The 66,038-nt window shown below is 37.3% G+C and overlaps 2 protein-coding genes across 2 annotated transcripts; both read right to left on the bottom strand.

Moving 5' to 3' along the window:
- Positions 1 to 20,109: 20,109 nt before the first annotated feature.
- On the bottom strand, positions 20,110 to 21,219 carry LOC137727021 (beta-glucosidase 12-like). Its single transcript, XM_088693280.1, has 5 exons — positions 20,991 to 21,219; positions 20,823 to 20,854; positions 20,627 to 20,729; positions 20,377 to 20,485; positions 20,110 to 20,260 (listed from the first exon to the last, which is right to left on the bottom strand). The coding sequence occupies exons 1-5, from the start codon at positions 21,217 to 21,219 to the stop codon at positions 20,110 to 20,112; spliced, it is 624 nt and encodes a 207-aa protein (XP_088549406.1).
- Positions 21,220 to 32,104: 10,885 nt separating this feature from the next.
- LOC137724903 (beta-glucosidase 12-like) lies at positions 32,105 to 35,629 on the bottom strand. Its single transcript, XM_088694661.1, has 13 exons — positions 35,415 to 35,629; positions 35,197 to 35,266; positions 34,878 to 34,936; positions 34,632 to 34,707; positions 34,380 to 34,457; positions 34,199 to 34,286; positions 33,862 to 34,117; positions 33,538 to 33,653; positions 33,181 to 33,398; positions 33,013 to 33,044; positions 32,817 to 32,919; positions 32,567 to 32,675; positions 32,105 to 32,450 (listed from the first exon to the last, which is right to left on the bottom strand). The coding sequence occupies exons 1-13, from the start codon at positions 35,583 to 35,585 to the stop codon at positions 32,279 to 32,281; spliced, it is 1,548 nt and encodes a 515-aa protein (XP_088550787.1). The 5' UTR covers positions 35,586 to 35,629; the 3' UTR covers positions 32,105 to 32,278.
- Positions 35,630 to 66,038: the final 30,409 nt, after the last annotated feature.

Genomic DNA, 66,038 nt, shown 5'->3' with positions numbered 1-66,038 from the left:
GCGGTCACTTGCAAAACTCTTCCGTCCTCTTACATCTACTTCAAATATTTCTCTCTTCAACAATGCAAACACTACAACCCCAATGTGGGTTCTAAAGGCCACTATTGGGAGGTGAATAAATTTATAGCTTCCAAAAGGCTTCAAGCAACTCATAGGCTTCAACTCTTCAATGGCTAAATTAGCACCATACAGTATGAAACGCTATTAACATCTCCTTCAACTGTACCAGAAGGTCAAACATTATAGCTTCAATAAATTAGTTGGGTTCCCATGGTATAGTTCGAAGGAAACTCATTTATAGGCTTTCTAAAAGCCTCAGGCATTTTCTACTCCAACATTTAGAAGAACTTCGAAGTCACAAGCTTCGATAAACTATACAGCCACGTTAACAACATGCAAGCATTATATCTTAGCTTTACTTACCAACAATGGTAAATGGAAACTTCGGTGGGTTATGCACAATAGTGTCCAAGGAAAAATCGTATTGTGCCAATTATGTAACTGTTCAACAATGCAAGAATAACCCAACAAAAAAATTGCTTTCACAGTCTTGATCAAGACCGTGTGAAGCAAAATCAATTTATATGTTTCCTCCGAACCTTCAATTACTATAACATCTGGTTTGCCTCACACACGTGGAAGCAAATCTATTTATGTGGTCACTCCTACATTTTCTTGTCTCTAGTTCAAAAAAAAAGAAGGGGGGGGGGAGGGAGGCTAAAAATAAAAAGTCAACATTAATTAAAAATTAATAGTAGTTTAAATAATTATTGATTATTAATCAACAAACAATTAATTAATTATTTTATGACATGCGGAGGAGGCTAACAAAGCTTCGACGAATAGGATATAACTACTACTTCTAGAGTGTGCGAAGCAACATCAATATATGGAGTGGTTGAAACTTGAAAAAACTTCTACCTTTCAAGCTAAGTGTCCATAGAAAAAAGTTTTAACCACTCAAGCGATGTGCGTAAAGGAAAAAGCTTCAACCAGTCAAGTTATGTGCCCAAAGGAAAAAGCTTCAGCCACTCAAGCTAGGTGCCCAAAGGACAAAACTTCAACCATTCAAGACATTTGTCCAAAGGAAAAAGCTTCAACCACTCAAGTTATATACACAAATGAAAAAACTTCAACCATATTTTCTTTTCTCGGAAAAAAAAAAAAAAAATGGATTTGGGCTTAAGAAAAAAATATAAGACACCTCCTTCAGAGGATTGATAGGAGATTTAGGGGACACTCATTATATGCTAATACACTTTAGTACTCGAAAATTTCGTGAGTACTCAGCAACTTGGGTTTTGCAAGTCCCTAACCAAGAAGCTTTCCTCACTCAGGAACTTGGGGGAGCATTGTTTGTTTCTTACTTCACCACCCCCAAAACTACTAAGGACCGGTTAACTTCATACCTTCAAGGACCACTGAAGAGTTCATGTGGAGGAACCCTTGCCGAAGCACATGAGTTTCTCACCAATAAAGAGACCAATCACAACACCACATGCATCAACATAAAAATGAAACTCCTAGAGTCCCACAACAACCGCGAACAAGAGCCGAAGACTCTCATCAACTATACAAGGAGACCATTTACGTAAAATTAATTCCTAATATCTTTATTGTGCTTAAACTCGTGATTAGAACTCACTAATGATGATTATGCTTAAACTTATGTCTTTTGTAAAATCTTCATTATTAATAAGGACTCCTCAACCCTCGTGGACGTAACCCAATTTAAGGTGAACCACGTACATCTTGTTTTGCATCCCTACCTATATCTCTTTACATATTATCCTCACCTGATGACCAGAGCAACCTTGCGAAGGTTACAAACTTGACACTTTACATCGTTCCAAAGTCTCATTGATTTTGTGTGTCAACATTTGTAAATAGTTTCTTACAAGCAATTGAGCCCGCAGATGCCGTGAGTTTTGAAACTGTGTTAAACAAGTGAAGATATTAAAATATAATAGCATCTTTATGTTTAACTAAGAATAAAAAAAAGATGGTTGTAGTATATAGCAAAAGTTTTAAAACTCTTTATTTCTGCTTTCTTAGTAAATTTGACAAATACATAAAATCCAATGTTCGACCAATTCAAGTGTATTCTTTTTCTTTTCTTCTATCAAATTTGTCATGTCACCCAAGGTCATATGCAAAGTCAGCTAATTGAAAACATTTGAGTTTTGTGCAAAAAGTTGAGTTCGCTTTAATTGAAAAAATAATCACTAATACAATTAGGCAAGAAGGGGAAAGTGATAATCATGTGGAGTTGGAAATATTTTGACTTCAACAAGAAGATATTGACAAGGTTTTACGTATGTACCCGCATGCTCCCAAAAAAAAAAAAAAAGTTGTCCCAAACAATAGTAGAGAAATATTTTAGTCCATCTTAAACTTTTATTTGGGGCCTTACTTAGTTTTGTACTTATTAACAATTACTACTATGTCGAGGCGAGTTTCTTTACAACAAGACCAAAAAAAATGATAAGTTATTACAATGTGGTATTTATAACTGAACCCAAACTGGGACCATAACTGTTTATGACAATAAATAGGGTAAATTACACTTTACCATCTCAAGTTGGGGGTATTTTACAATCGCATACAACATCTTCAAAACATTTCACTTTCATACCTCATCCACTAATTTATTTCAATATAGTACCTTAGTTACATTTTTCATCCATTGATTTGTTAAGAGCTGACGTGGCTGCCACAGTTGTGCCACGTGGCTGCCAAATTTGTGCCACATGGCAATTTTTTTTTAAATAATTAATTAAAGAGAAGTTATTAAAAAAAAAAAAAACCCAAAACCCATCTTCCTCGAGATCCCCTATACCCGGCAACCTAAAATCCCTATCCTACCCCATCCCCACCTCCCCTGCAACCTCTCCACCCCCACCTCCCCCACAACCCCCTACCCCACCCCATCTGTACCTCACCCAATCGCTACCTCCCCTGCAACCCCCCACCTCGTTCCACCGCAACCCACCTCACTGAAAACCCTAAAAAAACCTACTCGGGTTTTTGGAAGCGAGAGTTGCAAAAGACACATAGAGGTGACCCCACAGAGACGAGGAGAAGAAGACAGGTCGGGTCTTGTAGCTACTTTCTCCTTTTCAATCCACTTCCCTAATCTCTCTCCCTCTCTCTCCCTCTCTCTCTCTCTCTCTCTCTCTTCTTTCTCTTCTTTCTCTCTTCTTTTTCTCTCTAGAATTCCCTTTACTTTGCCCTACCCAAAACCCCCACTGCCTCACTTCGTCTTAGGAATTCGATTCCCCTTTTTGATTTCGGGGTTTTGGGTGGGGCGGGGGGTTGCAGGGGAGGTAGGTGTGGTGTGGGGTGGGGAGGTTGCGGGGGAGGTGAGGGTGGGGTGGGAGGGAGGGTTTAGATTGTAGGGAAGAGGTGGGGTCTTGGGGAAGAACATGGGTTACGGCTTTTTTTTTTCTTTTTTTTTTTTAATTTTTTTTATAAAGTTTCTTAAATTAATTCTTTTTAAATGAATAAAAAATTATTATTTTTGCCACGTGGCACAAATTTGGCAGCCATGTCAGCTCTTAACGGATCAATGGATGGAAAATGTGACAGAGGTACTATACTGAAATAAAATAGTAAGTGAGGTATGAAAGTGAAATGTTGCGAAGATATTGTATGCGATTGCAATAGACCCCAAACCTGAGGTGGTAAAGTGTAATTTACCCCTATAAATAAGTTATTCCTTTATAGAAAGAGGTTTTACTATAGCATTCATAGCTTTTATAGCTTTTTATTGAATTATTAAATCTCAAAGAATACTTACATTATTGAAAGGAAACACAAATGCAGAAGGAATTGAAATACAAATACATAAACAGGAAAATTATCCACTTAAATGTTTATAATGAACAATAACTTTCTTTTAATTTCTTCAATTCTTCTTAAGCAAATTTTTGAACCAATGTGCTGAGAATTTTGGGCGTCTTTTCAGCCCATCATTATAATCCACGTAGTTTAATCCAAATTGGACGGTGTATCTAGAAGCCCATTCAAAGTTGTCCAACAATGTCCATGGAAAGTATCCCTTCACTTTCGCACCATTTATGCATACACATACACAAATGTTCAAATGGATTGGGTCAATATAATGAATAAATAACCATAACGTAAGAAGGCTAGGCAGCATATAGCCTTAATTAATTTGTTAATAACTACTTACTTGATCACCGCTTGATGGTAACACAGATGACGGTAATGGTAGTCAATTCTACTAGTATCATGAAGAGCCTCGTCAAGTGATAGTTTTGGATTGTTCAACTCTGATACACCTACGTACATATTATTGGACAAAAAATTAAATTTATTTTTTTCCTCTAAAAATATAAAAAAACGTGTAGTTTCATTTTACACCATTATAAATATGTGGACCAATAAAAAAACGTGTAGTTTCATTTTACACCATCAAAATGATAAATTTGATGTATACCTGTGGACCAATAAGTATTCCAAGATCAGCTGACATAATATTTACAAACATTAGAATACAATTGGTGTAAATATTTGATAGGAGCATATTCATGCGACTTAAATGGCTTGTTCTCGTACATTTACGTTATGATTCTTTAGTTATTTTAGTTCTTTATGCTTCTTTTGTGTGTTTTCAGGTTCTAAGGGCTTAGGGAGCAAGAAAGTGCATTTTGAGGCTATTTGGAGCATTTTTGGGCATGGATTGGATAGCTTATCCATGGAGCCAAAGTTTGGACGAAATTGAAGACTTGAAGTAGGAAAGTTAAATCCTAAAAAGACCTCATGTTTGAGCATCATTGAAAACTCCTACGCATTTTAGAACACAAAAACAACATTCCTAGCAACCTTAGGACATTGTCGTGTGTTTCCTTGTGTCTCCCTTCCTTGCCATGCAAGGAAGGGCTTTGTTCCCTATTTTAAATACTTAAACACTACCACTTATCATTCACCACATATCATTCACCATTTATCATATCATACATTCATTTATCACTTATCATAATCATTCACTTATCACTTAACATATCATACACTTATCACTTATCACTCATAATCACCTACAACATCCACCTACTTCACCTACAACATCCTACAACATCCACCTACTTCACCTACAACATCCACCTACTCACCTACAACATCCACCTACTTCACCTACAACATCCACCTACTCACCTACAACATCCACCTACTTCACCTACAACATCCACCTACTTCACCTACAAATGACATAGCCATATGTTCCCTCCACTACTCCTATAAATACCCTTGCATTCATTCATTCAAGTCATCATCTCATTTTCATACACAACACACCACAAACACTTCCATTCCTTCTTTGCCGTGAGTCCTACTTCATTTCCAGCATCATTCCCTTCTATTTCCACCACTTCCCAACCCTCCAAACCACTCCTCATCCATTTCCATAATCCCCCAAACCTCACCTTAGACCTTGTGCTACAACAACGAGGAAGATAAGAGGGCCTAAACGTTCATACAATTCAAGTTGAGTTGTTGGAATGTTTGGGTGTTTCTTTGATTTCAAAGTTTAAATTCAATTCTCTTTGTTTTGTACGTATAAGGATTGGAAGAGAAGAGTGCCTAAACGTTCATACAATTCAAGTTGAGTTGTTGGAATGTTTAGGTGTTTCTTTGATTTCAAAGTTATGAGGAACTAAACCCTTTTTGGCTAGGGGTGATTTCAATACCATGATTATTTATGTGATATGAATTGATGAATTCCGGTTATGAACTCTTGATTCGTGAATGCAATTGGCTTAACTATTTGATGATTAACTTATTTGTGTTTGTTGATTGAGGGTCGACACTTAATTAGCATGCATGAATATGTGGCTAAAGTTTAAGAAGGTTTCACATAATCGTTACTAACTTATACTTGAAAGTAGTGAAGGTCGCTTGTCACGATCGCGTTAAGTTTAATTCTTAGCATGAGTAACATGATGTCATAGTTGCAAATGCTTTGTCAATGCTTATGGTTTTCATTATTCTTAATGATCTTCGATTGTATCTCTATTATGATGACATGTAGGGAACTTTTGAGAATGTTTTGGGTTGTCGAATGATGCCATCCAATCCAATAATATAAGGAAAATCTGAGGGTTAACTAGTGATGTCACGGTTAATTTGGGGCATTGTCGTTCATAATTCAATGAAGGAATAACTGGAAATTGATTCATATGCATAAATATCATGTGTGGAGAAAGAACCTCTAGCTAATTCACCAACCATCTTGTTTCACAACACTTGTTTACAATCTGTCCATTTTTGCATTTTGTTTGTTTATTTCAACTTCGTCAAAACTAAAACCCCCTTTTTTATTTTTCCTTGTTCCCAAGTGTCTTAAATTTGTTTTAATTTAGTTTTTATGTTTTTAAGTCAATTTAGAAGGTTTTAGCAAGCCCTCCTAATCCCCGGTCTAGAACGATCCCTCACTTATCCATTCTACTACAATTGTCAAACGAGGGTTTAATTTATGCGCGTATAATTCTCGCATCAAATTTTGGCGCCGTTGCCGGGGATTAGCAACTTTGCTAATCCTTTGTCTTTATTTTTATTTTTTTTGTTTTTCGTGCATTCTTATTTTAGATTCTTAGTTTGTTTGTTTCCTTGTTTTTTAGGTACTGTGTATGACTCGTAGCTCTCGGCCTATTATAGAGAACATCTCCGACTTTGACGGTGATTTTGAACGCACTTTGAGGAGAACGAGGAGTCAACAAGAGCCACCACAACCTCCACCACAACCTGGGCTTGAAGAAGACGAAGTAGGTGTAGAAGAAAAGCCCACGGATCAGATTTTTGAAGAAGAACAAGCCATGGCAGCAGATAATAGAACCATCAAGGAGCTTTCGGCCTCGGGTTTGGATAATGCATTGCCTCTTTGTATCCAATACCCCACGGCTGCCCAAGGCAAGACCGATGAATTTGAACTCAAATCCAGTTTGTTACACCATATTCCGAAGTTCCATGGATTGTCTATGGAAGACCCCAACAAACACTTGAAGGAGTTCGAGGTGGTTTGTTCGAGCATGACCCCCGTCAATGTGGATGGGAGTATATTGAAGATGAAGGCCTTTCCATTTTCACTTATGGACAAGGCCAAAGATTGGCTCTACGAACTAGCCTCGGGAACTGTGACTTCGTGGGAGAGTATGAAGCGTGCTTTCTTGGAGAAATTCTTCCCTACTTCGAGAGTGATTCTCTTACGGAAGAAAATTAGTGGTATTCAACAGAATCATGGTGAGACATTCTTGGCTTATTATGAGCGCTTCAAGGGCCTTGTAGCTTCATGTCCTCAACATCAAATGAAGGAGGAACTTCTCCTTCAATATTTCTATGAGGGCCTCCTTCCTATCGAACGTCAAATGCTTGATGCATCAGCGGGAGGAGCATTGGTTGACAAAACACCAAGGGATGCCAAGGTTCTCATAGCCAACCGAGCGCTCAACGCTCAACAATATGAAGGAGTGGGCCAAAGGGAAGCCCCACGGCAACAAAGTGTAAATGAGGTGAATGCTATTTCTGAAATTCAATCACAACTTGCTAATCTTACTTCTCTTGTTTCTCAGGTTGTGATTGGTCCAAAAGCACAAGAACACCAAGTCTGTGACGTGTGCTCAATTCAAGGGCATCTATCCGACAAGTGCCCTCAACTAATCGAGAATGGTGGGTGGGAATCTGCCAATGCAATTGGTTTCCAAGGACCAAATCAAAACAACCCATACTCAAACACTTACAATGCCGGATGGAGGGACCATCCAAACTTCAAATGGAGGGAGCCACAACAAGCTGCCCAACAAGGAGGATTTAGGCCAAACCCCCCTGGTTTTTATTCCAAGCCGTATGCACCCCAACAATCCCAACAACCTTCGGCATCATCTCATTCAGGTACGTCTTTGGAAAGTAATCAAGCTATGCAATTACTAACCTCTATTTCGCAGGGGTTGCAAAATCAAAACAACCGGATAGAAAATAACGAGAAGGAGATGATGGATATGAAGAAACAAATAGGGCAGATTTCTGAGTTCCTTGGACAGATTAGAGAGCAAGGAAAGCTTCCTAGCTCAACCACAGTCAATCCAAAGGGAGGATTCGAATCCGCCAAGGCCATCACCCTAAGGGGTGGAAAAGAAGTTGGGACCGAGCCAAACAATCCCAAATCTGCCCAAAAAGTAGATGAAGAGACGACACAACCTGAGGAAGTGTCTAGCTCACCCACGGTAAGGGTGAAAAACCCAATGCCGCAAGCCCCCAATCACCCTAACTCGGCCAAATCAGGTAATTTAAGTTCAAATTCATGTACTTCACGTCCTAATCTGCCCAATGTACCTTTTCCTCGCAGGTTCATGCAAGAAAAAAAGGAAGAAAGCGAGAAGGACATTATTGAAACGTTCCGGAAGGTGCAAGTGAACATACCGCTTCTCGATGCAATCAAACAGGTTCCAAAGTATGCTAAATTCCTTAAGGACCTATGCAATACAAAGAGAAGAAGGGCAAACAAAGAGGTAGTGAAGGTAAGCGAGAATGTGTCCGCTGTTTTGCAACGTAAACTGCCTACCAAGTGCAAAGACCCCGGTAGTTTCACGATTCCTTGTGTGATTGGACATAATCGTTTTGAACATGCCATGCTTGATTTAGGTGCATCCATAAATGTCATGCCTTATTCTATTTATGCATCTATGAATTTGGGTGAATTAAAGCAAGATGGTGTAATTATACAATTGGCCGATCGTTCTAACGCGTATCCAAAAGGAGTTTTGGAAGATGTGCTTGTGCAGGTGAACCATTTAATTTTTCCGACTGATTTCTACGTCTTAGACATGGAGGATTCAGCCCATTCTACATCTTTGCCGATTCTCCTTGGTAGGCCATTCATGAAGACGGCCCGAACGAAGATTGATGTATACAAAGGCACCTTGACAATGGAATTCGATGGGGAAGTGATTGATTTTAATATTTCTGAAACTATGAGATATCCCGTTGATGACCATTCTTGTTTTTCCATTGATGTTATCGATTCTTTGGCGCAGGTATACCTTGAAGAATTGAACGAGGACGCCCTGGAAACAACCATCACTAAGGCCATAGAGTGCAAAAATGAAGGATTTTGGCCAATGCAAGGCCACGGCAAGGAGGAGGAATTCTTTGCCATGGGTTCTAGTGAAGAAATAATTGAGGTTGTGGCAGCCCTTGAGTCATTGCCACAACAATATGGTAAGGTTCCACTCTCACTTTCAAATTCAGTTTCCACTAAGATGCTACCTTCTGTTGTTCAGGCACCATCGCTTGAACTTAAGCCGTTGCCGGACCATTTGAAGTATGTGTTTTTGGGAGAAGGTGAAACATTGCCCGTCATCATTTCATCAAGTCTCACGGCAATGGAGGAGGAGAAGCTTGTGAGGGTGCTGCGAGAACACAAAACGGCCATAGGGTGGACTTTGGCCGACATTAAAGGAATAAGCCCTACCACATGCATGCACCGTATACTTCTTGAGGAGGGGACTAAGCCATCCCGAGAGGCTCAACGCCGTCTCAACCCTCCGATGATGGAAGTAGTGAAGAAGGAAATAATCAAGCTTTTGGATTGCGGAGTGATCTACCCTATCTCCGATAGCCGTTGGGTCTCTCCAGTTCAAGTCGTTCCCAAGAAGTCCGGAGTAACTGTTATCAAGAATGATGAGAATGAGCTCGTACCTACACGCATTCAGACTGGATGGCGAGTATGTATCGATTACCGGAAGCTAAATGCCATGATTAGGAAAGATCACTTTCCTTTGCCATTCATCGACCAAATGCTCGAAAGGTTAGCCGGTCATGCCTTTTACTCTTTTCTTGATGGATACTCTGGATATAACCAAATTGTGATAGCCCCGGATGATCAAGAGAAGACCACATTCACATGTCCCTTTGGAACATTTGCTTATCGTCGCATGCCATTTGGCTTATGCAACGCACCGGCCACTTTCCAAAGGTGTATGGTAAGTATATTTTCCGATTTTGTTGAAAAGATCATTGAGGTTTTCATGGATGATTTCAGTGTGTTTGGGAGTTCATTTGATAATTGCTTGGATAATCTAACCTTAATTTTGAAACGATGTGTTGAAACTAACCTTGTCTTGAATTGGGAGAAATGTCACTTTATGGTGAAACAAGGTATAGTTTTAGGACATATTGTTTCAGAAAAAGGAATTGAAGTAGATAAATCGAAAATAGACCTTGTACGTCACTTACCCTCTCCTACTTCGGTTAGAGAGGTACGTTCGTTTCTTGGCCATGCAGGGTTCTATAGGCGTTTTATCAAGGACTTCTCCAAGATGTCCAACCCTCTTTGCCGATTGCTTCAAAAAGATGTGCCATTCAAGTTTGATGAAGAGTGTAATTCGGCATTTAACCAACTCAAGGAGAAGCTAGTCTCGGCCCCCATTATTGTACCTCCAGATTGGAGCCTTCCGTTCGAGCTCATGTGCGATGCATCCGACTATGCATTAGGAGCTGTTCTAGGACAAAGAAGAGACAAGCGGCCGCATGTCATATATTATGCCTCTCGGACTCTCAATGATGCCCAATTGAACTACTCCACGACGGAAAAAGAACTTCTAGCTGTGGTTTTTGCTTTAGATAAATTCCGTTCATATTTAATTGGTACTAAAGTAATCGTTTATTCTGATCATGCAGCTTTGAGGTACTTGATCACGAAAAAGGAGGCAAAGCCGAGGCTTATCCGTTGGATTCTTCTTCTTCAAGAATTTGATATTGAAATCCGGGATAAGAAAGGAAGCGAGAATGTAGTGGCTGACCATTTAAGCCGAATGATCCACGAGGAGCATGAACATGCCGTACCTATCCCTGAAACTTTTCCCGATGAGCAGCTGCTATCCATTGAGGTAAGTGAACCATGGTATGCAGATTTAGTGAATTACTTGGTGGCTAAACAATTTCCAAATGAACTAAACAAGCACCAACGTGATAAGCTTAAAAATGATGCACGTTTCTATGTTTGGGATGACCCTTATTTGTGGAAGTATTGCTCAGATCAAATTGTACGTAGATGTGTGCATGATTCTGAATTTCACTCAATTTTAAGCTTTTCTCACACATATGCATGTGGTGGTCATTTTGGCACACAACGCACTGCCCTCAAGGTTCTAGAGTGTGGTTTTTATTGGCCGACTATATTTAGGGATGCTAGAACCTTTTGTATGTCTTGTGATCGTTGCCAACAAATGGGTAACATAGGTACCAAGGACCAAATGCCGCAAACCCCTGTCTTTAATGTTGAAATTTTTGATGTTTGGGGCATTGATTTCATGGGCCCTTTCCCTCCATCTTATGGTTTCACTTATATCTTGCTAGCCGTTGATTATGTTTCTAAATGGGTGGAAGCAAAAGCCACCCGTACTAACGATTCTAAGGTGGTTGCAGATTTCGTGAAAACTAACATTTTTGCTAGGTTTGGGATGCCGAGAGTAATCATAAGTGATGGAGGGTCTCACTTTTGCAATCGGACCATTGAGGCGTTGCTAAGAAAGTACCATGTCAACCATAAGGTCTCCACACCTTACCATCCTCAAACAAATGGCCAAGCCGAGGTGTCTAACCGAGAAATCAAACAAATTTTGGAGAAGACCGTTGGACCAACAAGGAGGGATTGGAGCTTACGTTTAGATGATGCACTGTGGGCATATCGTACGGCGTACAAAACACCCATTGGGATGTCACCTTTTCGGCTCGTCTATGGTAAGCCATGTCATTTGCCCGTAGAGTTAGAGCACAAGGCACATTGGGCCGTGAAGACTTTCAACATGGACATAGATGCAGCGGGAGTTCATAGGAAGCTCCAATTGAATGAACTTGAGGAGATTCGGAATGAAGCCTATGAGAATGCCCGGATGTACAAAGCCAAGACCAAAGCATTCCATGATAAAATGATTCGAACCAAGACCTTCACAGTTGGGCAGAAAGTGTTACTTTTCAACTCTCGCCTACGTTTGTTTCCTGGTAAGTTGCGTTCTAAATGGATTGGCCCGTTTGTTGTTACTAACGTTTTACCTTATGGTGTAGTCCACATAAAAAGCTTAAGGAATGGCGTAGAATTCAAGGTGAACGGGCATCGGTTGAAGCCATATTACGAGCAAAGTGTGGGGCAAGTGGTGGAAGACATTCCTTTCCATTCCGTGGGCTCAAATAAAGATTGAAGAGAGTACTCGTCCGGCTGCAAGACGTAAAAGAAAGCGCTACTTGGGAGGCAACCCATGCATTCAACAAAGGAAGACTTAGAAAGCACTCCAATTCCAGATTCCTAAAAACTCTTCTCTTTGTTGCTATTTCGTTTCTGCCTTATTAGGTTGTTTAGTTGTTATTGTTTGTTTGTTTATTAATTGTGTGAGTCTATGATTGTAACATTGAGAAAATGTTTGGTTTATTGATAGGCACTGCTAAACAAGGAAAGATGGAGCCTTCACAAAGGGCGTTTACTTGAAGCCCCACTACTGGGCAAAATTCTAGAAGCGGAAGGCATAGATGCGGAAGGCATAGAAGCGGGAGGTATCGGAGCGGGAGGCATCAAAGAAGAGGCCTCAATACTTGGCCAAACGCTGGATGAGCCCGGAAAAATGTGCCTCTGGAAGTAAGCCGCAAGCCTTTGACGGTCAGTTTGACGGTCACTTTGCATCCGACCATTGGATTCTTGTAGCTCATCAAGCTTCCTCTTCATACCCGTCGAATAGTTGTTGGCAAGCACGTGCAAACTTCTATTCTCGTGCTTAAGCAGTTTGATCTCCTGCTTGAGACTTTCCACCTCTGCCATCAATGATTCCACCTGACGGGAGCGGGCAAGCAGGCGTTGGCCCATGTTGGACACAGAACTCGCACACTGAACACTAAGTGCGAGGGATTCTTGAACGACCAACTCATCGGACCGTCCTGACAGCAGCCTACTATCTTTTGGAGTAAGGAGGTTCCTAGCTACTATTGTAGCTGTTGTGGCGTCCTGCATCACAGAGTCTTCACCTGAAAGAGGACCGTTAGAAGATAAGAAAGAAGGGCGCCATACGTTACCTTGACGCGGCGCGCCCGTATCACTGCTAAGGCTCAATTCCAAGCTAAGGTTCGATGGGTTTGCCATTTTTCGAAAGTGTTCAAAGAGAAGGGGTGGATGGAGTTAAATTTCAAAGGGCCGGAGACGATGTTCAAGAATGGGAATTCTTCAGAGTGTGTGTGTTGGCGATGATGGATAACTCTATAAAAAGCCAAGGCGACGCGTCCACCGATTCAAAAAGCCGGAATTTCCGACGTAAGTTAGGCGAAGCTTTCTCAGCTTTTCAGAAGACGCGTTCAACTTTGTCAAAGTTCGGCGACGCTTTCTCTGCTTTTCAGAAACCGCGTGCAGCTTTGTCAAAAGGAGCCACATCCGCACTACTACGTGTCGTTCAGAAAGCAAAGGGGTGTCGTTCAGAAATCGAAGGGGCGTCGCTCAGAAATCGAAGAGGCGCCACTATTTCAAAAAGCCGGATTTGCGGGATCAAAACGTTTGTCGACAAGGGTAAAAGAACAGTACCACCACTTGATATTATCTCTATATATGTCGACCTTCGTCTTTTATGGCAAGGCAAACCTGAAGAAAATGTCCAACTCTTCCGCACCTCTGAGGGCCCTCTCCCAGCAACGCCTTTTGAAATACTCGATTTTTTCTCCCCCAAAGAAGATACCAGATACCGGGAGTACAGATGAGGCAAAAAGAAACGGTCGATCGAAGCATGTGGAGACAACCACAACAAATACATGTGCTGCTTCATTCGCCGTTTCTTCAAAAGCAAAGGTATCTCATATCATCAAGGTCAAAAGCAAAAGTATCTCATATCATGCTCTTTCCCTGTCTTTTTCTTTGTCCTTGTTCTTACTCGCATGGCAAAGTGAAAGAAGCAATCAGCCGGCACTTGGAGTCAGTCTTCCGATCTGGATCCGACTGCCTGGAATTTATTCCTGATTGCTTACCTAGCGTTGCTCTCGAGTAGTCATCTTCAACGGTTGATACACTTCCAGAGAAGGGACCACTCCTGCAAAGATTGAACAAAGAAACAGATAAAAGGGGAAAGCTCAGACCTCCGGGGGAGACCAAAAGAATCCTGCTGCCCAGTTCAAGAGTAGCACAAAGGAAAATCAACGATGGGAGGAAACCAGTTCAAGAATGAGCCTGTGGAATCAACAACATCAAAGCCTCAATGCAATCAACAAGGAGAAGATGGAATTTACATTCCACAACCAGATTTGCGTCTCTAAACTCTTCTCTTTGTTATTTACATTCTGCCATGTTTAGTATGTTTAAGTTTTTTTTTTTTTTGTGAGTTTACTTATGTTTTGTGTGAATCTATGCTTAAAACATTGAGGACAATGTTTGATTTAAGTGTGGGGGGTAACTAAAGTGTTTTGATGCAAATTCGTAGGGTTTTATCCACCATAACTTCTAATGTTGTTCCTTGCTGTTTTAAGGTGTTTTTAAGTTGTTTTAGAGTGTTTTAGTGTGTTTTGTTTTATAATTCGAAAATCCCATAAAAATTTGAAAAATTGTTTTGAAAAACCCAAAAAGAGTTGTTTTAAAAGTCGTTTTTGTGTGTTTGTGTCTTAGGGTACCTTCCAACACAATGATAAGGATTTGGTTTATAATTGCATGACGGTTAGAAAGAGTTATAAACATAGAGAAAAGTTTGATTTACTCTTGGTATATGCTTGGTTATGGTTATAATGTATGACTTCACATGCAATCATAAAAGAAAAATTCGTTTTTGTAACATGCTTGAAGGAAGAAACTCAAACAAACACTACATCCCTGTGAGACTCGAGCCATTACTTTCTTTGGAGAGTTATTTTCTGTGATTCTTTATTTTCTAAAGTTGTTGCATGATCTCATTATTCCTTGCTTGGTTGCTACTTAGAATGCAATTGTATCATGATAGAACTAAATGCTAGAACTCATGCCCATTTCATTCAAAGCATGTTATTGATTTGCATAACATATATCAAGATGAAGTTGTGTAGTTGCCATCATAGCCAAATAGCCTTACTTCCTATATTTCGTATATATTGTAAGTCTTAACCCCGTTGAGCCTCGTTTAGCCTATTTTCTTTGCTAACCACATCACCCCTTACCTAGCCTAGATTAGGACCATCTGTACCCTTGTTCTTGAAGCATAGTAAGCATGACGGAAAATGAATTCCTTTTGAGTTACATTATGCAAGAAAATGAGTGTGGGGGAGTGAAAGTTTGTTCTTAAGTTTATATATATGTTTTGAGATTCAAAAAAAAAAAAAAAAAAAAAAAAAAGGAGTGAAAATAAGTAAGGATGAACTCACAAGCGTTGATGGTTGAAGAAAGGATCCAAAAAAGTTGAATATGGCCCTAAGTTTTGTGTGATTCCCCCTTGGGTGTTCAAAGTTGATTTTTGCGTTCTAAAGGGAATTCTAAATGTCTAATTCATTACTTTGCTCACTATTGCTTAAAGAACCTTTGTTTTCCGTACTCCTTCTTTGTTATCCAAACACCCCAAGCCCCATTATAACCCGTGACTTCAATCTTAAGTGTTATGTATTTCAATTGTGGAGTTTGAACTTGGTATGAGCATATGGTGTCACTGGTTCTCGCATCTAAGTAGTAGCATTCCATTCATGAGATCATATCTAAACATGCTTATTAACTCCAGAAATTGCTTCCTTTGAAATACATATATGTGAGTGTTCGTTTTTATGTTTACATCAATCTTCTCACATATAACTAGTTTAGGGTGTGTAGTCAGAAAATCTGTGTGAAAAACGAGTGCATATCTTGTAAGGATTTGAGCAAATTCTCTAAGGCATGTTACTACATTCAAAACATGGTTTTAAATGCTTATTTGTGAAATAATATGTGGTGACTATGAGTAAGAATGTACTTAAGTGTGAAGATGACAAAAATCTATGGGACTAATGATTTTTAACTTGTCATGTGCATTGGAAATCCATTAGACAATTGTTGGAAAGTGTAGGTTGTGTTTTGTTCGTTTTGTCTAGTTTCGTGTTCTTTTGTTGTTTTGTTTTGCTCGAGGACTAGCAAAAGATAAGTGTGGGGGTATTTGATAGGAGCATATTCATGCGACTTAAATGGCTTGTTCTCGTACATTTACGTTATGATTCTTTAGTTATTTTAGTTCTTTATGCTTCTTTTGTGTGTTTTCAGGTTCTAAGGGCTTAGGGAGCAAGAAAGTGCATTTTGAGGCTATTTGGAGCATTTTTGGGCATGGATTGGATAGCTTATCCATGGAGCCAAAGTTTGGACGAAATTGAAGACTTGAAGTAGGAAAGTTAAATCCTAAAAAGACCTCATGTTTGAGCATCATTGAAAACTCCTACGCATTTTAGAACACAAAAACAACATTCCTAGCAACCTTAGGACATTGTCGTGTGTTTCCTTGTGTCTCCCTTCCTTGCCATGCAAGGAAGGGCTTTGTTCCCTATTTTAAATACTTAAACACTACCACTTATCATTCACCACATATCATTCACCATTTATCATATCATACATTCATTTATCACTTATCATAATCATTCACTTATCACTTAACATATCATACACTTATCACTTATCACTCATAATCACCTACAACATCCACCTACTTCACCTACAACATCCACCTACTCACCTACAACATCCACCTACTTCACCTACAACATCCACCTACTCACCTACAACATCCACCTACTTCACCTACAACATCCACCTACTTCACCTACAAATGACATAGCCATATGTTCCCTCCACTACTCCTATAAATACCCTTGCATTCATTCATTCAAGTCATCATCTCATTTTCATACACAACACACCACAAACACTTCCATTCCTTCTTTGCCGTGAGTCCCACTTCATTTCCAGCATCATTCCCTTCTATTTCCACCACTTCCCAACCCTCCAAACCACTCCTCATCCATTTCCATAATCCCCCAAACCTCACCTTAGACCTTGTGCTACAACAACGAGGAAGATAAGAGGGCCTAAACGTTCATACAATTCAAGTTGAGTTGTTGGAATGTTTGGGTGTTTCTTTGATTTCAAAGTTTAAATTCAATTCTCTTTGTTTTGTACGTATAAGGATTGGAAGAGAAGAGTGCCTAAACGTTCATACAATTCAAGTTGAGTTGTTGGAATGTTTAGGTGTTTCTTTGATTTCAAAGTTATGAGGAACTAAACCCTTTTTGGCTAGGGGTGATTTCAATACCATGATTATTTATGTGATATGAATTGATGAATTCCGGTTATGAACTCTTGATTCGTGAATGCAATTGGCTTAACTATTTGATGATTAACTTATTTGTGTTTGTTGATTGAGGGTCGACACTTAATTAGCATGCATGAATATGTGGCTAAAGTTTAAGAAGGTTTCACATAATCGTTACTAACTTATACTTGAAAGTAGTGAAGGTCGCTTGTCACGATCGCGTTAAGTTTAATTCTTAGCATGAGTAACATGATGTCATAGTTGCAAATGCTTTGTCAATGCTTATGGTTTTCATTATTCTTAATGATCTTCGATTGTATCTCTATTATGATGACATGTAGGGAACTTTTGAGAATGTTTTGGGTTGTCGAATGATGCCATCCAATCCAATAATATAAGGAAAATCTGAGGGTTAACTAGTGATGTCACGGTTAATTTGGGGCATTGTCGTTCATAATTCAATGAAGGAATAACTGGAAATTGATTCATATGCATAAATATCATGTGTGGAGAAAGAACCTCTAGCTAATTCACCAACCATCTTGTTTCACAACACTTGTTTACAATCTGTCCATTTTTGCATTTTGTTTGTTTATTTCAACTTCGTCAAAACTAAAACCCCCTTTTTTATTTTTCCTTGTTCCCAAGTGTCTTAAATCTGTTTTAATTTAGTTTTTATGTTTTTAAGTCAATTTAGAAGGTTTTAGCAAGCCCTCCTAATCCCCGGTCTAGAACGATCCCTCACTTATCCATTCTACTACAATTGTCAAACGAGGGTTTAATTTATGCGCGTATAATTCTCGCATCAATATTAGAATATAATTAATATAATTCAGAAGGTTAACTTGGTCAAGAAGAACAAAGAACTTAAGCTATTCAAAGTAAGTTTCCCATGGCACTCACTCGTAAGATCAGCTTGAGGATCTGTTACGTAGCTTGCCGGTTGTGAATTGTTCTTAGATGTACTAGTTGCGTATCTAGCAGTATAATAATTTATTCCAAGAAAATCAAGCGATCCGTTTAGCAACATGGATTGTTCTTTTGTGAATTTTGGCAATCGTTTTCCAACAATTGATCGCATGCTGTGTGGATAGTCACCAGTTGTTAATGGGTCCAAAAACCTACAAAACATGAAAATTCCAAATATAAGCCTAATTATAGAATTATAACCATGAGAAGCTGGAAATATTTTGACTTCAACAAGAAGATATTGACAAGGTTTTACATACATACCTGCAAGCTCCAAGTTGTGGTATGAACTCCAAAAAAAAAAAAAAAAAATCGTCCCAAACAACAGTAGAGAAATATTTTAGTCCATCTTAAACTTTTATTTGTGGCCTTGCTTATTATTGTACTTATTAACAATTACTACCATGTTGAGGCGAGTTTCTTTACAACAGGACCAATAAAAATGATAACTTATTACAATGTGGTATTTATAGTTGAACCCAAATTGGGACCATAACTGTTTATGACTATAAATAGGGTAAATTACACTTTACCACCTCAGGTTGGGGTCTATTACAATCGCATACCACATCTTCAAAACTTTTCACTTTCAACCTCACCTACTATTTTATTTCAATATAGTACCTCCATTACATTTTTCATTCATTGATTCGTTAAGAACTGACGTGGCTGCCACAGTTGTCCCACATGGCAATTTTTTTTATTCATTTAAAAATAATTAATTAAAGAAAAGTTATTTAAAAAAAAACCCATAACCCATCATCTTCCCCAAGACACCCCCATTCCCTGCAACCTAAAACCCTATCCCACCCCACCCCAACCTCCTCCACAAACCCCAACCCCCCCTCCCCCCCTCCCCCCCCCAAAACCCCACCCCATCCTTACCTCATCCAATCGCCACCTCACCTGTAACCCCCCACCCCGTTCCACCGCAACCCACCCCACTGAAAACCCTAGAAAAACCCAGCTGGGTTTTTTGGAACCGAGAGGTGCAGAAGACACACAGATGTGCCCCTACGGAGATGAAGAGAAAAAGACGGGTTGGGTCTTGTAGCTATTTTCTCCTTCTCAATCCACTTCCCTTCTCTCTCTCTCTCTCTCTCTCTTCTTTCTCTCTTCTTTCTCTCTCTGGAATTCCCTTTACTTTGCCCTTCCCAAAACCCCCACTCCCATACTGTCTTAGGAAGTCAATTCCCCCTTTTGATTTCGAGGTTTTGGGTTGAACAACTGGGTTTTTTTGGGGTTTGGGGTGGGGTGGGGGATTGCGGGGGAAGTGGGGGTGGGGTGGGGTGGGGGGGTTGCGGCGGAGGTGGGGGTGGCGTGGGATGAGGTGTTTAGGTTGCAGGGAAGAACATGGGTTATGGAATTTTTTTTTTCTTTTTTTTTTAAATTTTTTTTATAACTTTTCTTTAATTGATTCCTTTTAAATGAATAAATTTTTTTTTGCCACGTGGCACAAATTTGGTAGCCATGTGGCACAACTTTGGCAGTCACGTCAGCCCTTAACGGATCAATGGATGAAAAATGTAACGTACGTACTATATTAAAATAACATAGTAGGTGAGGTATGAAAGTGAAATGTTGCGAAGATATTGTATGCGATTGTAATAGACCCCAAACCTGAGGTGGTAAAGTGTAATTTACCCCTTTAAATAAGTTATTCCTTTATATGGAGATGTTTTACTGTAGCATTCACAACTCTTGTAGCTTTTTATTGAATTATTGAATCTTAAAGAATACTTAAATTATTGAAAGGAAACGCAAATGCAGAAGCAATTGAAATACAAATACATAAACAAGAAAATTATCCACTTAAATGTTTATAATGAACAATAACTTTCTTTTAATTTCTTCAATTCTTCTTAAGCAAATTTTAGAACCAATGTGCTGAGAGTTTTGGGTGCCTTTTCAGCCCATCATTATAATCTACGTAGTTTAATCCAAATCGGACGGTGTATCCAAAAGCCCATTCAAAGTCGTCCAACAATGTCCATGGAAAGTATCCCTTCACTTTCGCACCATTTCTGCACACACATACACAAATGTTCAAATGGATTGGGTCAATATAATGATTAAATAACCATAACCTAAGAAGGCTAGGCAACATATAGCCTTAATTAATTTGTTAATAACTACTTACTTGATCGCCGCTTGAAGGTAACACAGGTGACGGTAATGGTAGTCAATTCTACTGGAATCATGAAGAGCCTCGTCAAGTGATAGTTTTGGATTATTCAACTCTGATACACCTACAGACATATTATTGCACAAAAAATTAAATTTATTTTTTTCCTCTAAAAATATAAAAAAACGTGTAGTTTCATTTTACACCATTATAAATATGTGAAACTTTTGCAAATAATCAAGGCTTAAAAGTATGTATTACATACCATTCTCAGTAATATAAATGAGTGGATCATTATATTTTTCCCTTGTGTAGAGCACAAGATCGTGAATTCCTTTTGGATATACATATAACCAATCTGAAGCAGCCTGCAACACCAGTTCAAGATAATACGTAAATGTTGGGGAAAAAAACTAATCCTCCAAATGCAAATAGCTCAAAATGATAAATTTGATGTATACCTGTGGACCAATAAGTACTCCATTAAGCTCAGCTACCACAATATTTACAAACATTAGAATACAATTGGTGTAAATATTAGAATATAATTAATATAATTCAGAAGTTAAACTTGGTCAAGAAGAACAAAGAACTTAAGCTATTTAAAGTAAGTTTCCCCTAACACTCACTCGTAAGATCAACTTGAGGATCTGTTATGTAGCTTGCCGGTTGTGAATTGTTCTTAGGTGTACTAGTTGCGTATCTAGCAGTATAATAATTTATTCCAAGAAAATCAAGTGATCCATTTAGCAACTTGGATTGTTCTTTTGTGAATTTTGGCAATCTTTTTCCAACAATTGATCGCATGGTGTGTGGATAGTCACCAGTTGTTAATGGGTCCAAAAACCTACAAAACATGAAAATTCCAAATATAAGCCTAATTATAGCATTATATACAAAGAGTACTGCTAGCTAGGTAGTGTCAATTTTACAAGTCAGAAGTAAACATGTAATTGGGTTTATATGTAATTTAATAAGACACTTGCCATCCAAACATAAAATCCAAAGATCGTAAGGCAGCATCTTTGTCTTGCTTTGACTCCGAAGCAGGCTCAAACCAGTGTGACACCAATGTTATTCCTATCAAGCCTTTCTGAGATGCCTACACAAAAATATGAATTTTGGTTGAATAAATAGGAGTTACAGAAAAAGATACAACCTTTAGATTATCTTACTACGGAGAGTATTAAAAAATTTATAACTTATACTATATATATAAAAATACATTATTTATACAAAAAAAATTATTCCTTGAGTTGAAAAATAAGATAATGTACATAACTGTTCGATCAATCTCATCTTATTTTGAAATGATGAATCCTTGTGTTACCCTTGAGTTCTCTAGCGAAAGAAAGCGTTAACTGCATTAGGAAACAAAGAGTCATTTATCTTCATGTTTATATTATGTCTGTCCAACTGTTGATGGCATAACTTTTGAAGTTGAATATGGTAGATTAGCTACAGAGAATTGTTCAAACAGTAGATAATTATTTGACTGAACAAAAAAATAGAAATTTATGAACATAATTCTTTACGTAAGTACAGAACCGATAAAGATGAAGAATTTAGTCTTGATCTTTTTCTTCTTGTGAGAGTTTTAATATTGAATTTATAAACCCAATGGTTTTGGAAATAACTAGGTTCTCAAGTTGGCTATTTTGCTCCTAAAGATTGTGAAAGGATACCATTGGGGTGGCTTTTAAGAAGGTTTGGACACCCTTCAAAGTATAGTAGTAACACATTCTTCTTGCTAGTACAAGAATAGAATAGTAAAGGGTTAAAATTTGTAAACAAAATTGGCTTTGAAAGTCCTAGTTTAAAGACCAAGTCATGGTCTGTAATTTAAAAGAAAGCACATTTCTTCTACCCAAAAGTTGTGTATGTAAGTAAAAGAATGGATAATCCTTGCGTTCCACCTATGGGATATGCACATATTCTACAAATTTTATATTGTGATCGTTCAGTTTCTTAATCTTTATTTCAAGATCATCTAAACAAAAAGAATTATTTGAGTCTGAGATCGTTTAGTCATTTAAATATATGAACCCAATTGACAGTGTAGACACTAAGTAAAAGATTTATAACGAACTATTCATTTTATTGATACATTTGGTGACTAAACAATCTTCAATTTGAATAGTTATTTGCATCTATGATATTCAAATTAAGATTAAGAAATTAGTAACTTATACTACAGAAATACATTATTTATAAAAACAATTTATTCCTGGTGTTGAAATGTAAGATAATGTACACAACAATTCGATCGATCTCGTCTTAATTTGAAATGATCAATCCTTGAGTTGCCCTTGAGTTTTCCAGCAAAACAAAATGTTTTCTGCATTTGGAAACAAAGAGTCATTTATCTGGTCGTTTATATTATGTCTGTCCAACTGTTGAAGGGCATAACTTTTGAAGTTGAATATGGAGGATTAGCTATAGAGACTTATTCAAACAATAGAAAATTATTTGACCTAACAAAAAAGTAGAAATTTCTGACCATAATTCTTTACGTAAGTACATAATCGATAAATATGAAGAATTTAATCTTGATCTTTTTCTTCTTGTTAGAATAATATTGAATCTGTAAATCCAGTGGTTTTGTGAAATTGTCTTGCCACGCTAATTAAGAAGGCATCGAAATAGCTTGGTTCTCAAATTGGCTATTATGCTCCTAAAGATTGTGAAAGGATACCCATTGGGGTGGCTTCTTCTTGGTTGTACAAGAAATTGATTAGCAGTTTGAAGAGACTCGTTTTTTTATTAGCTTACATCTATTTATTTTGATTTAATATTTTTTATTTATATATATTTTTATAATTCAAAACCACAAAAGTTTGACCCACCCCCCTCAAATTTTCTATTTTTTTTCTTTATTCGAAATTTTGGGGCTTACGTTGAAATTTAATGTGTCTCACAACCTGAAGGAATTGGGAGGGGCATTTCATTTTTGGATATAGAATGAATAGGTTCAGGAGATGAGAGAATTAAGGTTACCCATCAAAAAGACTAATCCAATCCATAATGATGTGCCGGAAAGTGGAACATTTTTATTACCTGACCAACCCTCATGTGAAGCAAATACAACAGGTACACTAATCAGTAAGATTAATGAAGTAGCAATTAATGCAAAAACAGCCAATTAGAAAGCAATAGTCATGTTTCTATTCCTCCAATCTACCAACAAAAGAATTATACCATTTGATCCCTTTTATCAGCCAAAAAACTGTACGCCTTATATACTGCTTTTGGGCAACCCTCTCAATAACTAAGAGATCCATTCGAGGAACAAGGGGAGAATCCGTACTTCAATTGAGATATTGAGAAATCATTTGACCTTTTTAGTTGGAACTTTAGGTGGTTCTCGAAAAAAGATAGCGAAACAAAATTATTCCTAGAGTTGAGACTGAAAGGAATGTATAAACCAATGCTTCCATAGATTTGATCGTGGTTTACAATTATAGCTTTCATACCTATTTATTTGGGATTGTCTCCTGGATAAATAAAGAACAAGAGTCAAAGAAAAGGCAGTGATTCAAATCAAGATTTATCTGGTAACCCATCTAAAAATCACAAAAAGAAAATAAAAATGAAAATTAACAATTAACAAAGCATATTGTATTAGACTACTTGTCTTCTTGTAGTTGGATCTCAAAGTTTTTGGAATGCTCCAGCAAAAACATCTTGAAACAAGGTTCTAGCACCATGCCAAATGGAATTATTTTTTGTCCCATAATCCCTCACTACTATATATATCATGAAATGTGACATCTGTTTGTATTTTTTATTTTTACTGATTCGATTTTTTTTTAAGCATAACAAAATATAGCGTATCTGTATTTTGTAAAATATAAAATATTCTTCCTTTAAGTATTCCTCAACTCTAATTTATAGAATTCCTTTTATCCATTTCTTCCTCTTCATCAAAAGATATATCTTTCAATACAATAGTTATATGACAAGTGGATCTGTTTATAGGATAACCCCGTCCTCGAGCCAAGTGCTTTAATCTTTTCACAGTTGCGTGTTACAGTTAACCACAGCCACAAGGACCACTCTTGTGTTATAACTAATATAAGTTAAAATTAGGTGACGCAATAAAATTAAAAAAGGGACCGACATTGAATTAAGAAAAATGGCAGAAGAATTGTTATTTTATAGGTTAATAGGTTATTTATCACTGTCATATTCCCCAAAGTTTATGTTTTGGACTGTTTAAATTGTTTGAGTTAACGTAGCTGTGCTCTTGTCAGTTTTGGCTCATAATGTATGGATTTGAAGGGAAGAACGAGATTTACAAAAGTAAATGAGCATAATGGGGATTTGGCAAAGTAATCACGTCTAAATAGATAAAATCTACATTTAAGAGCTTTAGGAAAAGTTAATATTTGTTGTTCGTACCATGCTTCATCACTCCCGAAACAACCAATCACTGGTCAACTCCGTGCCTTCAAGGGTCCACTGAAGAGCTCATGTGGGGGCACCCTTGTTGAAGCATGCGAGTTCCTCCCCAATCAAGAGACTAATCGCAACATGACACATGTCAACATCAAAATAAAGCTCTTAGAGTCCTAGATCAATCGTGGACAGGATACGAAGACTTTCCTTATCTATAAAAGGAGGCCGTTCTCCTACAATTAATTTCTAATGCCATTATTGTACTTAAACTCGTCATTAGAACTCACTAATAATGATTATGCTTAAACCTATGTATTGTGTAAACTTTTCACTATTAAAAAGAACTCATCAACCCTCGTGGACGTAACCTAACTTAGGTTGAACCACGTACTTCTAGTGTTTGCTTCCTTGCCTCTATCTCTTTACATAGTATCCTCAATAGGTGATTGAAGCAACCTTGCGAAGGTCACAAACTTGTAACTTTACGATGTTCCAAAGTTTAATTGATTTTGTGTATCAACATTTGGCGTCATTTGTGGAAACGACATTAATTCCTACTCTCACCAGCTTTGTCAGACTGGTTTTTATCATGTATGCACTCGCATTTGGTAAGGCATCCCTCTCCAACATAGGGAGAGAGGGAAGCTACAACATGCAGAAAATCACCCCCTGTATGCCTAGCGTGAGGTAGCGAATGGGGGAAAGGATCCAGCCTGCTCTTCGAACTAAAGTCGAAGAGGTTGGAACTTAGAATAAAATAAAAAAATGGCCATAAGGAATGAGATCCTTGAAGAACAGTTTGAGAAGGTCTTTGAGATGTTTTGCGAGGCTAGATAAACTCAGTCTCGAGAGCCATCGCCCTCGTGACTACGAATCAACATATAGGTACCCACCAACGCAAAGTTTCACATGTCTTTAACACGGGCATTCTTAATGACGAGCGACCTTATACCCAAGATATTGATCAACATGAGACATCTCTCAACCTAGCTGCTTCAAACCAAAGCAAGACAAGTGGAAGAAGACATCTTCTTGTAAAAGGAATGGAATGATCAAAAGTTGGTTATCGCAACTGTCAAGACCTCTTAAGGCATCGTCGAGAAAAACCTATCCACATAGACTTAAGGATCATTGACCCAAGGGTCATCAAAGGAATCATTCACTTACCATAACCAATGTCAACTACTAACCTAAGGAAGAAACGACAAGACTTAGAGGAACAAGAAGGTGTTTGAGAGTCGGGGGACTTCCAAAGGGCATTTCCCGGAAGCTAGTATGGTGAATAAAAAAAAAAGCCACATACTCTGGATTAAACTTCCCCACCAATAAATGATGGAAACTTATGAATGACGGTTCCAATACTGCCTGACTCCACTCAGGACCACCTTATCCTGCAGGTTCTCAACGAAGTGAACAAACTAAAGGCCAAACGTCATGCCAAGGTACCTGAATGGAATCAGCCGAGGCCAGGCCCTCTAGCAAGAAGGATGTTTGGCACCCCTTTACAAGGAGAAACAAAACAGAAGCTTGGTTTGCTATCGTAAAATGGGAGGGAAAATCCAATTAAGCATATCCATCTCTTTGAATCCACCATGGCATACCGAGGCATAGTAATGAAGAACGATGTCTCATTTTCCCTTTCATTCTATCTGTGGGACCTCTCAATTGGTATTGTTGTCTTCTAGGCTGATTGCTTACACTTCGCTGAAGATTTGTACACCATTGATCAGAATTCAAACTAGTCATTGCGTGAATATGCTCGTAACTTCAGCCATGAGTATTCTGTTTGCACTGTGGTCAGTGGCGGACACATGATTTCAAGATCGCGGGGTCCCAAAATAAAAGTTCCAAAAAAAAAAAAAAAAAAATTAGACTAGTTTGGTTCCATATCACTATTTTTTATTAAATTTGGTTAATTGAATAATCAAAATTAATCAACCACATCAAGTGGCCCAGTGATAAGGGTGCAGATTTCGGCTCTCAAAATACAAAAAATAGGGAGGTCCCGGGTTTGAGGCTCCAAACTGGTGAGTCTGCTTGACTGTGGCCAGGAGAAAGTTAAAATGCCTTTGTGAGTCTTCCAAGCCTCTAGAAGGGGTGGATAACCGTAATGAATCTACAAAGATGAAATTTGTTAACGTAACATATATATTACAATTGAGAGTTGAGACTCTAAGATTAAAAAACTTAAATGAATTTGGAAGAAATAAAATTAGGCAGTTAGAGGTGGTGGAATGGCAAATGGTGCTAGGGGATGGGGTAACTTGAGTTTAAAGTTGCGAGATTGCGACAATTTGGAGGATTAAAACAAAAATTAGAAACCTCTTCTTCCTTTGTGAGTCTTCCAAGCCCCTAGAAGGGGTGGATAACCGTAATGAATCTACAAAGATGAAATTTGTTAATGTAACATATATATTACATTTGAGAGTTGAGACTCTAAGATTAAAAAACTTAAATGAATTTGGAAGAAATAAAATTAGGCAGTTAGAGGTGGTCGAATGGCAAATGGTGCTAGGGGATGGGGTAACTTGAGTTTAAAGTTGTGAGATTGCGACAATTTGGAGGATTAAAACAAAAATTAGAAACCTCTTCTTCTTCGTTATAAGCACTGCTGAATGAACATTCATGGAGGCAATAAGCCTCTCTGCTGCACCTGCCCAAATTGTTAGAGGGTCCCGAAGGTTGATCGCAAGTGTTTCTTCGGGCTTCTGGAGGGTCCCGGGACCTCCCGTGTCCCCATTGGATCCGCCCATGACTGTGGTAGATTATAAAATAGCACTTAGGGCCTTCACAATAGGTGTCAACATACACTTTTTCCCTTTGGCATGTGTTACAATGTGCCTCGACAACTCGTCATTATTCTCACCCACTTGGTAATGCAAGAACTCACCTTTGTATCAGCAACCAGGTGATGAAAGGTACAACTCATAGTCTAATAAATAATTTATTTCCTTGGCAAATTACCACCTTTTCCCCCAACTAGGTAATGAAGGAATTCACCTTCATCCACTAACTTGGTGATGGAAAGTACAACGAGTACTCCACTCTTTTCATTAACTAGGTAATGAAGGGACTCACCTTCTATCACCAACCAGGTGATGAAGGGTACTACCCGTACTCTAATATATAATTTTATCGTTCAACAGTAGCGATGCTTTAATAAGCCAACAAAGGCTTATGTGCATGTGTAATACTTTGACAAGTCTGAAGCTTTATTAACCTAGAAAGCTACATATCGTATACAAAGGCTAAACTTTTACAAGACTATTTGACATCGAAATGCGAAGGCATCACTTGCAAAACTCTTCAGTCCTCTTACATCTACTTTAAAGATTTTAAATATTTCTCTCTTCAACAATGCAAACACTACAACCCCAATGTGGGTTCGGAAGGCCAATATTGGGAGGTCAATAAATTTATATAGCTTCCAAAAGGCTTCAAGCAACATATAGGCTTCAACTCTTCCATGGCTTAATTTGCACCATGCAGTATGAAACGCTATTAACATCTCCTTCAACGATACCAGAAGCTCAAACATTGTAGCTTCGATAAATTAGTTGGGTTCCCATGAATATAGTTCGAAGGAAACTCATTTATAGGCTTTCTAAAAGCCTCAGGCATTTTCTATTCCACCATTTAGAAGAACTTCGAAGTCGCAAGCTTCGATAAACTAGACAGCCACATTGACAACATGCAAGCATTATATCTTAGCTTTACTTACCAATGATGGTAAATCAAAACTTCGGTGGGTAATGCACAATAGTGTCCAAGGAAAAATCATATTGTGCCAATTATGTAACTCTTCAACAATGCGAGAATAACCCAACAAAAAAATTGCTTTCACACTCTTGATCAAGACCGTGTGAAGCAAAATCAATATATATGTTTCCTCCGAACCTTCAATTACTACAACATCTGGTTTGCCACACACACGTGGAAGCAAATCTATTTATGTGGTCAATCCTACATTTTCTTATCTCTAGTTCAAAAAAAAAGAGAGGGGGGGGGGGGGCGAGGGAGGCTAAAAATAAAAATTCGACATTAATTAAAAATTAATAGTAAATAATTATTGAGTATTAATTAAGCAATTAATTAATTATTTTATGGCATGTGGAGGAGGCCAACAAAGCTTTGACAAATTGGATATAACTACTAGTTCTAGAGTGTGCAAAGCAACATCAATATATGGAGTGGTTGAAACTTGAAAAAACGTCTACCTTTCAAGCTAAGTGTCCACAGAAAAAAGTTTTAACCACTCAAGTGATGTGCCTAAAGGAAAAAGCTTCAACCACTCAAGTTATGTGCACAAAGGAAAAAGCTTCAAGCACTCCAGCTATGGGCCCAAAGGAAAAAGCTTCAGCCACTCAAGCTACGTGCCCAAAGGGAAAAACTTCAACCATTCACGCCATTTGTCCAAAGGAAAAGCTTCAACCACTCAAGTTATATACACAAATGAAAAAACTTCAACCATATTTTCTTTTCTCAACAAAAAAAAAAAGAAAATAAAAAAATAAAAAAAGGATTTGGGTTTAAGAAAAAAAAAAAAAAAAAAAAAAAAAAAAAAAAAAAAAAAAATATATATATATATATATATATATATATATATATATGTACTTGGGCTACATCCAAAAAAAAAGAGGAAATTTTTTTTTTAAAGTCTTTTTTCTTCAATGACTCGGGAAACATAAGACACCTCATTCGGTAATCCTTCTTGATTGGAGATTTGCGGGACACCTATTATATGTTAATACAATTTAGTACTTGAAAGTTTTGTGAGTACTCAGCAACTTGGGTTTTGCAAGTCCCTAACCGAAAAGCTTTCCTTACTCAGGAACTTGGGGGAGCATTATTTGTTTCATACTTCACCACCCCCAAAACTACTAAGCACCATCAACTTCATTCCTTCAAGGACCCACTGAAGAGTTCATGTGTAGGCACCCTTGTTGAGGCACACGAGTTTCTCACCAATCAAGAGACCAATCACAACACCACACAGATCAACATAAAAATAAAACTCCTAGAGTCCCACATCACTCGCGACGGGAGCCGAAGACTCTCATCAACTATACAAGGAGACCGTTCACGTACAATTAATTCCTAACATCATTATTGTGCTTAAACTTGTGATTAGAACTCACTAATGATAATTATGCTGAAATTTATGTCTTGTGTAAAATCTTCACTATTAATGAGGACTCCTCAACCCTCGTGGACGTAACCCAATTTAAGGTGAATCACGTACATCTTGTGTTGCTTCCCTACCTATATCGCTTTACATATTATCCTCCCCTGGTGACCAGAGCAACCCTGCGAAGGGTACAAACTTAACACTTTAAATCGTTCCAAAGTCTCATTGATTTTGTGCATCAACATTTGTAAATAGTTTCTTACAAGCAATTGAGCCCGCAGATGCCGTGAGTTTTCAAACTGTGTTAAACAGGTGGAACATATGAAAATCTAATAGCATCTTTATGTTTAACTAAGAATAAAAAATAGATATTTGTAGTATATAGTACAAGTTTTAAAACTCTTTAACTCTTCTTTCTAAGTAAATTTGGCAAATACATACAATCCAATCTTCGACCAATTCAAGCTTATACTTTTTCTTTTCTTCTATCAAATTTGTCATGTCACCCATGGTCATATGCAAAGTCAGCTAATTGAAAACATTTCAGTTAAGTTGTGCGAAAAGTTGAGTTCGCTTTAATTGAAAAAATAATCACCAATACAATTAGGCAAGAAGGGGAATAAAGATAATCATGAGGAGCTGGAAATATTTTGAATTCAACAAGAAGATATTGACCAGGTTTTACTTGCGTACCTGCAAGCTCCAAGTTGTGGTATCAACTCCAAGGAAAAAAAAAAAAAAAGATCGTCCCAAATAATAGTAGAGAAATATTTTAGTCCATCTTAAACTTTTATTTGTGGCCTTGCTTATTATTGTACTTATTAACAATTACTACCATGTCGAGGCGAGTTTCTTTAAAATAGGACCAACAAAAATGATAACTTATTACAATGTGGTATTTATTGTTGAACCCAAACTGGGACCATAACTGTTTATGACTATAAATAGGGTAAATTACACTTTACCACCTCAGGTTGGGGCTCTATTACAATCGCATACCACATCTTCAAAACATTTCACTTTCATAACTCACCTACTATTTTATTTCAATCTAGTACCTCCGTTACATTTTTCATCTATTGATTCGTTAAGAGCTAATATGGCTGCCACAGTTGTGCCACGTGGCTACCAAATTTGTGCAACATGGAAAATTTATTTTTATTCATTTAAAAATAATTAATTAAAGAAAATTTATTTAAAAATAAAAAAAAAAAAAAAAAAAAAAACCCATAACCCATCATCTTCCCCAAGACACCCCATTCCCTGCAACCTAAAACCCCTATCCCACCGCACCCCCACCTCCTCTGCAACCCCCCCACCCCACACCATCCCTACCTCATCTCATTGCCACCTTACTTGCAACCCCCCACCTCGTTCCACCGCAACCCACCCCACCGAGACACATAGAGGTTCCCTTACGGAAGCGAGAGTTGCAGAAGACACAAAGAGGTGCCCCTATGGAGACAAGGAGAAGAAGATGGGTTGGGTCTTGAAGCTACTTTCTCCTCCTCAGCCCATTTCCCTTCTCTCTCTCCCTTTCTCTCTTCTGTCTCTCTTCTTTCTCCCTCTAGAATTCCCTTTACTTTGCCCTTCCTAAAACCCCCACTCTCTCACTTCGTCCCAGGAATGCAATTCCCCCTTTTGATTTCGGGGTTTTGGGTTGAACAACTGGGTTTTTTGGGGTTTAGGGTGGGGTGGGGGGTTAAGGCGGAGGTGGGGGTGGGGTGGGGGGTTGCAGGGGAGCTGCAGATAGGGCCGTGGGGGAGGGGGGTTTGCGGGGGAGGTGGGTGTGGGGTGGGGTGGGGTAGGGTTAGGGGGAGGTGGGGGTGGGGTGCGATGGGAGGTTTAGGTTGTAGGGAAGAGGGGTGTCTTGGGGAAGAACATAGGTTATGGGTTTTTTTTTTTTTTTCTTTTTTTTTCTTTTTTTTTTTTTATAACTTTTCATTAATTAATTCTTTTTAAATGAATAAAAAATTATTTATTTGCCACATGGAACAAATTTGGCAGCTACGTGGTACAACTATGGCAGCCACGTCAGCTTTTAGCGGATCAGTGGATGGAAAATGTAACGGAGGTACTATATTGAAATAAAATAGTTAGTGGCGTATGAAAGTGAAATGTTGTGAAGATGTTGTATGAGATTGTAATAGACCCCAAACTTGAGGTGGTAAAGTGTAATTTACCCCTATAAATAAGTTATTCCTTTATAGGGAGAGGTTTTACTATAGCATTCACAGCTGTTATAGCTTTTTATTGAATTATTGAATCTCAAAGAATACTTACATTATTGAAAGGAAACACAAATGCAGAAGGAATTGAAATACAAATACATAAACAGCAAAATTATCCACTTAAATGTTTATAATGAACAATAACTTTCTTTTAATTTCTTCAATTCTTCTTAAGCAAATTTTTGAACCAGTGTGCTGAGAGTTTTGGGTGTCTTTTCAGCCCATCATTATAATCCACGTAGTTTAATCCAAATCGGACGGTGTATCCAGAAGCCCATTCAAAGTCGTCCAGCAATGTCCATGGAAAGTATCCCTTCACTTTCGCACCATTTCTGCACACACATACACAAATGTTCAAATGGATAAGGTCAAAATAATGATCAAATAACCATAACTTAAGAAGGATAGGCAGCATATAGCCTTAATTAATTTGTTAATAACTACTTACTTGATCGCCGCTTGAAGGTAACACAGGTGACGGTAATGGTAGTCAATTCTACTGGTATCATGAAGAGCCTCGTCAAGTGATAGTTTTGGATTATTCAACTCTGATACACCTACATACATATTATTGCACAAAAAATTAAATTTATTTTTTTCCTCTAAAAATATAAAAAAACGTGTAGTTTCATTTTACACCATTATAAATATGTGAAACTTTTGCAAATAATCAAGGCTTAAAAGTATGTAATACATACCATTCTCAGTAATATAAATGAGTGGATCATTATATTTTTCCTTTGTGTAGAGTACAAGATCGTGAATTCCTTCTGGATATACATATAACCAATCTGAAGCAGCCTGCAACACCATTTCAAGATAATACGTAAATGTTGGGGAAAAAAACTAATCCTCCAAATGCAAATAGCTCGAAATGATAAATTTGATGTATACCTGTGGACCAATAAGTACTCCATTAAGCTCAGCTGACAAAATATTTACAAACATTAGAATACAATTGGTGTAAATATTAGAATATAATTAATATAATTCAGACGTTAAACTTGGTCAAGAAGAACAAAGAACTTAAGCTATTCAAAGTAAGTTTCCCCTGGCACTCACTCGTAAGATCAACTTGAGGATCTGTTACGTAGCTTGCTGGTTGTGAATTGTTCTTAGGTGTACTAGTTGCGTATCTAGCAGTATAATAATTTATTCCAAGAAAATCAAGCGATCCCTTTAGCAACTTGGATTGTTCTTTTGTGAATTTTGGCAATCTTTTTCCAACAATCGATCGCATGGTGTGTGGATAGTCACCAGTTGTTAATGGGTCCAAAAACCTACAAGACAAGAAAATTCCAAATATAAGACGAATTATAGCATTATATACAAAGAGTACTGCTAGCTAGGTAGTGTCAATGTTACAAGTCATAAGTAAACATGTCATTGGGTTTATATATAATTTAATAATACACTTGCCATCCAAACATAAAATCCAAAGATCGTAAGGCAGCATCTTTGTCTTGCTTTGACTCCGAAGCAGGCTCAAACCAGTGTGACACCAATGTTATTCCTATCAAGCCTTTCTGAGATGCCTACGCAAAAATATGAATTTTGGTTGAATAAATAGGAGTTATAGAAAAAGATACAACCTTTAGATTATCTTACTACCGAGAGTATTCCCTCTTGTATTACAACTCAATAATAAGGATTAATATAGAATTCTCAATTAGGAGCCAATAATCTGACCCCAAAAAAAAAAAAAAAAAAAAACAAAAAAGAAAAAAAAAACAGTTATTGAACCTGATATCTGTTCTTGTACAATTCTACAGCTGCTCCATGAGCAAGAAGAAGGTGGTGTGCCACCAAGTATGGTTCAATGGCTGAATCTCCACCGGTGCAGTTTAGGTTTTGCCAAGAAGAGCAGCGTCCCGGTGCGTAACTCCCAAGAGCATAACCCATATTACAAAAAGTATGCGGCTCATTTAACGTGAACCAGTGCTTGACTCGATCACCAAATTCTTTATAACAAAGTTCTACATAGTCTTTAAAATGATCGCTGTAGATACAAATTTATGTTACGTATATCAGTATGTATTTTATCAAATTATCAATGAGAAAATAAATTTTGTTCACTTACACAATACGAGGGCTTAAGAAACCACCATATTCATCTTCTAAAGCTTGGGGAACATCCCAATGAAAGAGTGTTACAAACGGCTTTAAACCTGTAATACATGATCAGTAAAATCAAATTAAAAGTCTGACAGAATGATGTTCTAAAAAATCATGTAATAATTGTTTAAGGTAGGATGATTAACCATTGCGTAGGAGTTCATTGATGAGATTGTTGTAATAATCAATTCCTTTCATGTTAATGCCACCACTTAACGTTCCATCTAATTAGAACAAAAATAACAAGAAAAAAAAAAAAGGGTTACCCAGTAGATAACTCAATCACATTACTTTAGTTAAAAGTATATAAAAAGAATAATTTTCTTGTAGGAAAAATAATTCTTATGCACAATATTGACATTGGTCCCAACGAAATATGAGGATGTGGAGCAACTTACTTGGTAATAATCTGGACCATGAAATAGAGAATCTGTAAGCATCCAACTCCATATCCTTCATAATCCCCACATCTTCCTAGAATGACAAAAGTTTAAAATTAAATATTAGGATCTCATTAAACATTGTCCTTTTTTTTTTATTTTTTTTATTTTTTTATTTTTTTTTTATAAAGGCTCCAATTTAATATGTTAACATGTGCCCTTCAAGTATAAAGGGTCAAGAGACAAAGTTATGAGGTTCTAGACCTTATAGCGGTGATATTGATCTATAGCAACGTCTCCATTACCGCCATCAGCGATTTTTTCTGCAGTTATTCAAAAACATAATGGTGAAATTCATATCATGTGCAAAGTACTTTATATGCGCGCACATTGATGAAGTATATACGTATATTGTACATATCACATGACCACGTACAATTGGTCTCACAATAAAGTGCATGGTTATTAGAGAGGTTGGAGTTTACTTGTCCTCACGAAGAAAAGAATGAGGTGCTATTTATACTCCTTTGAAATGAAGTAGCTAAAGTTTTCATATTAATTACCAATTGATTAAATCACAGACCTGGATGTTTGTGGGTGTAGGTATCCCATATGCTCGGTCCTCTTCCATCTTCTTTTACTGCACCTTCGTACTGAAATATACACACATGCATATACGTAAGAGTACTACTACACACGCAAGGAAGATGTCAACATTATAATTCATGCATGGATGCTAATTGCATGTATAAAATACACCAAAAATATGGTAAATAATCCAGAAGATATATATACACTAACCTGGTAAGATGCGGAACCTGAGCCAAATATGAACCCTGGTTCAAAACTGCTGCGATTGAGAAATTCGCAAAGAACAGGTGGATCCGTATTACTTCCTTTGCTATTTGTCAATGCAAAGCCAATGAGTAGCAGCACACCAAAGAGCAAAGATCGTGAATATTTCATTGCCATAACTTGGGAGTTTTGATATCGATCGAGATAATTAAGTTATCTCCTCCTGGAAGATTGCATGGGGTTTATATAGATAAAGGGAGGAAGGGATATGGTGTCTACGTACTAGCTCATGAGAATAGTAAAGGGTTAGAATTTGTCAACAAAATTGGCTTTGAAAGTCCTAGTTTAAAGACCAAGTCATGGTCTGTAGTTTAAAATAAAGCACATTTCAGGTGCCCAAAATTTGCGCGCGTACGTAGTAAAAGAATGGATAATCTGTGCGTTCCACCAATGAGGAATACACATATTCTACAAATTTTATATCGTGATGATTCAGTTTCTTAATCTTTATTTGAAGATCATCGAAACAAAAAAAAATATTTGAATATGAGATCGTTTAGTCATTTAAATATATGAACCCAATCAACAATATTAATACTAAGTAAAAGATTTATAATGAATTATTCATTTTATTGATATATTTGGATAACTAAACTGTCTTCAATTTGAATACTTCTTTGTATATATGATATTCAAATTAAGATTAAAAAATTAATAACTTATACGGTATATATAAAAATATAATATTTATACAAAAAAAATTATTCCTTGAGATGAAAAGTAAGATAATGTACACAACTGTTCGATCAATCTCATCTTAATTTGAAATGATCAATCCTTGAGTTAACATTGAGTTTTCCAGCAAAAGAAAACGTTAACTGCATTAGGAAACAAAGAGTCATTTATCTTCATGTTTATATTATGTCTGTCCAACTGTTGAAGGCATAACTTTTAAAGTTGAATATGGTAGATTAGCTACAGAGAATTGTTCAAACAGTAGATAATTATTTGACCGAACAAAAGAGTAGAAATTTATGAACAAAATTCTTTACGTAAGTTGGATCTCAAAGTAGAATCTACCATCTCAAAGTAGTTTTATATGGTAGATTAAGTCAAGGTCTGTAGCTAGTTTCCATCTCAAAGTAGTTTTATATGGTAGATTAAGTCAAGGTCTGTAGCTAGTTTAAAGACCAAGTCAAGGTCTGTAGTTTAAAAGAAAGCACATTTCAGGTGCCCAAAAGTTGCGTGCGTACGTAAAAGAATGGATAATCCTTGCGTTCCACCAATGAGGAATACACATATTCTACAAATTTTGTATCGTGATGGTTCAGTTTCTTAATCTTTATTTGAAGATCATCGAAACAAAAAGAATTATTTGAATATGAGATCGTTTAGTCATTTAAATATATTAACTCAATCAACAGTGTTAATACTAATTAAAAGATTTATAATGAATTATTCATTTTATTGATATATTTGGATAACTAAACTGTCTTCAATTTGAATACTTCTTTCTATATATGACATTCAAAATTAAGATTAAAAAATTAATAACTTGTACTATGTATATAAAAATACATTATTTATACAATAAAAGTTATTCCTTGAGTTGAAAAGTAAGATAATGTACACAACTGTTCGATCAATCTCATCTTAATTTGAAATGATAAATCCTTGAGTTACCCTTGAATTTTCCAGCAAAAGAAAACGTTAACTGCATTAGAAAACAAAGAGTCATTTATCTTCATGTTTATATTATGTCTGTCCAACTGTTGAAGGCATAACTTTTGAAGTTGAATATGGTAGATTAGCTACAGAGAATTGTTCAAACAGTAGATAATTATTTGACTGAACAAAAAAGTAGAAATTTATGAACAAAATTCTTTACGTATGTACAGAACCGATAAAGATGAAGAATTTAGTCTTGATCTTTTTCTTCTTGTGAGAGTTTTAATATTGAATTTGTCAACCCAGTGGTTTTGGAAATAACTAGGTTCTCAAGTTGGCTATTTTGCTCCTAAAGATTGTGAAAGGATACCATTGAGGTGGCTTTTAAGAAGGTTTGGACACCCTTCAAAGTATAGTAGTAACACATTCTTCTTGCTAGTACAAGAATGAGAATAGTAAAGGGTTAAAATTTGTAAACAAAATTGGCTTTGAAAGTCCTAGTTTAAAGACCAAGTCATGGTCTATAATTTAAAAGAAAGCACGTTTCTTGTACCCAAAAGTTGTGCATGTAAGTAAAAGAATGGAAAATCCTTGCGTTCCACCTATGGGGAATGCACATATTCTACTAATTTTATATTGTGATCATTCAGTTTCTTAATGTTTCTTTCAAGATCATCGAAACAAAAAGAATTATTTCAGTCTGAGATTGTTTAGTCATTTAAATATATGAACCAAATCGACAGTGTAGACACTAAGTAAAAGATTTATAACGAACTGTTCATTTTATTGATACATTTGGCGACTAAACAGTCTTCAATTTGAATAGTTATTTGCATCTATGATATTCAAATTAAGATTAAAAAATTAATAACTTATACTACAGAAATACATTATTTATAAAAAAAAAATTTATTCCTTGGGTTGAAAAGTAAGATAATGTACACAATAGTTCGATCGATCTTGTCTTAATTTGAAATGATCAATCCTTGAGTTGCCCTTGAGTTTTCCAGCAAAACAAAATGTTTTCTGCATTTGGAAACAAAGAGTCATTTATCTGCTTGTTTATATTATGTCTGTCCAACTGTTGAAGGGCATAACTTTTGAAGTTGAATATGGAGGATTAGCTATAGAGACTTGTTCAAACAATAGAAAATTATTTGACCCAACAAAAAAGTAGAAATTTATGACCATAATTCTTTACGTAAGTACATAAAGATGAAGATGAAGAAATTAAGTGTTATTTTATAATCTACCTAGTAGTTGATACAAAGGTGAGTTCTTGCATTACCAAGTAGAAAATTATTTATTAGCTATAGATACAAAGGGAAGAAAATTATTTATTACGTCCATGATGTATCAACTACCAGGGCATAACTTTTGAAGTTGAATATGGAGGATTAGCTATAGAGACTTGTTCAAACAATAGAAAATTATTTGACCCAACAAAAAAGTAGAAATTTATGACCATAATTCTTTACGTAAGTACATAATCGATAAAGATGAAGAATTTAAGTGTTATTTTAGAGTAATATTGAATCTGTAAATCCAGTGGTTTTGTGAAATTGTCTTGCCATGCTAATTAAGAAGGCATCGAAATAGCTTGGTTCTCAAATTGGCTATTCTACTCCTAAAGATTGTGAAAGAATACCCATTGGCGTGGCTTCTTCTTGGTAGTACAAGAAATTGATTAGCAGTTTGAAGAGACTCGTTTTTTACTAGCTTACATCTATTTATTTTGATTTAATATTTTTCATTTATATAAATTTTTATAATTCAAAAACACAAAAGTTTGACCCCCCCCCTCAAATTTTTCTATTTTTTTTTTCTGTATTTGAAATGTTGGGGCTTACATTGAATTTTAATGTGTCTCACAACCTGAAGGAATTGGGAGGGGCATTTCATTTTTGGATATAGAATGAATAGGTTGAGGGGATGACAGAATTAAGGATACCCATCTAAAAGACTAATCCAATCCATAATGATATGCCAGAAAGTAGAACATTTTTGTTACCCAACAAACACTCAGGGAAGCAAATACAACAGGTACACTAATCAGTAAGATTAATGAAGTAGCAATTAAAGCAAAAACAGCCAATTGGAAAGCAATAGTCATGTTTCTATTCCTCCAATCTACCAACAAAAGAATTATACCATTTGATCGCTTTATTAGCCAAAAAATTGTACGCCTTATATACTTCTTTTGGGCAACCCTCTCAACAACTAAGAGATCCATTCGAGGAACAAGGGAAGGATCTGTACTTCAATTGAGATAATGAGAAATCATTTGACCTTTTTAGTTGGAACTTTAGGTGGTTCTCAAAAAAAGATAGCGAAAAAAAAATTATTCCTAGAGTTGAGACTAAAGGGAATGTATAAACCAATGATTTGATAGATTCGATCGTGGTTTACAATTATAGCTTTCATACCTATTTATTTGGGATCGTCTCCCGGGTAAATAAAGAACTAGAGTCAAAGAAAAGTTAGTGATTCAAATCAAGATTTATCTAGCAACCCATCTAAAAATCACAAAAAGAAAATAAAAATGAAAAGCAACAAGTAACAAAGCATATTGTATCAGACTCCTTGTCTTCTTGTAGTTGAATCCCAAAGTTTTTCGAATGCTCCAAATTCCACTTGAGCATCTAAATCTGGATCAATACCAGCAAAAACATCTCGAAACAAGGTTCTAGCACCATGCGAAACGGAATTATTTTTTGTCCCATAATCCCCCACTACTATATATATCGTGAAACGTGACATCTGTTAGTATTTTTTTTTTTACTCATTCGATTTTTTTTTAAGCATACCAAAATATAGCGTATTTGTATTTTATAAAATATAAAATATTCTTCATTTAAGTATTCCTCAGCTCTGTTTTATAGAATTCCGTTTATCCATTTCTTCCTCTTCATGGAAAGATATATCTTTCAGTACAATAGTTATATGACAAGTGAATCTTTTTATAGGATAACCCCGTCCTCGAGCTGAGGGCTTTAATTTTTTCACAGTTGCATGTTACAGTTAACCCCAGCCACAAGGACCACTCTTGTGTTATAACTAATATAAGTTAAAATTAGGTGACGCAATAAAATTAAAAAAGGGACCGACATTGAATTAAGAAAAAAGAGAGAAGAATTGTTATTTTATAGGTTAATAGGTTATTTATGATAGTAATATTCCCCAAAGTTTATTTTTTGGACTGTTTAAATTGTTCGAGTTAACGTAGCTATGCTCTTGTCAGTTTTGGCTCATAATTTTTGGATTCGAAGGGAACGACGAGATTTACAAAAGTAAATGAGCACAATGGGGATTTGGCAAAGTAATCACATCTAAATAGATAAAATATACATTTAAGAGCTTTAGGAAAATTTGATATTTGTTGTTTGTACCGTACTTCATCACTCCTCAAACTACCAATCACCGGTCAACTCCGTACCTTCAAGGGCCCACTGAAGAGCTCATGTGGAGGCACCCTTGCTGAAGCATGCGAGTTCCTCCCCAATCCAGAGACTAATCACAACATGACACATGTGAACATGAAAATAAAGCTTCTAGAGTCCTAGATCAATCGTGGACAGGATCCGAAGACTTTCCTTATCTATAAAAGGAGACCGTTCTCCTACAATTAATTTCTAATGCCATTATTGTACTTAAACTCGTCCTTAGAACTCACTAATAATGATTATGCTTAAACCTATGTATTGTGTAAACTTTTCACTATTAATAAGAACTCATCTACCCTCATGGACGTAACCTAACTTAGGTTGAACCACGTACTTCTAGTGTTTGCTTCCTTACCTCTATCAATTTACATAGTATCCTCACTAGGTGATTGAAGCAACCTTACGAAGGTCACAAACTTGTCACTTTACATTGTTCCAAAGTTTAATTGATTTTCTGTATCAACATTTGGCGTTGTTTGTGGAAACGACAATAATTCCTACTCTCACCAGCTTTGTCAGACTGGTTTCTATCGTGCATGCACTGTCATTTGATAAGGCATCCCTCTCCAACATAGGAGCGAAGGAAGCTACAACATGCAGAAAAGCACCCCTTGCATGCTTAGCGTGAGGCAGTGAATGAGGGAAAGGATCAAGCCTGCTCTTCGAAGTAAAGTCGAAGTGGTTAGAACTCAGAATAAAATAAAAAAAATGGCCATAAGGAATGAGAACCTTGAGGAACAGTATGAGAATGTCTTCGAGATGTTTCGCAAGGCTATACAGACTCCGTCTCAAGAGCCATCGCCTTCGTGACTGCGGATCAACACATAGGTACCCACAAACGCAAAGATTCACATGTCTTTAACACGGGCATTCTTAATGACGAGCGGCCTTATACCCAAGATATTGATCAACACGAGACTTCTCTCAACCTAGCTGCTTTAAACCGAAGCAAGACAAGTGGAAGAAGACATCTCCTTGTAAAAGGAATGGAATAATCAACAGCTGGTTATCACGACTGTCAAGACCTCTTATGGCACCGTCGAGAAAAACCTATCCACATAAACTCAAGGATCATTGACCCAAGGGTCATCAAAGGAATCATTCACTTACCACAACCAAGGTCAACTACTAACCTAAGGAAGAAACGACAAGACTTAGAGGAACAAGTGTTGGAAATGTGCCCTAAAACCAATCATATGATGATACTTTATGGACATTTCACATGTTAAACTAATCTAGTTTAATATTAAGGGCAAACATTATTGTTTGAGCCGTCTCATATAAATGTTATATGCTTAAACGATAAGTCCAAGGAATATGTGATTGGAAGAATGCGATCTAAAGAAGTTAGATTCATGAGACCATTCTTTCGTTGACACATCCTAAACATTCCTGATCATAGGATTGTCAATTGGGCATTGACAGTCCGTTAAGATTAGTACGTGCTATGTCTTCTCTCAGGGAGAGTGACTAGTCTCGAGTCATTGGTGTGTGTGACATCAAGACAAGTACGTAGGTGCTCAATAGAGAATGAGTTCACTGAACACGATCAACGAAGAATTCTCATATTCATGTCACATGAGAACTCATGGTTGGGATAATGCAAATTAGTCTTTTGACCTGAGGCATCACAGTTGTCTTGTGGTTAGGTCTTTAATCTTTGATTATGTCAAAGTCACTCCATCAGGAGGGTGTCCACGGCATCGTTGGGGTTAAGTCACTTAGCCATGGAGGCAAGTGAATGCGCAACAAGGGATCTCTAACCTTCAAACTGTTTGAGGGAGAATACTCTATGATATGATTAAGAATCTTTGGCCAAAGTATGAATGAGATTTAGGAATGTGTTCCAAATCACATTCAAGGTAATCATATAAGCACAAGACTCACATTGGATAGTAGACATGAATAAACTATCAAACCAAACAATGTGGTCAAGAGTATTGTATTAGAGAAAGACCGTATTGCATTTGTAATCCTAAAACTGAATAGGTTCTCCACCTCTTCTGATTAGCTTGGGTAACCATGACATGCTGCTAGGCGTCAACCATGGTTTGTGGAAGCTCTAAAAGTGTATTATCACTAACGGGAGAATTGAAAGTAAGTTTCAATTCACAATCGATTTGAAAGAGTTTGAATCGCCCACTGCCTCGCTAAAAGGAACCTAATGGATCATACACCGTGTAAGGTAGAGATTGAAGATTCAACGAAGATGAGTAAGAATAATTAAATGGTTTAATTATTTATGGCAAGGATTAATTAATATATTAATTAATCAAACAAATAAGTTCGTTAAAGACCTCGGGATAGTTTTGGACCTTAAGGCCCAATGGGCTTCGAACGTCAAGTCCATTGACTTAAGTTGTATGACAACTTAATGAATAATGATTCACAAAGGTCCAAATAGCCCAATAAATCCCCTTAGGCCGGCCATTTAGAGGAGGGTAGTGAACTTGGCTTAATTGCAAGTTTGCCACTCCATTGTGAGGTGGTATAAAGACATCTTTATAGCCATTTCATCCTTAGGGTTTTTCTTAGGAGTAAAGATGAGAACACAAACCTCCCTTTGCTCTCAAAGAGGCCGGCCACCTTGGAGGGATCATCTAGCAATCAAACTCCTCCAAGGTCACTCATTTCTTCTACAATATGCCTTGGTGTGGAGACTTAGAGGTTCTCAATTTTGGGAACTTGGAGAAACCTTTTCATCCATCCAAATCCATGGATCTAAGATGCAAGGAATGAAGGCCCTCTCTTTGGGTGATTAGCCTTTGCTTATGCAAAGAGGAATCTACAAAGGTATTGATTTCTCAACTCACTTTGTTTTGAGTTGAGTCTTGGTTCACCTATCTACTAGGCTTTGAAGTTCATGGGTTAAGTTTTGTTTTTGAGTGCATATAAACATGATTCCGCCCTTTAATTGTTAATTGCATGTTGTTGATGTTGCTCAAATGAACTTGTTTTTCACAAATCTTCCTTCAACAAGAAGGTGTTTGAGACTTGGGGGACTTCCAACATGCATTTCTCGAAAGCTAGCATGGTGAATAAAAAAAAAAGCCACATACTCTTGATTAAACTTCTCCACTACCAATAAATGATGAAAACTACGAATGAGGGATCCAATAGTGCCTGACTCCACTGAGGACCGCCTTATCCTGCAGCTTCTCAAGGAATGAACAGACTAAAGGCCAAACGTCATGCCAAGGTACGTGACTAGAATCAGCCGAGGCCAGGCCCTCTAGCAAGAAGGATTTTTGGCACCCCTTTACAATTGAGCATATCCATATCTTTGAATCCACCATGGCATACCGAGGCATAGTAATGAAGAACGATGTTTCATTTTCCCTTTCATTCTATCTGTGGGACCTCTCAATTGGTATTGTCATCTTCAACCTGATACAATAGATTATTATACTACGCTTAAGAGACTTTTTGTGGTGCAACGCATCTTCTAGGCTTATTGCTTACACTCTGCTGAAGATTTGTACACCATTCATCAGAAGTCAAACTAGTCATTGCGTGAAATGCCAGTAGCTTCAGCCATGAGTATTCTTTTTGCGCTGTGGTAGATTATAAAATAGCACTTAGGGCCTTCACAGTAGGTGTCAACATACACTTTTTCCCTTTGGGATGTGTTACAATGTGCCTCGACAACTCGTCATTATTCTCACCTACTTGGTAATGCAAGAACTCACCTTTGTATCAACTACTAGGTGATGAAAGGTACAACTCATACTCTAATAAATAATTTCTTTCCTTTGGAAAATTACCAATGTTTCCACCAACTAGGTAATGAAGGAACTCACCTTCGTCCACTAACTAGGTGATGGAAAGTACCAACGAGTACTCCATTTTTTTCACTAGCCAGGTAATGAGGGGACTCACCTTGTTTCACCAACCAGGTGATGAAGGGTACTACCCATACTCCAGTATATAATTTTATCGTTCAACAATAGCGATGCTTTAATAAACCAACAAAGGCTTCTCTGCATGTGTAATACTTTGACAAGTCTGAAGATTTATTAACCTAGAAAGGTACATATCGTATACAAAGGCTAAACTTTTACAAGACTGTTTGACATCGAAATGTGATGCGGTCACTTGCAAAACTCTTCAGTCTTCTTACATCTACTTCAAATATTTCTCTTTTCAACAATGCAAACACTACAACCCCAATGTGGGTTCAGAAGGCAACTATTGGGAGGTCAATAAATTTATATAACTTCCAAAAGTGTTCAAGCAACACATAGGCTTCAAATCTTCAATGGCTTAATTTGCACCATGCAGTATGAAACGCTATTAACATCTTCATCAACTGTACCAGAAGGTCAAACATTGTAGCTTCAATAAATTAGTTGGGTTCCCATGGATATAGTTCGAAGGAAACTCATTTGTAGGCTTTCTAAAAGCCTCAGGCATTTTCTACTCCAACATTTAGAAGAACTTCGAAGTCGCAAGCTTCGATAAACTAGACAGCCACATTGACAACAAGCAAGCATTATATCTTAGCTTTACTTAGCAACGATGGTAAATCAAAACTTCGGTGCGTAATGCACAATAGTGTCCAAGGAAAAATCATATTGTGCCAATTATGTAACTCTGCAACAATGCGAGAATAACCCAACAAAAAAATTGCTTTCACAATCTTGATCAAGACCGTGTGAAGCAAAATCAATTTATATGTTTCCTCTGAACCTTCAATTACTACAACATCTGGTTTGCCTCACACATGTGGAAATTTATGTGGTCACTCCTACATTTTCTTGTCTCTAGTTCAATATAAAAAAAAAGGGGGGGGGGAGAGGGAGGCTAAAACTAAAAATTCGACATTAAATAAAAATTAATAGTAGTTTAAATAATTATTGATTATTAATTAAGCAATTAATTAATTATTTTATGACACGTGGAGGAGGCCAACAAAGCTTTGACACATAGGATATAACTACTACTTCTAGAGTGTGCGAACAACATCTATATATGGAGTGGTTGAAACTTGAAAAAACTTCTACCTTTCAAGCTAAGTGTCCACAGAAAAAAGTTTTAACCACTAAGTGATGTGCCTAAAGGAAAAAGCTTCAACCACTCAAGTTATGTGCCCAAAGGAAAAAGCTTCGAGCACTCAAGCTATGTGTCCAAAGGAAAAATCTTCCGCCACTCAAGCTACGTGCCCAAAGGGAAAAACTTCAACCATTCACGCCATTTGTCCAATGGAAAAAGCTTCAACCACTCAAGTTATATACACAAATGAAAAAACTTCAACCAGATTTTCTTTTCTCAACAAATAAAAAAGAAAAAATTAAAAAAATAAAAAGGATTTAGGCTTAAGAAAGAAAATATATATGTACTTGGGCTAAATCCAAAGAAAAAGAGGAAAATTTTTTTAAAGTCTGTTTTCTTCAATGACTCGGGAAACATAAGACACCACCTTCAGTAATCCTTCTTGATTGGAGATTTGGGGGACACCCATTATATGGTAATACACTTTAGTACTCGAAAGTTTCGTGAGTACTCAGCAACTTGGGTTTTGCAAGTCCTTAACCGAGAAGCTTTCCTTACTCAGGAACTTGGGGGAGCATTGTTTGTTTCATACTTCACCACCCCCAAAACTACTAAGCACCGGTCAACTTCATACCTTCAAGACCCATTGAAGAGTTCATATGGAGGCACCCTTACCGAAGCACACGAGTTTCTCACCAATCAAGAGACCAATCACAACACCACATAGATCAACATAAAAATAAAACTCCTAGAGTCCGACATCAATCGCGACGGGAGCCGAAGACTCTCATCCACTATACAAGGAGACCGTTCACGTACACTTAATTCCTAATGCCATTATTGTGCTTAAACTTGTGATTAAAACTCACTAATGATGATTATGCTTAAACTTATGTCTTGTGTAAAATCTTCACTATTAATGAGGACTCCTCAACCCTCGTGGACGTAACCCAATTTAAGGTGAACCACGTACATCTTGTGTTGCTTCCCTACCTATATCTCTTTAAATAATATCCTCACTTAGCGACCAGAGCAACCTTGCGAAGGTTACAAACATGACACTTTACATCATTCCACAGTCTCATTGATTTTGTGCATCAACATTTGTAAATAGTTGCTTACAAGCAATTGAGCCCGCAGATGCCGTGAGTTTTGAAATTGTGTTAAACAAGTGGAACATATTCTAATAGCATCTTTATGTTTAACTAGGAATAAAAAATAGATATTTGTAGTATATAGCACAAGTTTTAAAACTCTTTAACTCTTCCTTCTAAGTAAATGTAGCAAATACATACAATCCAATCTTCGACCAATTCAAGCTTATACTTTTTCTTTCCTTCTATGAAATTTGTCATGTCACCCAAGGTCATATGCAAAGTCAGCTAATTGCAAACATTTGAGTTAAGTTCTGTAAAAAGTTGAGTTCGCTTTAAATGAAAAAAATAATCACCAATACAATTAGGCAAGAAGGGGAAAAAGATAATCATGAGGACTGGAAATATTTTGATTTCAACAAGAAGATATTGACCAGGTTTTACTTACGCATCTGCAAGCTCCAAGTTGTGGTATCAGACTTCTCGGCAACGGCGCAAAAATTTTATGCGAAACGAATGTGACACACAAATTAAACCCTATTTGTGACAATTGTAGTAATGATGTAAGTAGGGATCGTTCTAACCGGGGATTAACTAGGGGTGCTAATCTAATATAAATTGACTTAAAAACACAAAAACTAAACTTAAAAACACTTAACTCACTTAACAAAAACTCAAAACAAGTCCACAAGACTCCAAATACTTAAAAACACAAAATAAGATAGATTGTAACGACTAAGACTTAACAAAATAAAGGGGGATTGAGTTTTTGACGAAATTAAATAAAATGCACAGATTGTAATTAAGGGAAAAATGTAAATATGAATGTGATGAAAATATGGATGGAATGCTAGCTAGAAGGTTCTTCTCCACACATGTTACACTTGAATACAAGATGATTTTCAGTTGGTCTTTCGATAAATTATGAAACTCAACACCCCGGGTTAATTAGGTCCGCTTAAATTAACCGTCAAGTTCTCCTTAAGTTAATGAATTGGATGGGTTAGCGCAACGCAATTCAAAACATTCTCCAAAAGTCCTTTACGTGAAAAGCACAATAAAGATACAATCAAAGATCATTAAGCATCATGAAAACTATAAGTGTTGACGAGGCCTTCGTTACTATGATGAGCATGAAACTAGTGCCAAGAATTCATTTAACGCGATTGTTTATAAGCAACCTCCACTACTTGTGAATATAAGTTCATAACTATTAGGTGAAACTCACTTATATTCTAGCGTCATATTCATGCATGAAAATTAAGCGTGCACTCTCAATAAACATACATAAATAAGTTATCAATCAAACAGTTAAACAAATTGAATCCACAACTCATGAAATTCCAACCAAAGGTAATCAATTCATATTGCAAGCATAAACATGGTTTCGAATCACCCCCTAGCTAAAGGGGGTTTAGTTCCTCATACGTACAAGACAAAGATAAGTAAATTTAACCATTGAAATCAAGGAAAGGAAACACCTAAAAATTCCAACAACTCAAACTTGAATTGTATGAACGTTTAGGCCCTCTTCTCCTCCTCTTTGTTGCGGCACAAGGTCTAAGGATAGGTTTTGGGGTGGTATTTGTATGGAGGAATGGATGTGTGATGGTAGGGTAGTGTTTTGGAGGGATGAGGAGTGGTTGGAGTGGCTGCAATGATGAAGGGTGAATGCTGGAAATGGAAAGGGAATGCACGGCACAAAGGGAGAGCATGTGGCTGACAACTAGGGTGATTGGTGGCTGCAATGGATTAAAGAGGGAATATGGAAGAGAATGTGCTGCAATGATGAAGTGGGAAAGCTGGAAATACAAGGGGAATGCACGGCACAAAGGGAGAATGGGAGAATGTAGCTGAATGATGATGGTTTTAATGGGAGTGACAGCTAGGAAATATGGAAGTGTGCGGCTAAGGTTGGAAGAATGTGATGGTGGCTGAAATAATGAAGGGAATGAATGTAAAAACAGCTAGGGAGTGAATGATTAAAGGGTGTATGAATGGAATGATTAAAGAGTGAATGAATGGGAGAGCATGTGGTTGAATGATGAAGTGGGAAAACTGGAAATTGGAAGGAGTGGAAGGGGAATGCACGGCAATGGTGTTAGAATGGGCTAGGCCCTTTGTTTTATGTCCTAAAGTGCATACAAGGCCTTCAATTTCGTCCAACACTTTGGCTCCAAGCATAAGCTATCCATCCTTAGCCCAAAAGTGCTCCAAAAGGCTCCAAAATGCACTTCTTTGCTCCTTTAGCCCTTAGAACCTGAAAACATACGAAAATAACTAAAAAGACTTAAAGAACTAAGAAATAACAACGTAAATGCACAAGAACAAGCCAACTAAGTTGCCTAAATATGCTCCTATCAAATTCCCCCACACTTAGCTTTTGCTAATCCTCGAGCAAAACAAAATAACAAAAGAACACGAAACTAGACAAAACGAACAAAACACAACCTACACCTTCCAACATTTGCCTCAGGGATTTCCAATGCACATGACATGTTAAAAATCATCATTCACACAGATTTTAGTCATCTTCACACTTAAGTACATTCTTAATCACAGTCACCACATACTAGTTCACAATTAAGCATTTAAAACCATGTTTTGAATGTAGTAACATGCCTTAGAGAATTTGCTCAATTCCTTACAAGATATGCACTCAATTTTTACTCTAATTTTCTGACTACACACCCTAATCTAGTTATATGTGAGAAGATTGATGTAAGCATGAAAACGAACACTCACATATATGTATCACAAAGAAAGCAATTTCTGGAGTTAATAAGCATGTTTAGATATGATCTCATGAATGGAATGCTACTACTTAGATGCGAGAACCAGTGACACCATATGCTCATACCAAGTTCAAACTCCACGAATTGAAACACATAACACTCAAGATTGAAGTCAAGGGTTGTAACGGGGCTTGGGGTATTGGCTCACAAGGAAAGGTAGGGATAAACAAAAGTTCTTTAAACAATAGCAAGCAAAGTAATGAAATTAAGATTTAGAATTCACTTGGCATGCAGAAATCAACTTTTAGACATAAGGGGGAGATTCAACAACTCTTAGGGCCTAATTCATTGTTTTGGGCCCTTACTTCAACAAACCATACTTTGGAACTCTTTTTCACCTCTTTTCTTTCTTTTTTCACTTCATTTTTTTTTTTTAATCATACGTTTTTCACAATTTTTTTCTTTTCTTTTGAAACTCAAAACATACATAAACACTTAAGAACAAACATTCTCTCCCCCACACTCATTTTCTTTCATAATGTAACTCAAAAGGAATTCATTTAAGTCATGCTCACTATCTTTTAAGAACAAGGGTGTGGACTGTCCTAAACTAGGCTAGGTGAGGATAATGTGGGTTAACAAAGAATAAAGGCTAAACAAGGCTCAACGGGGTTAACTTAAACATATAATGAAGTAAGATACACGGCAATTTGGCTTTGGTGGTGGTCATTACATAACTTCTTCTTGAATATGTGTTATGCAAATCAATAACATGCTTCGAATGAAATGGGCATGAGTTCTAGCATTTGGAACTATATGATGAAACGCCTTCTAAGTAGTAACCAAGCAAAGAATAATGAGACCAAGCAACGACTTTAGAAAACAATAATGCACAGATTTTAACTCTCCAAATAACGTTTAGGCTCAAGTCTCACAAGGTTGTAGCGTTTGTTTGAGTTCCTTCCTTCAAGCATGTTACAGAAACAAATTTTTCTTTTATGATTGCATGTGAAGTCATACATTATAACCATAACCAAGCATATACCAAGAGTAAATCAAACTTTTCTCCATGTTTATAACTTTTTTTAACAGTCATGCAATTATAAACCAAATCCTCATCATTGTGTTGGAAGGTACCCTAAGACACAAACACACAAAAACGACTCTTTTTGGGTTTTTCAAAACAATTTTTCAAATTTTTATGGTATTTTCGGATTTTTAAATCAACACACTCTAAAACACTCTAAAATAGCTTAAATACACTTAAAAACAGTGGGAAACAAGTTTAGACATGTTAGGTGGTAATACCCTACGAATTTCATGCAAAAATATCTCAAAACAGAATGTTACCCCCCCCCCCCCCACACTTAAACTAAACATTGTCCTCAATGTTTTAGACACAATTGAACACATTACACATAACATAAAGTAAGCAACAAAGGAAAGGGTTTAGGGATGCAAATCTGAGTGTGGAGCGATTCCCAAGTTCTTCCTTTGTTGATTGCATGGGTTGCCTCCCAAGTAGCGCTTTCTTTATCGTCTTGCAGCCGGATGATGGTATGCTCATTCCTCACTTAGAGCCCACGACATGGAGGGGTATGTCCTCCACGGTATGCTCCTTGAAATTCTCGTAGTATACATCAATGAATGGGAGGGGATAGTGATCCTCCCTGATTATGGTGTTTGGGTTCCTAAAGCCCATGTAAATGCTTCCACCACCTTGAAATTGCTTGGGTGCCTGCACCAAAGAAGGTAACAACCTATTAGTTGAAATGGGAATTGGAATTGGGATTGGAGACTTACTAGGATGTTGTGGCAATGCCCTTAGGGCCGCCACCATCTCCCCAATTTTATCACTAGGCACGGCCATATTGGGTGTTTTTAGGGTAATGGCGTGCTCCTCGTGCTCCTTGTGTTCCATTCTAATTCCTTCCTCGATGGTGGTTCTAGATACATCCTTCTTAATTGGTGTTGAACATTCCTGCCCTATATTTTTCATTGTACCAATGGCAAAACAAGAATGAACATCATTAGTATTCTCAATGGATTCAGAAACTTTGAAGTTAATCGTATCACCACCAAACTCCATAGTTAAGGCTCATTTGGCCATGTCAATCTTGGTGTGGGCTGTTTTCATGAAAGGTCGTCCAAGTAAGAGTGGCGATGGTGGAGAGTGGGTTGAATCCTCCATGTCAAGCACATAGAAATCTGCAGGAAAAATCAAGTGGTCCACCTGCACCAAAACATCTTCCAAAACTCCTCTCGGTATGCATTAGATCGATCAGCTAATTGAATAATGACACCATCATTTTTAAGCTCTCCTAGATTCATAGATGCATAAACAGAGTATGACATGACATTAATTGATGCACCTAAATCTAGCATAGCATGTTCGAACCTTTTATTACCAATTACACAAGGGATGGTGAAACTACCTGGATCTTTGCATTTAGGTGGTAACTTTCTTTACAATATTGCAGAGACATTCTCACTTACATGTACCACCTCTTTCTCCTGAATCTGTTTCCTTGTTGTACAAATCTTCTTCAAAAACTTAGCGTACTTTGGAATTTGCTTTGTTGCATCAAGGAGTGGGATATTGACATGCACCTTTCTATACGTCTCCAGGATGTCTTTTTCATCCTCCTTTATCTTGGCTTGCATAAACCTGTTAGGAAAGGGCACGTTTGGTGGAATCACATTAGAAACAATTGAGTTTGGACCTACCTTACATTTGTTGGACAGCCTAGGATCTTGAAGTGGTTGCGGCAAAGGTTGCTCCACCCTTGCCGTGGCTTTGCCCTTGCTCTCTTCCTCTTTCAGCAACCTTTCATCCTCTTCTTGGCTTGATTTTGGTGGTTGTGAGGTGGTTCCAACTTCCTTGCCACTTCTTAAGGTGATTGCATTGGCGGTTTCGAAACCACCTTTTGGATTGACTACCGTAGTGCTTGGTAACTTACCATTTTCACGGAATTGTCCCAAAAATTCGGCCATTTGGCCCATTTGCTTTTTTAGCTCATTAACCTCCTTTGCTTGGTTCTGCATTCCATGCGCCATTGTGGTTAGTAACTGATATGTTTTATCATCATTCATAGACGTACCTGAGTTGGTTTGGGATGATTGTGCTTGAGGAGGTGGTTGTGGTGCCATTGGCCTTGGAAAGAAACCCGGGGGTTGTCGGAATCCACTTTGTTGGGCATATTGTGGTGCATCTCTCCATCTGAAATTGGGGTGGTCACGCCATCCCTGATTGTATGTGTTGGAGAAAGGATCACCCCTTGGTTGGTTTTGATTCTCATAGCCCACGACATTGGCAGATTCCCACCCTCCGTTCTCAATTAATTGAGGGCATTGATGAGATTGGTGTCCTTGAATGGAGCATACACCACAGATTGTAGTTCCTTGCTTTTTAGGGCCTTCAACAAACTGCGATAACATAGACGTAAGGTTAGCCATCTGGGATTGTAACTCAGAAATAGAACTTACCTCATTTACATGTTGTGGCCATGGGGTGTCTCTCTGCCCAACACCTTCATATTGTTGTGCATTGAGTGCTAGATTAGCAATGAGAGTTTTGGCATCCCTAGTGTCTTGTCCACTAGAGCTCCTTCCACGGATGCATCCAACATTTGCCGTTCAAGTGGTAGAAGACCTTCGTAAAAATATTGAAGAAGTAGCTCCTCCTTCATTTGGTGTTGTGGACATGAAGCAACAAGAGTTTTAAAACGTTCATAATAAGTTGGAAAAGATTCACCTTGGCTTTGCTAAATTCCACTAATCTTCTTGCGAAGAAGAATGACTCGTGATGTCGGAAAGAACTTCTCCAAGAAGGCTCGCTTCATACTTTCCCATGATGTGACAGTTTCAGGAGCCAACTCATACAACCAATCCTTGGCCTTCTCCAACAAAGAAAAAGGAAAAGCCTTCATCTTCAATATGTTGCTGTCCACATTCACCGGTGTCATACTTGAGCATACTACTTCGAACTCCTTTAAATGCTTATTGGGGTCCTCCATTGATAACCCATGGAACTTGGGTATATGATGTAGCAAACTGGATTTCAACTCAAACTCATCGGTCTTCTCAGGGGCTGCCCTAGGGTATTGGATGCAAAGAGGGGTTGCATTGGCCAAACCCGAGGCAGAAAGTTCCTTGATGGTTCGATTGTTCGCTGCCATGGTTGGTACTTCCTCTTTAACCCAATTCGTGGCCTCCTCTTCAACCTCAACTTCAACTTCTTACTCTTTGATATGAGCATATTTATGCACCTTAGTTTGCTTGTTTTCTTGCATTTATGTTGCTAGTACTTAGTAATTTTAGTACTTTAAGCTATTTTCATGTGTTTGTAGGTCCAAAGGGCTAAAGGAGAGAGAAAGTGCATTTGGGTGCATTTTGGAGTAGTTTGGGGCATTAAATGGATTGCATATGCTTAAAGCCAAGTAGATGGACGAAATTAAAGACCAAATGAGGCTAGGAATGAATAAAGAGATGAAGAAAGGAAAATGAAGAACAAAGAGTTCAAAATTGGAAACCAAAGTTTCTATTCTTGGCTTAGAAGTTTCCTAATCCTACCTCACTTATGTTCCAACCAAAAAAGGGTTCCAAAACATGTTAGGTTGCTAAATAACATGTTTCAAGAAATCCTAGAACCTGCCATAAAGGTTGCCGCACCTACCTATGGATCCCTTATTCCTTGCTGCATAAGGTAGCCTAAATCCTTGACCCTATTTCTACCACTCTAGGCCACACCATTATTTTTCATTGATTCTCTAGACAACCCTTCATAGTTTCTGACCCTTATCACCCTTTGCCACACCATACACTTATCATAACCATAACCATACCTTCCCCCTTGCATTCCAGCCACTCCACATTCATCACCAACACAATCATCAACAAAAGAACCATCCAACCCGTGCATTCCCCTTCATTCCAGCCATTCCACATGCATTTCCAACCTAGCACCACCCCTTTAATCATTCACCCTAGCTGTTTTTCCACTCTCTCCCATTCTTTAAATCAGCCACATGCACATTCACCACATTTCAGCCTTGCCGTGCACATGCATTCCCTTTTTGCAATTCCAGCTTTCCACCAACAAATCTAGTTGTCACTCACATGCATTTCCTTCATTATTTCAGCCACATATTCTCCCAATCTCCCTATAAAACCATGCATTCCCTCACCAACAAGGGGGAGCCGTGCAAAACACTACCATTTCATACACATTCCAGCACCATTAATCCCTTTATGCCGTGCCTTCCTCCACCATTCCCATTCACAACACAAAACAATGACACAACACACCATCACAATCACACAACCAATGCCGTGCAAATCCATTCCATTTTCTGCATCTTTTCTCTCCATTGCCGTGCCCTCCAACCATCACACATCCATTCCTCCATACAAATACCACCCAAAACCTATCCTTAGACCTTGTGCCGCAACAAAGAGGAAGAGAAGAGGGCCTAAACGTTCATACAATTCAAGTTTGAGTTGTTGGAATGTTTAGGTGTTTCTTTTCCTTTGATTTTAATGTTTAATTTCAATTCTCTTTGTCTTGTACGTATGAGGAACTAAACCCCCTTTAGCTAGGGGGGATTCGAAATACATGTTTATGCTTGCAATATGAATTGATTACCTTTGGTTGGAATTTCATAAGTTGTGGATTCAATTTGTTTAACTGTTTGATTGATAACTTATTTATGTATGTTTATTGAGAGTGCACGCTTAATTTTCATGCATGAATATGACGCTAGAATATAAGTGAGTTTCACCTAATAGTTATGAACTTATATTCACAAGTAGTGGAGGTTGCTTATAAACAATCGCGTTAAATGAATTCTTGGCAAGAGTATCATGTTTTTCATAGTTACAAATGCCTTGTCGATGCTTATGATTTCCAAAGAACGTAATGATTCTAACTTGTATCTTTATCATGCTGTTCATATAGAGAACTTGTTGGGAATAATTTGATTGCGATGCATATTCATCCAATTCAATGATTCTAGGGAAATCTGAAGGTTAATTTAAGCGGACCTAATTAACTTGGAGCGTCGAGTTTCATAATTTATCAACAGACCAACTAAAAATCAATCTTGTATGCAAGTGTAACATGTGTGGAGAAGAACCTTCTAGCTAGCATTCATCCATATTTTCATCACATTCATATTTACATTCTGCCTTAATTACAATTCGTGCATTTTAGTTAATTTCATCAAAAACTCAATCCCCCCATATTTTGTTGAGTCGTAGTCATTCGTATTTGTTTTATTTTGTGTTTTTAAGCATTTGGAGTTATAAACACTTTCAAATTCGTCCAATTTAAGTTCTAGTTTCTGTTTTGAGTCTTTTGATTTGTTTTAGTGTTTTAAGTGTTTAGTTTTGCATTCTTTGAGTTTATTTTAGTGTTTTAAACTTTATTTTACATTTTTGAGTCAGTTTCCAAGTGATTTTGCAATCCCTCCTAATCCCCGGTTAAGAACGATCCCTACTTATATATATACTACAATTGTCACAAGAGGGTTTAATTTGTGTGTCACATAAGTTTCGCATCAAATTTTGGCGCCGTTGCCGGGGATTAGCAAAGTTGCTAATCCCTTGGATTGTTCGTTTCTGTTATGTATTTTAGTTTTAGTTTCTGATTTGTGTTTTGTTTGTTGATTTTAGGTACTAGAGAAGCACAACATGACACTTGATAATGCTTCTCTTTTGTCACAGCTCATGGAAAGGTCCCAAATGCAAAGCGTTTGTACATTTGATCTAGAATTTAAACCATTACCGGATCATTTCAAGTATCACCTTCCATTCAAAGATCAATTCCATGCCGTTTGATACAAAAAAAAAAAAAAAAAAAAAAAAAAAAAAGATAGGCTGGAGCCTTCACAAAGGTTGTTTACGTGAAGCCCCACTACTTGGCAAAACTCCAGGAGCGGGAGACATCGAAGATGGATCATTCGAGGCCTCAACACTTGGTGGAACGCTAGATGAGCCAGGAAAAAGGTGTCTCTGGAAGAAAGCCGTAAACCTTTGACGGTCACTTTGAATTTGACCATTAGAGTCTTGCAGCTGGTCAAGCTTCCCCTTCATGCTTGTCGAATAATTATTCGCAAGCACGTGCAAACCTCTATTCTCGTGCTTAAGCTGTTTGATCTCTTGCTTAAGATTTTCCACCTCCGCCATCAATGATTCAACTTGGCGGGATCGAGCAAGTAGGCGTTGGCCCATGTTGGACACAGAGCCCGCACACTAAACACTGAGAGCTAGGGACTCTTGAACGGCCAACTCATCGGACCATCCTGAAAGCAGCCTACTATCTTTAGGAGTGAGGAGATTCCTAGCTACTATCATAGCTGTTGTTGCATCCTTCATCATGGAGTCTTCACCTGTGAGAGGGCCATTAGAAGATAAGAAAGACGGGCACCATACATTTACCTGACGCGGCGCACCCGGATCACTGCTGAGACTCAAATCTAAGCAAATGTTATAAGGGTTAGCCATTTTCAAAGATGTTAAAAGAGAAGGGTTGGATGTAGTAAAATCTCAAAGGGCCGGAGACGATTTTCACGAATGGGCAATCTTCAAAGTGTGCATGTTAGAGGTGATCGAGACCACTATAAAAGGAGAGACGACACAACCACCAATTCAAACAACCGGATTTTCCTGCTTAAAGCCGGATTTTCCTGCGTAAAGCCGGATTTTCCTGCGTAAAGTTCGCCAACACTTTTCAGACGCAATCTCGGCTTTTCAGATATCACATGCAACTTTGTCAAAAGATCTCTGACAAAGTTGAAAACGCGTGGAGGTCATTATCTCAACTACACATTTTTGCCGACAAGCGTGGGTGACAAAGCAGCATCCGCACTACTACTTGCCATTAAAAATTCTATATATGTCAACATTCATGGCAAGGCATACATCCAAAAACGCATTACCTTTCTTCTCGGCCGAGAATGTAGCTGCAACCAAACCTCTCAACATGCTCAGTTTTCTTCTTCCCTTGAGAACACCTATTCAACCATTGAAGATACCAGATGCCTGGAGTACAGATGAGGCAGGAGGAAATGGTAGATCGAAGCATGTGGAGATAAGCACAACAAAAATATGTGCTGATTCATTCGTTGCTTCTTCAAAAGCAAAAGTATCTCATATCATCAAGGGCGAAAACAAAGGTATCTCATATCATGCTTTTTCCCTGTCTTTTCCTTTGTCCTTGTTATTACTCACATGGCAAAGAGAAAGAGAGCAATCAGCCGGTACTTGGAGTTAGTCTTCCGATCTGGAACCGACTACCTGGAATCTATTCCTGGTTGCTTACCTAGTATTGCTCTCGAGTAGTCATCTTCAACGGTTGATACACTGCTAGAGAAGAGACCACATCTGCTTGGAGAACAGCTAAGACGAGTGACAAGGAAACATCAATCTTGTGGATCGTCAGCAAACGCAACAACTGCATATGCTGAGTTATCCTCTAACCCTCTTCAATACGAATTGGAAAGATTGAACAAAGAAACAGGTCATCACCTCCACCTCGTACTTGCCTGCCATGTGTCTGAATCCTGAAACCGCTCATAGACCTTCGGGGGAGACCAAAAGAATCTTCCAGCCCAGTTCAAGAATAAGCCTGTGGAAAATCAACGATTGGAGGAAACCAGAAAATCTTTCAGTCAAGATCAAGCCTCAATACAATCACCAAGGAGAAGATGGAATCTACACTCCATAACCAGATTTGCGTCCCTAAACTCTTCTCTATGTTATTTACATTCTGCCATGTTTAGTATGTTTAGTTGCTGTTTATGTGTTTACTTATGTTTTGTGTGAATCTATGCTTAAAACATTGAGGACAATGTTTGATTTAAGTGTGGGGGGGGGGTAACTAAGTATATTTGATGCAAATTCGTGGGATTTTATCACCCATAACTTCAAGTGTTGTTCCTTGCTGTTTTAAGTGTTTTTAAGCTGTTTTAGAATGTTTTAGTATGTTTTGTTTTATAACTTCAAAAATCACATAAAAATTTGAAAAACATGTTTTGAAAAGCCTAAAAATAGTGTTTTGAGTCGTTTTTGTGTTTTTGTGTCTTAGGATACCTTCCAACACAACGATGAGGATTCGGTTTGTAATTACACGGCTGTTAAAGAGAGTTATAAACTTGGATGAAAGTTTGATTTACTCTTTGAGTTATGCTTCGTTGTGGTTATAATTTATGAATTCACATGCAATCATAAAGAACAAAAAAAATCAGTTTTTGTAACATGCTTGAAGGAAGGAACTCATAATAACGCTACATCTCTGTGAGACTCGAGCCATTACCTTCTTTGGAGAGTTATAATCTGTGATTCTTTGTTTTCTAAAGTTGTTGCATGATCTCATTATTCCTTGCTTGGTTGCTACTTAGAATGCAATTATATCATGATAGAACTAAATGCTAGAACTTATCTTAACGAAAAGAAGCCTATTAAATTAACCAAATTCAATTGCAAATAGGACTACTAGGTAGAAAACAGCTAGAAATAACTTGAATATATGATGAAACGTACATGAAGCAATAGATCTACTAAACTAAAGTACAAGAGACTCAGGCAAGATTTCACCTTGTCGGGCAAGGTTCAACTTCTTGCAGCCACTTGTCTTTGAGTTTACAAAGGTTGTATGCTAAAAAGGGATAAATGGTAAACAAGTTTTACACAAGGGGATCGATACTACAACACTAGGGAAGGCAGTAGAGCTTTTACACTAGACAAAAGATGATTTCTCTAAGAGAATTATTGCTAAAAGGACTAAATCTAGGCGAGTTTCAGCTTTCTAGAGGCAAATCCAGCTTGAGAGTAGAGTTTGTATGTTGTTTGTTTGGTTGGTTGAGTGTCCTTGTCTCTGTTGTCTTTTTCTCCTTTTATAGGCGATTTGGCCCAACTGTAAGGCTCTGTTCTTGTCTGAAAGCTCTTGGGGGGCAGTGAGTCATCTTGTATTTACACCTTTGTGCCATCAGAAAGTGTTTTTTTGGCTAGTAGTGAGCTGGTCTCTGTCATTTGTCACTTCAATCATAGGCACATGGCCTATGCCTTGGCTGAGAAGGCTTCAATTTGTTTCAGGCTTCAATGCTGGGCTTCAAGCAAGTTCAATTTGTTTTGGCGTCTTTGGGCTTTCCCTTATACAAGTCCCAATGTTTAAATATCAACCCAAACACCTTCATACTAAAATATACACACATGCATATATACGTAAGAGTACTACTACACACGCAAGGAAGATGTCAACCTTACAATTCATGCATGGATGCTAACTGCATGTATAAAATACACCAAAATTAAGGTAAATGATCCCAGAAGACACACACACACACACACACACATATATATATATATACACTGACCTAGTAAGATGCGGAACCTGTGCCAAATATGAACCCTGGTTCAGAACTGCTGCGATTGAGAAATTCGGAATGAACAGGTGGATCCGTATTAGTTGCCTTGCTATTTGTCAAAGCAATGCCAATGAGTAGCAGCACACCAAAGAGCAAAGATCGTGAATATTTCATTGCCATAACTTGGGAGTTTTGATATCGATCGAGATAATTAAGTTATCTCCTCCTGGCATATTGCATGGCATTTATATAGAGAAAGGGAGGAAGGGATATGGTGTCTACGTACTAGCTCATGAGAATAGTAAAGGGTTAAAATTTGTAAACAAAATTGGCTTTGAAAGTCCTAGTTTAAAGACCAAGTCATGGTCTGTAGCTTAAAAGAAAGCACGTTTCATGTACCCAAAAGTTGCGTGCGTACGTAAAAGAACGGATAATTCTTGTGTTCCACCTATGGGGAATGCACATATTTTACAAATTTTATATTGTGATCGTTTAGTTTCTTAATCTTTATTTGAAGATCATCTAAACAAAAAGAATTATTTGAATCTGAGATAGTTTAGTCATTGAAATATATGAACACAATCGACAGTGTATATACTAAGTAAAAGGTTTATAATGAACTATTCATTTTATGGATATATTTGGATAACTAAACAATCTTCAATTTGAATGGTTTTTGGCTTTTCATATTAACACCCCACAAAATGTTGAATGCACCCCATATTAGAATTTAATATTAAATGACTTATTTACTCCACTATGCAATGACAATTCTGACCTTATTAGGTTTTTAAAAAAAATAAAAATTTATAAATACACCCCAAATCACTTTTAGCGTATTATTTATCTTCTCAACTATCAAAACCCTCCCATGCTCCATTGTTGAACAAAACCCTAACCAATGAAACTACAAACATGTTGATTGAGAAAAATTGTTTTCGATGAATGGAACACAAAATCAATGTTTCGGAAGCTTCACATGAGGTAAGACTTCATATTTTTCATTGTTTTAGTGATTTCAATGACATCGATAATTATTTAATCTTTCTTTTGTTGCGTTATTTAAACTTCTATATTCATATTCATTTTTTAGTGTTCATATTAATCTTGCGTACCCAGTAACATCAGTCGTATTAGTGCTAGAGTCATATACTACTTTTACAAATTGAGAATAGCCATTCTCCACAGGAACTCCTACTCTCAATCTTTTGCCATTTGTCGGGATCTCCCATCCCTTAGGAACTGAGGCAGAATCTCCAGGCCATATAATAGGTCCAACATTGGATTTAGAAGTTGAATAAGGATCACTTGTGTTTTTCGAATTAGCATGCGTTAATAAGATGATTTCAATCTATACTAAGATGATTTCAAATCATCATTTTGAAATCATTCGGCAAACTAAACGTTCAAATGGTTAGATTCAATCCTTGAAAATTAAAAATAAGTGTTATAAGATTTGAGAAATGTGGGATGTAAAGAGAATGTGGGGTGTATGTACAAAATATAAGATGTATATTGAGAATGTGGGGTGTGGGGGTATTATGGGAAAGTACGTGGAGGGTATTAAGATAATTTTTAAGTGAAAAAGTAAATGTGGGGTGTATTAAGTATGTGAGGTTTATTTAATAATTTGTGGGTGTTAATATAATAAGCCTAGTTTTTTGTATATATGATATTCAATTTAAGATTAAAAAATTAAGAGAACTTTAAAGAAAAGCTCCTGGTACTATTCACTTTACCCTTTAGTTTGTCTTTATCGTTAAAACTTAAAGTTTTCAAGTCATTTTCATTAATTTTCCTAAAAATGAATAACTTATACTATATATAAAAAATACATTATTTATAAAATAAATAAAATTAAATTAAATAAATAAATTATTCCTTGAGTTGAAATGATCAATCTCATCTTAATTTGAAATGATCAATCCTTGAGTTACCCTTGAGTTTTCTAGCAAAAGAAAATGTTAACTGCATTCGGAAACAAGGAGTCATTTATCTACATGTTTATATTATGTCTGTCCAACTGTTGAAGGCATAACTTTTGAAGTTGAATATGGAAGATTAGCTACAAAGACTTGTTCAAACAATAGAAATTGGGAGTGGGGTCATTTCATTTTTGGATATAGAATGAATAGGTTCAGGAGATGAGAGAATTAAGGATACCCACCAAAAAGACTAATCCAATCCATAATGATGTGCCGGAAAATACAACATTTTTGTTACCCGACCAACCCTCAGGAGAAGCAAATACAATAGGTACACTAATCAATAACATTAATGAAGTTGCAATTAATGCAAAAATAGCCAATTGGAAAGCAATAGTCATGTTTCTAATCCTCCAATCTACCAACAAAAGAATTATACCATTTGATCCCTTTATTAGCCAAAAAATTGTACGTCTTATATACTGCTTTTAGGCAACCCTCTCAACAACTAAGATATCCATTTGAGGAACAACTAAAAGATCCATTCAAGGAACAAGGGGACTAGTTGAAGTACGGATCCTCCCAATATTGGGAGGATACGTACTTCAATTAAGATAATGACAAATCATTTCACCTTTTTAGTTGGAACTTTAGGCAGTTCTCGAAAAAAGATAGCAAAAAAAACTATCCCTAGAGTTGAGACTAAAAGGAATGTATAAACCAATGCTTCCACAAATTTGATCATGGTTTACAATTATAGCTTCCATAACTATTTATTTGGGATCGTCTCTCAGATAAATAAAGAGCAAGAGTCAAAGAAAAGGCAGTGATTCAAATTAAGATTTATCTAGTACCCCATCTAAAATTCACAAAAAGAAAATAAAAATGAAAAGTAACAAGTAACAAAGCATATTGTATCAGACTACTTGCCTTCTTGTAGTTGGATTTTGGAATGCTCAAAATTCCACTTGAGCATCTAAATCTAGATCAATACCAGCAAAAACATCTCGAAACAAGGTTTTAGCACCATGCCAAATGGATTTATTTTCAATCTCATAATCCCTCACCACTATATATATCTTTATCCTCACTAGGTGAACGGAGCAATCTTATGAAGGTCACAAACTTGTCACTTTACGTTGTTCCAAAGTCTAACTGATTTTGCATATCAACATTTGGCGCCGTTTGTGGGAACGACACTGATTCCTACTCTCACCAGCTTTGTCAGACTGGTTTCTATCGTGCGTACACTCTCCTTTGAAAAGTGCATCCCTTACTAACATGGGGAGCGAAGGAAGCCACAACATGCAAAAAAGCACATCTTCCATGCCTAGCGTGATGCAGCAAATGAAGGAAAGGAACAAGCCTGCTCTTCAAACTAAAGTCGAAGAGGTTAAAGCTCATAATAAAAAATAAAAATAAAAAAACAGTGATAAGGAATGAGATCCTCTAGAAACAGAATGAGAAGATCTTCAAGATGTTTCACAAGGCTAGACAAACTCAGTCTCAAGTGTCATCGCCCTCGTGACTTAGGATCAACACATAGGTACCCACCAACAAGAAGTTTCACATGTCTTTAACATGGGCGTTCTTAATGAGAAACGGCCTTCTACCTAAGATATTGATCAACACGAGACTTCTCTCAACCTAGCTGCTTCAAACCAAAGCAAAAGAAGTGGAAGAAAACATTTTCTTGCAAAAAGGAATGGAATGATCAAAAGTTGTTTATCGCGACTATCAAGACCTATTGAGGTAACGTCGAAAAAAACCTATCCACATAGACTCAGGGATCATTGACCCAAGGGTCATCGAAGGAATCAATCATTTACCACAACCAAGGTCAACTACTAACCTAAGGAAGAAATGGCAAGATTTGGATGGACAAGAAGGTGTAGGAAACTTGGGGGACTTCCAACAAGCATTTCCCTTAAGCCAGTATGGTGAATCCAAAAAAATGTCACATACCCTTGACTAAACTTCTCCACTTCCAAGAAATAATGGAAACTTACGACGGAGGGTTCCAATAATTCCTGACTCCACTCAGGATCCCCTTATCCTGCAACTTTTTTAGGAAGTGAACAAACTAAAGGCCAAAAGTCATGCCAAAGGCACCTAACTGGAATCATCTGAGGCCAATCCCTCTAACAAGAAGGATCATTGGCACCGCTCTACAAGGAGAAACGAAATAGAAGCTTGGCGTGCAATCGTATATTTGGAGGGAATATCTAATTGAGCATTACCATCTCTTTGAATCCACCATAGTATACAGAGACACAATGGTGAGGAAGATGTCTCATTTTCCCCTTCATTGTATCTGGCGGAGCTCTCAATTGGTATTGACATCTTCAACCTGATACAGTAGATTCCTTCACTAAGCTAATGAGACTTTTTATAGCGCAACGCATCTTCTAAGTTGATTGCTTACAGAGATAGATAAAATCGAGATTTAAGAGCTTTAGGAAATTTTGATATTTTTTGTTTGTACCATACTTCATCATTCCAGAAACTACCGAGCATCGGTCAACTCCATACCTTCAAGGACCCACTGAACAGTTCTTGTGGAAGCACCATTGTCGAAGCACACAAGTTCATCTCCAATCAAGAGACCAATCACAACACGACACTTGTCAACATCAAAATGAAACTCCTAGAGTCCCAGATCAACCGCGGACGAGAGCCGAATAATCTCCTCAACTATAAAATGAGGTTGTTCTCCTACAATTAATTCCTAATGTCTTTATTGTACTTAAACTTGTCATTATAACTCACTAATAATGATTATGCTTGAACCTATGTATTGTGTAAACTCTTCACTATTAATAAGAACTCATCTACCCTCGTGGACGTAACCCAACTTAGGGTGAAGCATGCACATCTTGTGTTTGCTTCCTTACCTCTATCTCTTTCATATTATCCTCACTAGGTGATCAGAACAACCTTGCAAAGGTTACAAACTTGACACTTTACGTCGTTCCAAAGTCTCACTAATTTTGTGCATCAACATTTGTAAATAATTTCTTACATACAATTGAGCCCGTACGATGCCGTGAGTTTTAAAATTGTGTTAAACATGTGTAATATTTTAAAATATGGGGTAAACTGCACAAAGCTACCTCAATTATGGGTCGAATCACAATCTCATATCTCATGTTTTTAAAATTACAACATCATACCTCATCTTACGAATTTGTTGCAATGTTAGACCTTCATCCAATTTTTTGTTAATTTCTCTGTTAAATGCTGACGTGGCATGAGGCAAGGCCCACTCCTTAACCCATCACTCTTATCCTTCTTCCCCAGTCCACCCGTCTCTCCCAACTTTCCTTTCTTCATAACCAAAACTAAAGCTCTTCCCCCACCACCGTCTTTACCTGCTAATCACCACCCTCTTTCCTTGGACCATCCAACTCGAATGGAGTCTCAGCGCACCATCCAGCTCAAACTCCTCTCTTACTTCCAATCCTAAATTGTCCCCACCTCTTCTATTAGAACCCAAACCCAACCCTAAAAACCCGATCGAACCCACTCTCCCTTCAACCCCAAAACAGTAGCTCAGCCGTCTCTGTCAATTTCAAGATCTCCAAAGCCATGCAACAACGATCAGTCCCCAGTGTCGTTGCCCAAGATGATGATAGCTCTAAATTCGATTTTACAGGTTTGTTTCTTGTTGATTTTATTGAATTTTTTCATTCAATCAATACAATGTATATAAAATTTATTTAAGATAACCATTGTAAGTGTTGGTAGTTTAGGAAGATTAGGAAGATTGTTGTTGTTGCCCAAGAGGATGCTCGCCTGTTTGTATGTGGACAAACTGACTAACACGCCACCACATGTTTGAAACAAAAGGGAAAGAAAAAGATGGATGCACGAGGATTTGCTGGTGGCAATGGCAGAGATGTCAAAAGGGCGTAGCAATAGAGCACACCAAATTTGTGAAATTTCAAGATTTGATTTGTTTGACTAAATTAACAAAATTGGGGACTAAAATGGTAAAATAATAGGTAGTGAATAATTTAGGTTAAAAAGTAGCAGGGAGAGAGGGTGGTGATTGGTGGGTGAAGGCGGCGGTGGGAGAGTGGGTTCTGGTTTTGGTGGTGAAGGAAGGAAGGTTCGGCGGAGACGAGTGGACTAGTGAAAAAGGGTGAGGGTGATGAATTTGTAGGTGTGGGTTCCAAATTTTTTCATAAAAATATTTAAATGATTTTATTTTTATTTTTTTAATCCAGTTGGCTGGGGAATGGACCTGCCTCAAGCCACATCAGCATTTAATAGAAAAATTAACAGAAAATTTGACAGAGGTCTGAAATTGCAACAAATTCGTAAGATGAGGCATGACTTTGTAATTTTTAAAACATGAGATATGAAATTGTGACTCGACTCACAGTTGAAGTAGCTTTGTGTAATTT

Source organism: Pyrus communis, chromosome 5, assembly GCF_041283825.1.
Source record: "Pyrus communis isolate YQ-2024b chromosome 5, ASM4128382v1, whole genome shotgun sequence".
NCBI classification, from domain to species: Eukaryota; Viridiplantae; Streptophyta; class Magnoliopsida; order Rosales; family Rosaceae; genus Pyrus; species Pyrus communis.
The sequence above is the reverse complement of the archived record's forward strand: the minus strand, read 5'-3'. Positions and strand labels throughout refer to the sequence as shown.

Excerpts from the sequence above, each read along its gene's own strand:
- LOC137727021 (XM_088693280.1), bottom strand. The coding sequence starts at position 21,219 with ATGTTTTGTAGGTTTTTGGACCCATTAACAACTGGTGACTATCCACAC. Across the intron at positions 20,730-20,822 it reads GAGTACTTATTGGTCCACAG|GCTGCTTCAGATTGGTTATA; the intron begins GTATACATCAAA and ends CTGGTGTTGCAG. Across the intron at positions 20,261-20,376 it reads TACCTTCAAGCGGCGATCAA|AAATGGTGCGAAAGTGAAGG; the intron begins GTAAGTAGTTAT and ends ATGTGTGTGCAG.
- LOC137724903 (XM_088694661.1), bottom strand. The coding sequence starts at position 35,585 with ATGGCAATGAAATATTCACGATCTTTGCTCTTTGGTGTGCTGCTACTC. Across the intron at positions 35,267-35,414 it reads CAGGTTCCGCATCTTACCAG|TACGAAGGTGCAGTAAAAGA; the intron begins GTTAGTGTATAT and ends TGTATATTTCAG. Across the intron at positions 34,118-34,198 it reads TTCTTAAGCCCTCGTATTGT|CGATCATTTTAAAGACTATG; the intron begins GTAAGTGAACAA and ends TTGTATCTACAG.